A 72,089-nucleotide genomic window follows, 5' to 3' on the forward strand; every position below is an offset into this window, starting at 1 on the left:
AAGGAAATGGAAAGTAATGAAGATGGACAAGGTGAAGGAGACAAACAGAAATTCTGTAGCGAGAAGAGCAGTACTTCTTCAGAGAAGGAATTCTTGGAAAAGAAGTAGCAGTGAGTTAAACACTAAGATAAAGGCAAAATACTGTGGATGTTGGAATCTGAAACAAAAACAGAAAATGCTGGAGAAAAATAGCAGGTCTGACAGTATCTGTGGAGGATAGAGCCAATGTTTTGAATCTGGAAAAATCATGGAGTCCCTACACTGCAAAAGGAGACCATTTGGCCCATCAAGCTGCAGCAACAACAATCCCACCCTATCCCCGCAACCCCTTGTATTTAACCTGCTGATCTCCCTGACACTAACAGACAACGTATCAATCAACCTAACATACCCATCTTTGGACTCCAAACATTGGCTCTATTCTCTCTCCACAGATCTGTGACTTTCACCAGCATTTTGTTTCAAATTCCAGCATCCGTGGCATCTTACCTTTGTTTTGCCTGCAAAGTTCACAAGGAAGAATACTTTTCACTGTACCCAATACATGTGACAATAATAAATCAAACAATACTCTTCACTGTATCCCAACACATGTGACAATAATAAATCAAACAATACTCTCCACTGTGTCCCAATATATGTGACAATAATAAATCGAATCAATAACACATTGGTTGGGCAAGTTTGCGTAAGCAGCACCGCCATGTTTGTTGGGGGCATCTTTCCAACGCCACGCACACGTTGGGGGGGAGGGCTCGCGTACGTCATGACGCACAGGCGGCGTGCTCCCATTGACCTTTCACCCCAGTGATGAGAGTCCCCGGATGCGGAGCTGCTCTGTGGCTGCTGAGAGTTGCTGAATGAGGGAGAAGATGCCGCTTCCCGTTCAAGTGTTAAATTTTCAGGTAAAAAGAAAAAGAGCCCCGCCACCGTCTGATCGCAGGGTAGACTGTAGCGCGGGAGGGTGGGAGGGGAGTGGGAGTCTCCGGGCGGAGCCGCGGCGTGTGGTGCTGGGCTGAGGGGAACATGACAGTTGGTTGCTGGCTGATAGAGCCAGAATGAACCTGTTACCAGGGCACCTTTTGGCCGTTTTGGCGCGGTGGATGCGTATGGTTTTGCTCCTCAGTCCCGCACCTGAGTGCTAGGGAGCTCAGAATCTAGCCTTGCTCCCTCCGAACCTGCTCCACCACATAGAGCTTGGGGAAAGTGATGCCTGAGAATGGGCCTAAAAGTACAGGCTTCCTGGCTGGGTTCCTGCAGCCTGGAATAGAATATTAAAACTACAGTATCACTCGTCCTACTGCTTTAGATGACTAGTGTTGAATGTAGTTTAAAGGGTGTATTTGTCATGTCACTGGACTAGTTAGTCCAGAAACCCAGGCTAATGCTTGTGGGGGGACTCTGGATCAAATCCCACCTTTGCAGCTGGTGGAATTTAAATCCAATTAATAAATTCAATTTTTGAATTAAAAAAAATCTGGAATTGAACAGCTGGTCTTGATAAAAGTGACCATAGAATTATCATTGATTGTCATTAGAAACCTATTGGGTTCACTAATGTCCTTTAGAAAAGGAAATCTGCCATCCTTAACTTGCCTGGCCTATATGTGACTCCAGATCCACAGCAGTGAGGTTGACTCTTAACTGCCCTTCGAAATGGCCTAGCAGGCACCATTCAGTTTAAGGGGAATTAGGTATAGGTGACAGGTGTTGGCTTTGTCAGTGACGCCCACATCCCATGAATATAAACTTTTAAAAAACCTACTTCTGTCCTTTTTTTGTTATCTGTTTAAGTGACATTAAATTGTATGACTCATTTTTTAAAGTATTCTACATCACGGATGTCCCCTGCAAATATTTAATAAAATCCGTGAAAAATATTGGACTGTGGGATAATTGACTGAGGTATATGCTAAATATGATTACATTTTCTGACCAAAGATTACCTGAATATGCCCACTTGTATCACTTGACATTGTGCTCCTGTGAAAGCAGTTCTACGTTGAGAATTTATTTTAACACGATTTCAAAACATCTCTTATAATGTAAACAATTACATGGTTGTCAATGTGAAATGCAAAAATAGTTGTATTTTGGCTTTGAAATTTGAACTGTGAATATTTTTATTTTTAATGAGACTGCCATGTTTTGCGTCTATATTTTTGGGTTTGTTTAACAAAGTTCTCTTACTTTAAGAAGTATCTCTACTTGATTGCTGTTGAATTTGCAGAAGAACAAGTGGTTGAGAAGGGGACCCTGCTCTTCAAAATGAAGCAACTTGCAAATCTGTTTGGATATGAATTTTCAATCAGGCTTTAAACTTTGAATTTGTTGCTAATACCTAAAGAGAAAACTAATATTTTTTGTCCTGGACAGTTTTTATTTCTTCTGATTATTCTGTTGAACAGGGATGAAAGGAATTTTGTTTTTTAAAACATGCAGCACTCTTATGTCCAGAAATAAAGTCAGTGTTAAAGTACTTTGTAGGAATGGGTAGCTATTTTACCTCCCATCACTTCTAATAGGCCTCTGCCTTGTCAGTGTGTCATTGTTTCCCAGTTCCATGCCTATCTCTGCCAAAACTCCCCTTTCAAATCCCTCCAGCTTGGGCCTTACCAGACACACGAATTACATCAACCTGTAACTGCAATGCCTTTTCCTCCTTTTCCTGGTTCATAAGTCCAGCCTTTAATGTGTCTCTCTGCCATTCTTCTCCATGGAACCACCATAATTCCAAACCTGTCAATCCAACTGCATCAGTGCATCTCTAGTAATTACTTTTCTTCTTTTGTTCATATCACCACTGCTAAGAGCCATAAAATTCCATCCTTGGTTCTCTTATTATCCTTCCTTAAGTGTTGGGCCTCAGCACTATTGTCCATCGGCATGGCATCAGCTTTCACATAGAACTTGATGATAGTAAGCTGTATCCCTAGTGCACTTCTCTTGACTGCCTCCATGCTCTCTGATAATTTGTTTGATATCATGGATGAATAATTCTTTCCTTTAGCTCAATGCTGAGGAGACTGAAGCCATTGTCTTTGGTTCCCACTATAAATTCTACTTGCTTGCAGTCAATTCCATCCATTACCAGGGACACTGTCTCAGGCTTAAGCAGCAGGACCTGCTTTTCTACCAGCTACTTGTTTGCAAATCTGCCATTTTGCTTGATGTCGTCTTTATTCTAAAGTCTTTTCTATCACCTAGAGTACTTCTACCTCTGCAATATTAAATCACATTTTGACCTTGGACCACTGTACCTCATCGAACATTATATTTCCTCATAAATGTTCTTTTTTTCCTTCTCCAGTTTTCTTTACATCTCCCTTCCTTTCAACCCACCATCAGTACAGAACTGTCAGCCAGCTTGATTCTACTCTTTGGAACCCGTTCCCTAAACCCTGGCCTCTGCACTTCTCTCGTTTTTAAAAATCATCGTTTTGACAGATCTTTTTTACCTCCTATCTCTTCCTTCTGTTCTCTGTATCTTTTCTTATTTCACTTATTTGTGAAGGGTGTATGATTTTTCACAACTTGACGTTATGGTTGTTCATATGCCTCATGGTTTAATATAGGATATATTGTGGAGAAAGTTTTTATTGCAGTGTTCTCAGGGAGGAAATCTTAAACAACTATAGACAATTAATATGTGGCTTATTCTACAGAAATAGATTTTGAACAACAGTCTCAATAGTCTAGCGACTAAACACTTAACAGCACAGCATGTTGTGTAAGAATGACAAAAAAACCTCTTGAGTTTATGGTTGTCTAACCCTCTAACTGGTACTATCAGATATAAATGGAGAAAATGTTATTTTAAAAATAGCAATTCTCACCCTTTATATGGCTTGTAAAGAGTGATCATCAGAACTACTGCTTCTATTTATATAGCACCTTTAATGAAATGAAATAATCCAAGCTTCTTCAGAGGAGCTTTATAAAACAAAATATGACACTGAGCTACAGAAAGAAATATTAGATCAGAAGACCTAAAGGCTGGTCAAAGAGATAGGTTTTATCTCAAAGAGGGAAGTTTCTTGAAGGAAGGCGAGGTAAAAGGGCTGAGAGTAGTAGGAGGGTATTCCAAACTTGGAGCCTAGGCAGCTGAAAATATGACCACCGATGATGGAGCAAGCATAATTAGAAATGCATGAAGTTCCAGATTTGTCTGGAAGTAACAAAGGCATGAATAAGAGTCTGAGCAGCAAGTGAGTTGAGATGGGAGCAAAGTTAGGAAACGTTGCAATATCTTGGCAATATTAGTAATTTGGCATAAATATGAGAATGGAAGCCTATCTTGGGATCAGATGCGATGGTAAACAAACTGGCTTAATCTCAGACTGTTGCCTGGGTAGCTAGGGAATGATGTTTGGAGGAAAGACTGAAAACAATGGCTTATGTCATCCCAATATTTAATTTGAAGAAATTTCTGCTCACCCAAAGCCTGATGTCTAATAAACAGTCTAAGATTTTAACAATATTGAAGGAGTTGAAAGAGATGTTGGTGTGGTATAGAGCTGGTGTCAACAACATATGTGATGCTGTACATGGATGCTGCAATCAAAGTGGAACATGTAGAACAGAGAATGTATCTGATATAAATGAAAATTTAACCTACTTCTAAGTTAATTGTGGAATGTATTTTGTTTCAATGCTTTTGGAGGGGGACTAGTAATCCAGAGGCCCAGGTCAATGCTGTAGGGGCACAGGTTCAAATTCTATCACAGCATTGGAATTTAATTCAATTAAGTTCAAATCTGGAATTAAAAAGCTAGTTTACTGGTGACCATGATTGCTGTAAAAACCTATCTGACTCTCAAATGTCCTTCAAGGAAGGAAATCTGCCATCCTTAACTCATGAGCATAAGACTCCAGATCAGCAGTAATGTGATTGACTTTTCAATGCCCACTGAACTGACCTAGCAAGCCACTCAGTTATAGAAAACTGCTACAGAGTCTAAAAGGAGTAATGCAATCAGAGGGACCACCCAGCATTGACTTAGGCATCAGAAATGATAATGGCAGACCTAGCTGAGACCAAGGCCAAGTTGTTCCAGTTCAGCTACAATGCTGACATCTACATGGTAATGTGGAAAATTGCCCAGATATGCCCTGTTGTTGAAAAAAGAGGAAAGATGCATCCCAGCCAATTGCTGCCTCATCAGCCTGCTCTCCGTCACTTTGTGATGATCAAAAGTGTCATCAACAGTGTTATCAAGTGGCACTTAATCAGCAATAACCTGCTCACAGACACTCAGTTTGGGGTTCCACTTCTGACCTCATTACAGCCTTAGTCCAAACTTGGGCAAAATAGCTGAACCCCAGAGGTAAGGAGAAAGTGACTACCCTTTGTCATTACAGTAGCATTTGAATAGGTATTGCATCAAGGAGCCCTAGTAAAACCAAAGTCATTGGGAATTGGTGGGGGTGGGGTGGGCTCTCCACTCCTCGGATCATACCAAGCACAAAGAAAGTCGGTTGTGATAACTGGAGACCAATCATCTCAGTCTCAGGTCATAACAGGAGTTCCTCAGGTTTGTGTGCTTGGCTCAGCCACCTTCAGTTGCTTCATCTCGACCTTCCCTCGATCTAAAGGCCTGATGAGGGGATGTTCGTAGATGATTGTCCAAGGTTCAGCACCATTTGTGGCAACTCAGATTCTGAAGCAGCCTGTGTCTATGTGCAGCTAGACCTGGACAATATTCAGGCTTGGGCTGAGAAGTAGCAAGTAACATGCATTCTGTGCAAGTACCAGGTAATGACCATCTCCAAAAAAAGAGTGAATCTAACCATCTCCCCAAGACATTCAGTAGCATTACTGTTGCTGAATCATCTTGAGAATTATCATTGATCAGAAACTGAACTGGACCAGCTATATAAATACTATGGCTACAAGAGCAGGTCAGAGGCTGGGAATTCTGCAGGAAGTAGCTCACCCTCTAACTCCCCAAAACCTGTCTGCAATTTGACTACCGTTTGCCTTTCAAACAAAAATATTTCTTCATTAGTTGAAAATTTTGATTACTGTCAAGTAACCAGATGAAGGGCTTTGCTCACAATTAACATGGGAGTGAGTCTGAATGAGGGGTGGCCGGGTTTGAGAGCTGTTCACAATAATAATTGGGCTTGTGTTCAAAGTGCAGCAATAACCCAACGTATTTGGTAAATTCTCAGAATTTGAAAATAACACTGGTTGATTAGGCAAAAAACAAAAATGTGTTTAGCATCAGCCTAACAAACATTTGTAATATCATTGAACATGAGTGCTTGCCTTGTATAAGAGGCACAATAAGTACTTTTTGGCATTTCATTGTGTTTGAGCAACATTATAGTGATTTTTCACAAGCTATCTGCTTTGTAGTAGTTCTTTGAGCTTTTTAATTCATAGCCATTTCAGGAGTTTGAGTTCGAGAAGTTGAGGTTTCATGTTTTGCACATTTTTGTGGTGTCAAACAGTTGTACTTGCTGTATTTAAAACAGTTAAAGTATAGATTCAGTATTGGCACAAAAGTAAAGGGCAAGGTCCCTGAAGAATTTTTTTCAGCCATTGTACATTAGCTAATAAATTAAATACTAATTATTTGTATTTGTGTTACAATCATTGTAGTGAGGTTGGTATAGTCCTGACTCTGAGTGACATGCTGCACCTGTACTATTTAGCAAAGTAATGTTTGACTACAGTCTTTAGAAGTTTTGCAAAATTGTTTTCTAAATTTTGCATATGGAATCAAAAGACTTGGCTATCTTTGCGTACTATTATTTTTAATATCAATTTTTCTATGAATATTGAATAATTTACATGCCTGCAGCAGAAGGTGTTCTTTCAGTTGTCAGATTCATGCTGCTGACTTCTGTCCTGTATTCTGGCAGTATGATTGACAATAACGTGAATATGTTGAATGGGGTTTAGTTGTGTGAATACAGTGACTACACCTTTCCAATTATGACCTTCTCTGTCGCTGGTTGCTGAATGTTATCTGAGAAAAACTATGAAAAATTTAATTTTTAATAACACATTTCATACTGAATTGGAAGATATGCTATTTTGTAACAAAAGAAATGTAATAGAGAAAGTTACAAGGAGCTTGTATGATGTTTGCATTCTATAAGCAAGTCTTAATATATTATTAGATTGTATATGTTGTAAAAAAAGTGTAATTGTATACATTATAGTTTTAAAATGCTGGATGGCTTGAATTTTAAATTGCTATAGTTGGATTATATTTTAATTCTATGTAGGAGTGTAGTAACTGAGAATTTCATTCCTCTTTCCCAGGCAAGCACTGTTTCAGGGGCAGGGAATGCAGATAGTCAGGAAGGGTGTCGAGATAGCTCCACTCCCAGCTCAGCCACCTCTTCGCTCTCAGACCTATACCTGACTCCTCACAGCAGTAGATCAGACTTGTTTCTACATAGCACGGCAGGAGATTTCAGCCTTAGCGCCAGCTTGTCAGCTTGCACTCTACTCTATGAGGTACCTCAATCACCAGGAAAGTTGAAGAAGAAAGCTCATTTTTGTTTGCAATAGGAGAACATACTGTTTCTACGAATATGTTTCAGAGTCAACGTTGTTTATATCTTCATGTGTTAATACCAGGAAAGCAATTGATATGCTGTTCTACTCTTTGCTGACTGATAAAGGTTTGAACTCCTTCTAAGACCTTTCACATGGAAGCAGTTCCTGAACATTACTGCAAGTTTGCCTCCCAGTTTGAGCTAAGGAAGTGAGATTAGGTCCTAGAAGGAGCTCAAGGTTTGAATAATGAAAATCAGCAGAAAATCCAGCTGTAAACTTGGGACTCAGTTCAAATTAACAAACTAAATTAATTGCAAAAAACTTAAATATTATGTTAGAAATAGTAATGAAACGCTGTGTTATCTTAATCTAGATTGTATTATAAGAAGTGGAGTATATTTCAAACAAAAATCCCCTTGGCTGTTTAAGTTATCCAAGTTTAAAATGCAATTAATTGTTCTGTGCACTGCCATTTATTTGTAAAGTATTAACAACGCGCTCAGTGGGTTTGCTATAATACTATTAGACTTTAAGTTAGTGATTTAATTGTAATAGCAGTGAAAATGACCTTAATGAAGGAGCTATTTATATCTAGGAAGAAGCTTTGTCTAACTATTGCAACAGAATTATTCATCTATTTTTAATTATTTAATTAAGTAATATTTTATTGAAATCAGATTGCAAAAAGTGTCTATCATTTATATTGATGAGGATGTTTATTATTCACATTATGACAGAGGGAATTGTGCTTGAAATTCAAGAAATTGCAAAAACCCTTTCATTGCAAAACTGAGAAACTTGTATCCTGGAGAAAGCCATGGAACTGTAGAGTACAGCTTACAGGCTTATTCTTTAATCATTATAGAATGTGGGCTATGTGAAGGAGCCTTGAAGTGATCATTTACTAAAGTGCACCCTTAGCACACATACCACTGACCCACGAATGCATCTCCTGTCGTTCCGTCCCAGGAGGCTTAATCACTTGTTTACAGTGCCATAGTTGAGCCAGTTACATTTCCCTTTTCCTTCTAGAATGTTTTGTGAACAGCTTATACTGTTTCTAGCCAAACTTTATTGGTGTCTTTACCTGAAGATGCCAAGTTAATGCTGTTTCTCATTAATAGTACTTTTGAATTTTGATAGTATTGGTACTACAATCTAAGTGTTGAAAGTAGTGTTGCTGTTTGACATTCATTTGCAGGATATATTTTTATGAATATTGCTTAAAACAAATTGCTTTTGTAGGAACTGAGACCACTCTTGCATCTATTGTGCTTGTATATCTTTCAAAAATGCTTTGACCACACTATTATCCAGTTTTTCTTAAATTAGGTAATAAGAACATAAGAACATAAGAAATAGGAGCAGGAGTAGGCCATCCCGCCCTTCGAGCCTGCCCCACCATTCAATAAGATCGTGGCTGATCTGTCGTGGCTCAGTTCCACTTTCCCGCCCTCTCCCCATAACCCTTAATCCCCTCTCTTATCAAAAACCCATCAACCCGCGTCTTAAAAATATTTAGCGAGGCAGCCTCCACCACTTCAACGGGCAGAGAATTCCAGAGATTCACCACTCTTTGAGTGAAGAAGTTCCTCCTCAACTCCGTTCTAAACCGCCCCCCTTTTATCTTGAGGCTGTGCCCCCTAGTCCTACTGTCTTTTTTGAGCGGGAAGAGTCTCTCCACCTCTATCCTATCCATCCCATTCATCATCTTATACATCTCAATGAGATCTCCCCTCATTCTTCTAAACTCTAACGAGTACAAGCCTAGTTTATTCAGCCTCTCCTCATAGGTCAACCCCCTCAACTCCGGTATCAGCCTAGTAAACCTCCTCTGCACTCCCTCCAAGGCCAAAATATCTTTGCGCAGGTGCGGCGCCCAAAACTGCACACAGTACTCCAGCTGCGGCCTCACCAATGTCCTATACAGCTGCAGCAAGACCTCCCTACTTTTATATTCAATCCCCCTCGCTATGAAGGCCAGCATCCCATTAGCCTTCCTGACCACCTGCTGCACCTGCAAGCTGGGTTTTTGCGACTCATGCACAAGGACCCCGAGGTCCCTCTGCACCGTCGCCTGCTGCAGTTTTTCGCCCCGTAAGTAATAGTCCTTCCTACCATTATTCCTACCAAAGTGGACCACCTCACACTTGCCAACATTAATTCCAGGCTAATAAAAAGTGCGTAGCATTTTTCCTCATAGACAGCTTTTTGGATAGAGCAGATGGTTTTGATCAAGAAAGTCCAGTTTCTCAGGTAAATTTAATCCATTTTTACACAGAATCCCAATAGTGCAGAAAGAAGCCCTCCGACACGTCAAGTCTCCACTAGCTCTTTGAGAGACCACTCGCACCCAGACCCTCCCTTCCATCCTACCCCAAAAATCCTGTACATTTACCATGGCTAATCCACCCAACCTATTCATCTTTGCTCTTTGGGAGAAAACCAGAGCACCTGGAGGAAATCCATGCAGACAAGGGGAGAATGTGCAAACTCCATACAGACACATTTTTGATGCTGTAGCCACAGGCCAGCCAAAATGCTGAATATGATTGATTTTAGAGCTGTAATTGTTGCTTACTAATTGCCAGAATTATGCCAACATTCTTCAGTGAGGGATGTCATGTCAAAATCAAATGGACTATTGTTTGCTGACACCATAAAGCAAAGCAGGGTGTTGTCTGCAAAATTGGGTGGGAGATATTTCTTTCTTTTAAACTGTTTTTCATTTTTCATCTAAGGGTGGAATAAAGGCAATATTATTTGTGTATTGAGCAAGTAGATAAACTTCTGTCATCTAAATTATAAAACAGCAGTAAAATGCTGTGATTTCTGCAATCCTTAAAAAGGCATGCAAATATTGTAATTTTGTTAATGATTTATTGCACTATTGCTTTATGGAGCTCAATTCTTGGAATCTTGTCAACAGTGTCCATGAAAACAATGCAGAATCATTAAATCATTAAAATCATGCTTGCTAGCAGCACTGCTTATTTCTGCAGCCTAGTGACGTGGAACTGAACTGCATTTATTAATTGTATTCTTTTAATTGTCAGTTTTACATTTATCACTTTAAATTTTCACTGATAAATGCAATTTTATAATGAAAATCTTTTTATAATTTGAAGTTATCAACAACAATTATTTTCTTTTTAGTATTCTCTCTCCTCTGGCACTTTTCCGCTCATTCGAAATTGCCATCAATACCCCCTCTTTTTATAAAAAAAAGTGCTTGACCATCCCTTACAGTTTTGAAAGTTATCACCCTATCAGCAATATTCCTGCCCCCACCACAATGCTGAAGCTCTGTCCAAAATTGCAAGTTACATCCTGACCATTATGCTTTTCCACCCTTCACCTCTGAAACCTTTGATACACTTGACACAACTTGTTCCAATGTCTCAACTTCATTACCCAGCTCAATAGGACTGTTTTTGCTTGTTTTTACTCTTAGTTACTCCATCAACATCTAATCATCCCAGAAATATTTTTTTTTCCCGCCAGGCAATTCTTACCTGGAAGCAATTGCAGCTCCTCCAACAATAAGCATTGGGCAAGCAATTTAACAACACAGATGCAGTGGAGAGGTGTGGTGAAAAGTTCGATGTTTTCTTCCACCAGCATGCCGTTATCTCTAGGAATAACCCTAATGATCTGTCCTTAGCCTCTTTTGTTCTCATTTATCTGGCAGCATCATCTGAAAATATAGCATAATTTTGCACAACATCCAGGTTTTCACCACCCACTTCGCTCTCACTATTGCCTCTTGTCCTGCTTGTCCAGTTCTTATTCTTCGACGAGCTGCCATTTCTTCCAGGTAAGAATTAGGAAGACTGAAGCTGATGTCATCACCCTCCCCTTGCCCCCCAACACCATCATACATCGCAAACACTTGCCACTTCTGTTCACCTATCCAGCTGCTTTTTAAATTTGAACCAGACATTTAGTAGCCTTTGAATGCTACTTGACCCAAGGTTGAGCCTACAACCAATATCCATAAAGTTCGGCTACTTCAACCTTTGTAAGTGCTTGCTTTTGTCAGTTGGAAACGTTAACTATTTTTTCCCCACAGGGTGCTGTCTGACCTTCTGATTATTTCTGGCATTTTCTGTTTTTATTTCCGATTTCAACACCTGCAGTATTTTCCTTTCCCATCAATTTGAAATTTGTATCTTTTATTTATGTTTAAATCCAGTCATGTCCTGACTCCTCCAGTGGCCTCTATTACCCTCAGCCCTCAACTCTGGTGGCTGCACCATAACTTGAACTTGAGCTCACTTTTATTTGACAGAAACTGTTAAATTTCTGTGAAATAAAATCTTGAAAACCACACACTGGTTTTGACTTGCTGGTATTGGAAAGAATAAAGACCAGGTGAGTGCTAAGGTGGTGTCTGAACTGGTAATATTAATAGCCCTTTTGTTGCAACCAACAGCTTGGGTAGAGTTGCAGTATGAAAGTCTGTTGGCAAATTTAAGCGGCTGTTTGTTTGCTCTTCCAGAGCTGCAAGATTCACTGGAACATTGAACTGAGCAATCGGTGGTGATCGAGGAGATTGAATAAAGCAACTTTTTAGGCAACTCCATTTTATTTGTTCATGAACCTAGTGAATGATCATGGCAACTGACTGTATTCTCTGTTCAATTTGCTTTCACTGAAATGTCAAAAATGAATTTTGCTATCCATTCAACTTTCAATATTTGCATTGGAAAAACTTGTGTACCAAACAACTTCGCAGTTATGCTGCTTTATGTCTGGCCTGGAGACATTTCATTACCAGCATTCGACTTTGAGTTAATAAGCAATTGAACATGCTTTAAAAAAATTCCCATCTATCAGGATACTTTAATATGTTCATTTGCATTACTGATAATTAAAACCATATAAAAATATAGTAACTTAAAATTTCTAATTTCGATACAAGTGAGGACCAGTTTTACAATAAAAATGTAATTTTGTTTTTTATTTTCTATATTCTATCATTTGCTTTAATGTATCAATTAAAGACAAGAACTTGTTTCATAAAACCTGCCTGATCAGTTTATAGAACTAACTTTGTTGTTTCTGTGTTTTTCTGTGTCTTCCAAGGGAGCAGTGGAACCAATGCAAATAGATGCTGACCCTCAGGATGATCAGCAGAATGCACCTGACACAAACTACGTGGTGGAGAATCCTACACTGGTATGTCACTACTACTTAATCAGAGAACTCCTTTTACCTGGCAAGTGTTATTATTTGGGATGTAAACTTTAGTAAAAGGAAAATGTTGTGGGGCAAGAGGAGAAGAGTGGAACGAATTCAATAGTTCTTTTGAAAAGCTGACACCGACAAGATTCGCCAAATGGCTTGCTGCTGTATGATGCTGTGATATTAGCCACGTTACTTCATTGTAATTTTCTCAAATACAAGTCTCCCAAACAAGCATGAAAAATTACAAAAGCCAAAATCTTGTCTCTTCATATACATTGTCTTTTGGAACACAATCTCTAAAAGATGATTTCTTTTTTAAAAAGTTTCTTTTTACTTTGATCCTTCCTCCCACAAACATGAAACTGGGATCCTTCTTGGGAGATTGCATACCAATAATCTTGGAGCCTTTCACACAAAAATGCAGAGTTATTGAACTTTTTTTGTTGGCTTTGCTCAGTTGTCAATATCCTTTCGAATCATCATTCTGGCTGCAAATTAGATAACCTAAAATATCATTTCATTGTAATACTAGGTGATAGTTGGTTGTTGGAGGTGCCATCATTAAGATGACTTATTAAACCAAGTTCATTGTGCCAGCTTTGGTGATTCTTATAGTGGACAATACCACTACATCATCACGTCTGTGAAGTTGCAGAGTATCAATTTCTGATCAGTGTCTAAGATATTATAGCATAGCACAATTCAAGGACTACATCCCCTTTTCAAAAATGTTAAATACAAATGCAAAGTTATTTGTCATAAATAGACCACTGTTTTTATTCAGTCCCTTGTATAGAAAGATGTCTCATAACACTTTTTCCACAATGAATTCTTTTTGAAATACATTACATTTGTTATGGAGGTAAACACAACAACCATTCAAGACTATTCCTGACGTGATCAATAGCCAATATTTGTTTTTACAGTGGTATTAATCAATTAATTATAGTGGACTCCCAATGCATTTTAGAGAGGACTGGATTTTTTTTCATGATTTCTCAATTAAGATGGCTGTCCTGATTAATACGATTGTAAAAACAAATATTGGCGATTGATCATGTCTGGAATAGTTTTGAATGATTGTTGTGTTTACCTCCATAACAGCTGAGATGTACCTCAAAAAGAATTCATTGTGGAAAAAGTATTATGCGACATCTTTCTCTACAAGGGACTGAGTAAAAACTGGCCTATTTATGACAAATAACTTTGCATTTGTATTTAACATTTTTGAAAAGGGGACGTAGTCCTTGAATTGTGCTATGCTATAATATCTCTTAGACACTGATCAGAAATTGATACTCTGCAATTTCACGGATGTGATGATGTAGTGGTATTGTCATTGGACTAATAATCCACAGACCAAATGTAATGCTCTGAGCATCTGGGGGACGCGAGTTCAAATCCCACCTTGGTTTCTTATGGCAATCAACAATGGTTTTCAGGGTCAGCATTAGACTTCTTTAAAAAATTGCAGATTTTTTTTATTGAATTCAAACTTCACTATCTGTCTTGGTGGGATTCGAACCCGGGTCTGAATCTCACCATGGCAGATAGTGAAAATTGAATTCGACAAAAATCTCAAATGTTTAAAAAAAAAATCTGATAATGACCCCTGATACAACTGTCGATTGTTGTAAAAAAACCCATCTCTTTCACTAAAAGGAATCTGCCATCCTTACCTGGTTTGGCCTACATGTGACTCCAGATCTGCAGCAGTGTCATTGCCTCTTGAATGTTAAAGGACAATTAGGGATGGGCAGTGAATGCTAGCCCAACCAGCAACACATACTTCCCCAGAATGGATTAAAAAAAATTTGATCCCAGAAAGTATTAATAGATCATCTTGATCTCCTATTTGGTTTTCCTGTTCTTTGCATATTTGCCTCAATGTACCCCAAGATTGCAACTTGGCTCTCTCCATATTTGTTGTCTCCGTGCTCCAACCTTTCAGTGCCTTGCTCATCCAACTCAAGCTTGGTGATTGTCTCCTTTCCTTCGCAAGCTGCAAGAATATTTTTGGGTGTTTTGCTATGTTAAAGGTACTACAGAAATTTTGAGAATTGTGGGTACAGTGTGATTGATGTTTCTCTGCATGCTCCCATCTTGATGATAGTAATATCGTTTAATATTGATATCAAAATGATGTTATTCTGTCTGATTGTGTTTTTGGTTGAACTTCATTGTGTTTCATGTGTTGAGCATTACATATGAAAAGAATGGGAAAAATATTCTGATAACATCTTAAGGTGTAGAATTATGGCTATTGTTGTGGTTTATAGTAAGGAATCTGTTAATTGTGATGCTGTTAAGTTTCTCATTGGATGAAGGATAAAAGGCAAATTAAATGTATAATTTAAAAAAAAACATGAGAGACTCTGGGCCAGATTTTACAACCTGGCTCGAGTGAGGCTCGTAAAATCCCGCCTGAGGCCAACAGAGAATTCCATCCTTCTCGATTCCAGGACGGGTGAGGCGGTAAAATTCTGGCCTACAAGTCTTACACAATTTCACTTAATTTTAAATCTGTCTTCCATGCAAGTACATTGGTCATGTGTTTGTTGTCTGCCTTTTGCAGGATCTGGAGCAGTATGCAGCCAGTTACAGTGGTTTAATGCGAATTGAGAGGCTCCTGTTTATTGCAGAGCACTGTCCACAACTACGCATCGAAGCCCTGAAGATGGCACTGTCCTTCGTTCAGAGAACATTTAATGTAGATATGTATGAGGAAATTCATCGTAAACTGACAGAGGCCACAAGGTATAGCTGTGAATGAGAGAATATAATGATAGCAGTCTATTAATACTGAATATACGCCAAGATTTATATTTGACTGTTTATTGCTTACGATTTGTGATTACTTTTAGTTGAGTTGTTGAATGGATTATCTTATGATACAGATGTTTAAACAAATAAGAGTTAACATTCTTTAAAATAATCTACTTTTTCCCCTGAAGTTTCTGCATTCTCATGCATCTTCCAGCTACGTGTCTTCTGTTCTTTAGCTATTCTTCTATGCTCCTTCCCTATTCATCAAAACATGCTGCTTGCTCTCAATGACTGATGCTGGAATTTGATGCCCTCCCTTGACATGACAAATACTATTGTTGACCATCTTGGCAGAGAACTTTGTTGGAAGCACAAAATGGAAATTCAGGTGCACACTGAGTATGATTTTCCGACCATTAATCAAAGTAGTGTAAAAACCATGTGCAGCATGTGCCTAAGTTTTCATTATGCATTGCCAGCACAGGCTTCCCAGCCAGAGGTGTAAAGTTCAGAAACTGCTTTATTAATTTTCCCTTTTTTTTCTTTCAGTAGAGAATGAGAAGATGCAGTGTTGACTTTCTATACTTGCAGTTAGTTGGGTTGGGTAATACAAGATAGAAATAGGTTGCAAGTTTAAAAAGTTAATGAATGAGTGATAGATGAATGCAGTGAGAAAGTTGATAGGAGACAGAGACTTTTTGATTGACTCCACCAAAAAGTTAACAGGTAGATCAAAGCGATCATGCACCATATTGCAATTTTTTGTTTTCACATCTTGCTGTCACTTTCTGCTGGACAGTGTGATGACTGACACTCAATACAGATTTGATGGTCATGTAAAACTTAGTTCAAGTTCTGCAACTCTGAATCCAGTCATGAGTAAAATATTTTATAAATGGAAGTCTAAAGTCTAAAAATGTCTTACTGCAGGGAATCTCAGGGTGTACCAGATGCAGTGCCAGAGACAGGTCTGGAACCCCCAACACTGGACACAGCTTGGGCAGAATCTACACGAAAGAAAGCTTTGCTGAAACTGGAGAAATTAGATACAGATCTAAAGAACTACAAAGGCAATTCTATTAAAGAGAGCATCAGGTAACAAACCTCCAAGAAATATATGGAATTGTATGGTTAATTTGAAAATCAGTTTGACTACAGATCTGTAATGTTTGAACCAGGTCAGGCTCCAACTGTCGTACATGACACATCATCACTAATTAAGCCAAATGGCTTGTTTCTGTGTTGTAAGTTCTTTGTAATCAACCCAACTTTTGTTCCAGTTTCCTCAACTGTCTCTTAATTCAAATAGTGTTGCTACTGCCAAAAAATTGAAATAACTGAGACACTAATGTTGTGGTATCAACTATTGTTAGTAGGTTATTCTATTTGAAAGGACAAATGCCACCATATGTTATTTGAAGTGAATCAACTTTCAAAAGTTAGCGTTTAATTGCATTTATCATTACTGATAGCTTTGCAAATGTTATAATATTAGGAACTGCCTTGTATTAGATGGCTCCAATATATTTTCATAGAATGTCAGCTTAGCAGCTGTTGTTGACTGGAAGTAATGGTACTAAAACAAGACGTGCCAGCTTGTTTCAATGATAGCACCCTCTTTTTGAGTTAGAAAGTCACGAGTTCAAGCTTCAATCCAGGACTTGAGCACAAAATATACGCTGATTCTCCAGTGCAGTACTGACGCAGTGCTGCGTTGCCAGAATAACTTTTTTTTGGATGAGACATTAAACAAAGTTGAGGCCCTGATCACTTATTCTTTGCAGCTGTTCAGAAAAGAGCTGCGAATTCTCATTAGCCTGATCAAAGCAGACCAACTGGTCATTTAACTCATTACTGTGTACCGTTGAAGTCAATAGAAAATAAATTCAGGCACGTTGTAAAACAGGTTTGATGATTTGTACTGCCAGTCCTGCAATAGCTCCAGAGACTAAACTTACTCCTGAGATTTCCCAGGAAACTGTTGTTTTGTGAAAACATCCTGTCTATGGAGATTACATTCAATACTCTTTTAACTCTCAGCCTGGCTGACGGAGGTGAGCAGGAACATGCTGGCAGGTGTAAAGTGTAATCAAAGATGTACTATCTGAACTCACCATTATGTTATCTATTGAGTCTTTTGTCCCAGGCACAGCTCATGAGATTTACTGAAGGGTAGTATTTTCGTGACCCACTTTCATTCCCCAACCGTACACTAGGGGCAATTTCTTGGATTTTTGTTTCTGAAATTAAGCTTAGTTATAATGTTCTACATTTAGCATTATGTGTTTGCATTGTGCATTATGTGAGATAGTATATGCTATAGTTGCATTTAACAATTCTGAATTTTAGAAGCGTAAAATTGTAATTGTATGTAAAGATCAAAATAATAGGATTTTGTCACATCAAGTAAATGTTTTGGACACTTCATTCTGCCTCTGCTTTCATCTTTTTGCACTAATATCACTTGTGCTAATATCATTATCAACTAATTCTTCAGTGCCAAAGAAACATCCTCATTGGTGTGGCTAGAATGTTTTATCATTTTAAAACTGGTAAAACAATGAATAGTTTTGAATTGATTGTATCATTCATCATTTTTAAAAAAAACTTTGTCCTTAGGAGAGGGCATGATGACCTCGGCGATCACTACCTAGACTGCGGGGATCTTAGTAATGCACTGAAATGTTACTCACGAGCCAGAGACTATTGCACAAGTGCAAAGCACGTCATCAACATGTGTCTAAATGTCATCAAGGTATGTGAACAAAAATAATTGAATGGTAGGTACGTTGTTATGGCGATAGTTGACACTGCTTGGTAAATATAGCTGGAAATATCAATATAGCATGGCTAACTTTGACCGTTAATTGTTTATTAACTGCAACAAAATAAAGAATAAGTATCATGTTGTATGATATTGAATTTCAGCCAACATTTCCAAATGGTATTGAGAATAGTTTTGTTTTGAGCTGAGAATAATTCTATTAAATTAGATTTCCAGCATAGCACTATCCCATAGAAAACTCTATGCACAGTGTCCTATTTAACAAAGCAACTTCAGCTCAATTTGATTTTCCTCCTCCTTCCCACACTGATATGAAAAGTCTTGTTGCAAGGCACTCCATCTTGTAAACAAGATTACAACTAAGAATCCCCTGCCCGAGTTTCTAAGTAAGTAAAGATGGGACGCAAATATTTAAACCTCAAGATAACTAAAATTGATAACATTGTTATTTGAAATATTGCTGTTTGTTTAATCTCTTTGTATTGATATTCCTTACTTTGTTTTTAAATATTTTTAGTACAACAGTTTTTTTTTATATACTTTAGGATCATATTCTCAAGAAATAGGGGCAGCGCTGTCGCACTGCTGCTTCACAGCTCCAGGGACTTGGGTTCGATTCCTGGCTTGGGTCATTGTCTGTGTGGAGTTTGCACATTCTCCTCATGCCTGTGTGGGTTTCCTCGCACAGTCTAAGGATGTGCAGATTAGGTTGATTGGCCATGCTAAAATTGCCCCTTAGCCTCCTGAGATGTGTAGGTTAGAGGGATTAGTGGGTAGATGTGTAGGGATATGGGGGTAGGGCCTGGGTGGGATTGTGGTCGGTGCAGACTCGATGGGCCAGATGTCCTCTTTCTGAACTGTTGGGTTTCTATGATTCTATGAAATATAAAAGCTCCTGGTTCCAGCTGAAAATTACAATTCTGATCTTGCTAGGACTGTTCAGCTTGTATACCAATAAGTGATTCTGAAGGCAATTGAACTTAAATGATGCACCATATTTGAAGTATAGTTGATAAAATCATCTGGTGAAAATAGGTAAGTTAAAGGACCATGACTCCAGATTGAAAACAATTGTAATACTACAATGGTGACAAAATCCATTTGACACTTTGTTCCAAATTCAATTGGTCTGCTTCACGTGGGTCTGTTTCCAGAAATGAGATTGGTTCATGCTTCTTTCTATCGACCTAATTGTTCCATAAGCCATATGATCCGTCAAATACAGTTTTAATCTTACTTGTGCCTGCCTTTCCTCTTGTACAGTTCCTTTCTCTCCATTCACTTAATGAGGATTTTGCAAAAATAATTTGATTTTTTTTGACTTTGCTGTCTTCTCTATTTCCTGGCAATGTTTTCCTCTCAGGATCTCTTGATGACAGAAAGCAGTCGTTGAATTAACTGGAAGAAAGAAAGTTCCAGTAAAGAGCTATAATTCATGTATAGAACAACAGCACCAGCTGCCCCTTATCCCCATGATCTTTTAAATAGTCATGACTGCATTAAATATATTAAGCACAATGTTGTTTATAGCAGTTTAAATATTGTTTAACCTTGATGCTGTCTTTAACATTGTTTCATATCAGCAAGAATGCATTTCATATGTTTACAAATTTTTGTGTAGACAATTAGGGAAATCTATTTTGAAATAGCAGGATCAGCATGTGGGAAATCAGTTGATGTGCTGATCATGCTGCTGAGTAAGCTTGTGTCTATGCCAGTTTAAAGATCTATGTCAGTTTAAAGACTCAATCGCACTCTGCAGTAAATCTTGCCTTCAAACACACACAGACCAGCATTACAACAGCCCAAGCTGCCTCCATCCACCAAACAACATTTAGCTTCAAAATGTTGTCTGGTCTTCCACCCTTCTGCCACATCAATGTAGTGTCTAGTCTCATGCTAAGCCATAGCCTCAGCTCAGAACTTCCACGTGGATCCACGTACTGAGCCTTCTCAGACACAATGCCAGAGTGTTGCTGGCTCCGCCCTTTCCCCATGTGCAAAAAGACCTTGACTCTAATCTAGGCTGTAATGTTATTCTGAACTTTATCCTTGATCTGCGCCCTCCACCCAAATCACTGCAGCCAGCACCACTGGAAAAAAATACCAGAGTATTATCCTTATTTCACGAAGAATGCAGCAGCTAAAAGTTTAAGACGGACTTTGCTGAGCTTGCAATGAACGCAATAAGTAAATGCACTCAATCAAATGTTTATTGCCAGTTTGGAAGATCGGTGCCTAGTGCTAAATAGTGAAGTCTGTTGACTTTTTAAATTAGATATAATTCTGTGTTCACAGGTCAGTATCTACCTCCAAAATTGGTCCCACGTTCTCAGTTATGTAAGCAAAGCAGAGTCTACACCAGAGATTGCAGAGGTCAGTAAATGTGTCTAAGTTTGTGTTCATAATTTATCTGATTTAATATGCAATGAAATGATGGCAAAAGTTATGATAGCAAAAAGCATGTAACTTTTCCACCTCCCGCTTGCTTTGGAAACAGTATGCAATATTTGCTGGACTCTTGCTAAATAGAAGTTTTTGAAGCTGTTCTGGAGTTTGCAAATAATGACTGGCTGTGTCAAATGTAGTAGGCAATGAAACGAAAAGGTGTAAAAGTGTTCTTTGCTATATGTAGCTTATTGCTTTCTAATCTGTAGATCTGTTTGATCACAAGATCGGACTTAACAATATTGCAACTTTTTATGGATTACTGGAAAATTTGTTGTTATCCCTGCATCTTTCTTAGTTGGATTCAGACTTTTATTAACTTGTTGAAGTAATCAATATCATTATTACTATTATTTATAGAAAACCATTAAATAAATATCAGCATATTGACAATAAAATGTCTTTTGTAAATTAAAATATGTATCAATTACAAGAACAGGTAAAATCCTACTCGTCCCAAAATACTTTTCTTGTGGCCACCTTGCATTTTAATTAGCTCAATGTAACATTTCTGGACTGCCTTCTTCAATTCCCCTCACTCGCATTGTCTTGATGTACTTTTCAGTTTTCCATTGGGTTTTGGAGTGACATAATTTAGAAGTCAGTGATGTAACTCAGAAACTGTGGTAATCCTAACACTGAGAGCTGGGCCAATCTCCTCAGTATTGCTTTTCCCAACTTGTCAGTTCCCCTGGGAAGTATCCATTGTTTTCTACCCTTCAGCCAATTTGTTATCCAAATCCAATTTTCTTCTGAATTACCACAGATTTGAACTTTTTCACCTTTCAGAATGTTCTGCAGAAAGACAGTCTAACACATTATGAGGCTTACCATAGTTTACTTGTGATGTCATTTCCTCAAAGAAGTAAGAGGGCATTCATTATACTTCATGCATTCTACAAAGCATTTGGGAGTCTTGAGATCCACAAGAGCCACTTTCTTCTTCACTTATTACATTTTCCTTTCGGCTTGCTAGGAAAATTGTAGCTGGTTTACATTGAGTTGAAGGTGGGAGGAAAGAAAGCAGATTATCATCTGACCATGAGTTGAAGCAGTCAGCAAAACAGTTAGTAGGATGCATGATTATTTTAGTGGAGGATAAAAGGAAGAATTAGCTTTGGACAGTGCAACATAACTATATATGATGTGATTACAGCACAGTAGTGCATACATCACTAAGTGGCTACAGTAAACTGATTTATAGAAAATCTTACAAAGGAAGGACTTGCTTTTGAAATGATTTTAAGAGTACTGGAAATCAGATGGCTGAGCTATTTTAACTTAATTTGGGTTATTAACACTACTTATTTAACTAATAGGATGAGTAAACGCTTTCAGATGCACTCCAGGTCTCTTAGATGTTCACCTTTTGAGTTTAGCTTTACTGATTAGAGGCAGTGTTAACACTTGGAAACCTCCATCTTCTGTGTGAGTTGCCAAACGACAGTTATGTTTCAGGAAAGACGTGAATTCTTGGCATTGAAAGTGCCTGTCACTATGCGACCCACAAACATAGTAGGTACTACAAGCATTGTAATGGGATTTCCTGTAGAGCAAGGTGGTCACAAACGTTTTTGGTAAAACATTGTATCAAAAGTACTGAATTTAAGGTACCATAGATATATACTAATTAATTGCTTGTGCCACTTACCACTTTCGGTTGATTAATACAAGCTTTCATGTATAATACGATGGTGCTGTGGGGTGGGGGAACTTCACAAACTTACACCATAAAGGCCATGTGGTTGTTAGTGTCTTAATCCACATCACCTCATGTAATGTGGCAAAATTGGAAAGAAATAAATGTCGATGAGTCAGTTTATAAGATGTAGCAACTTATAATTGTAAATGTTGAACAAAAATTGTAACAAATAGAACTAAGGTTTTTAACCAGAAAATGTATGTCCAATGCAAAGTTTTTAATATAATGTAGATTGATATAAATTGTATTTCAATCAGTTTATGTAATTGGAGGCCACTAACGTAGTGTGAGATTTTTATTTATTTGTCATTTGTAAGATACAGAGGAGGTCGCCATTTGACCTCTCCTAGTTCATTTGTGCAGCAAACACCTAGGGTTACTCTCCTTCAAGGCATCAAACTGTCTTGCTGGATTTCAGGGTTTTGTCTTTGTTTTTCTGTCCAGATGTTAGTTGCTGTACTGATCACTGTGTGTGAAGAAGAACTTCCTGATATTTAATTCTAAATTTGTCTTTTCCTGGATTTAACTTTTGCTTTTGTATCTTTTGTCTATTCTCAGTTTAGTTTGAAGTATTGAACCAGATCTAGCTTTTCTATACTTACTTCAATCTTGTATACCTTCTTAAGTTTAATTACAAGAAGGCTCCTTTCAAAGCTGATGAGCTGTGGCATGGTGGCACAGTGGTTAGCTCTGCTGTCTCAGCACCAGATGCCTGGATTTGATTCCTGACTTGGGTCACTGTCTGCAAGTTCTCCCTGTGTCTGCGTGGGTTTCCTCTCTCAGTCCAGAAGGTGTGCTGGTTAGGTGCATTGACTATGCTAAATTCTCCCTCAATGTACCTGAGTAGGCACCAGAGTGTGACGACTAGGGGGATTTCACAGTAACTTCATTGCAGTGTTGATGTAAGTCTACTTGTGACACTAATAAATGAACTAAGAAGTATATTATTTTCTGCTGATGGTGAGAGTCAGTCTTATGGGTCTTTAAACCAACTTCAAGCCTTCAATGTGCCACTTGTGACTCATTGGCCACAGCTCAGTGACTATGCTGCTGAAGTTTGAGCAGCTTGTACTCTGGTATAAGCTGAACTAGTCTAGACATATTTTGTTTTTTGCTGCAGCCAGATCTTGGATTAGTAGGGGAGTGGAACTTTTTTAACACTTGTGTGATATAATGGTGCTCATTTTCTTTTCTGTTTGCTCAGATGATGTATTCTTTCTTTACAGCAAAGAGGAGAGAGGGACAGTCAGAACCAGGCTGTGCTGACCAAGCTGAAATGCGCAGCAGGTTGGTGAGAATTTTGGTATTTTCCACTGTCCGACCTTGGAGGAGGAATCTACAAGTGTTATAGTTAAATAACTGTTACCCCTGATCACTGTCTGAATCTCTAAGTGTTTCGGAATTAATTTCCTTCAGCAAATTAGATTAGAGATATTCCGAAGATTATGATAACAGTAGCCATTGATTTTATTCAGAAGTAAACATCTTTGGTGGGAAAGGTATTTTTCAGTTGTATGAGATTTTTCTTGTATAAGTTGAGGTCACTGTCTTGGGATTGACTAATATCAAAACTTTTTCACTATTATTACTAGTTTCTCAACGAATCTGTGTGTCAAGTTAATGGTAGATTTCTCAAAATGAAATCAGATTTATAATAGTGCTTCAGCCATTCACATTACAGCAGAATTCAGCTGAATCACTGTAACCAAAACAGTGGTCGCCTCACTACAGGAAGGATGTGGAATCTATTGAGAGGGTGCAGAGGAGATTTACAAGAATGTTGCCTGGATTGGGAGGCCTGCCTTATGAAGATAGGTTGAGGGAGCTAGGTCTCTTCTCCCTGGAGAGACGAAGGTTGAGAGATGACCTGATAGAGGTTTATAAAATGTTGAGAGGAATAGATAGGGTGGATTCTTGGAGGCTATTTCCCAGGGCTGAAATGGTTGCTACGAGAGGACACGGGTTTAAGGTGCTGGGAAGCAAGTACAGAGGAGATGTTAGGGGTAAGTTTTTCACTCAGAGGGTGGTGAGTGAGTGGAATCGGCTGCCGTCAGAGGTGGTAGAGGCGAACTCGCTGGAGTCTTTTAAAAGACTTCTGGATGAGATGTGGGATCTAATGGTATTGGGAGTTACAGATAGTTCTATAGCTTGGTAGGTATGGATGTGATTGGCGCAACTTGTGGGCCGAAGGGCCTGTTTGTGCTGTAGTGTTCTATGTTCTATGTTCAAAACATTTTTTATCAGGAATTATGATTTTACGGGATATAAAGATTTGGTCAAACTCCGAAGAAGAGTCGTATGGACTTGAAACATTAATTCTGTTTCACTCTACACAGATGCTGCCAGACCTGCTGAGTTTATCCAGCGTGTTATGTTTTTACTTAGGATAATATGTATAAGGTTACAGATTAATTGAGTAATTCTACATAATAGTGTTGGATGGTGATTTATGAAAAATGTCTTCTTGATGGGGTCATTGATTAAACGTGGAATAGCCATCAGATAATTTATCTATATTAAATATCTTCAAAGATCATATCCAAACGCCTGTATCACATAAATATAAATTTACCAATTGATCTCCTGCGCCATTGTGCACGAAGTCAAAGTCGAGTATAGTCGTCAGATAAAACATGATGTTGGATGGAGCGAATCGACCTTGGGCGTGGAGATATAATCGAACCAATATTTTAAACCCAGACATTCTGTCTTAATATATATTTGACCCTTTGGGGAGCAGAAAATATAATTGGTTGACGTATAGATGTTTCTCTGCAATTGATACTGAAGAGTTGAGCCAAAAAGAAAACTGAGGCACAAGGGTGTTGCCACAGATATATCCATAACGTTTGGTAGAATTACTAATAATATGCTGGAGCTAGCCATTAGACCAGCCACATCTTATGTTCTTATGTTCTTATAAATGCTATGGTTACTAGAGTACATGAGAGACTGGGTATTCTGCAGTGAGTGATTTGCCTCCAGTCTCCTCAGCATGCCTCTACAGCACTCGTGTTGTCTAATAGCATGCTGGCTGTGTCCAGTTCTATTAGCATTCGAGATGTTGAGGACAAAATAAACTTCCTTTCCCATCCTTCTATATTCACACGCTACATGTTGTTTCCTGTTGTGATGAAAATGCTTTTCCTGATCTGTTTTTGTTTAAATATTTCCAATTTTCCTAACACATACATTTTCTTTGCCAGTTTTCTTCCCTCTTCTGAATTACATTTTCTTATTCAGCCCAGTGGCTTCTAGTTTTTGTTCAAGATTTTATTTTAAGTTTTGAATAAACCTTAAACCTCAGTTTTTCCACTGTTGAGTCCATAAAGCCTGTGTCATTAGTACTCAACACAGCTGGAGGGGGTGTTTGTTGCTGCCACATGTCTTGGGGCTCCTTTTACAAACTACCAACAATGGGATGATGTGTGAGCTGAATTCAACATAATAAATAAGAGAAGGAAAGAAAAACAAACTTGCAATTATTCAATACTTTTTGCATCCTCAGGATTCCCAAAGGCATGTTTGAAATGCAGTCACATTGTTTGAGAGATAACTACAGCAGTCACTTTGCGAAGAACAAAGTGTTGCAAACAGCATGGGACAAATGGCCGGTGGCTGAGGGATGAAAATTAATCAAGAGAACAGTAAAATTTCATATTCTTTGAAAAAGTGTCATGAGGTAACTTACATCCACAAGAACAGAAAATTTGAATCTCTCAATTGAAATATGGAACCTCTGGGAATGCAGCATTCCCCTGATTTTGCAATGAAGCTTCAACCTAAATTATGTGTTCAGTCCTGGAGTGGAACTTGAATTCATATCTTCCAACTTGAGACAAGTATACTACCACTGAGCCAAGCTGACAATAGAGTCATAGAGGTTTACAGCATGGAGACAGACCCTTTGGCCCAACTTATCCACGCTGTCCTTTTTTTTTTAAAACCCCTAAGATAATCCCATTTGGCCCATATCCCTCCATACCCATCTTACCCATGTAACTGTCTAAATGTTTTTTAAGGACAAAATTGTACCCGCCTCTACTACTACTTCTGGCAGCTTGTTCCAAACATTCACCACTCTGAAAAAATTGACCTTCTGGACCCTTTTGTATCTCTTCTGTCTTAAACCTTAAACCTATGCCCTCTAGTTTTAGACTCCCCTACCTTTGGGAAAAGATATTGACTATCGAGTTGATTTATGCCCCTTATTAGTTTATAGACCTCTATAAGATCACCCCTCAGCTTTCTGAACTCCAGAGAAAAACAATTTTGGTCTCAATAGTGACTCTTGAGAAAAGTTAGTGAATGTGCTATCCTAATATACCCTTTCATTTGGATCAATCTCTGAAGAAGATATGTAAGCATTGTTTTCATGCTTTGCTTCTGAACTGTGCTTTGTGGTATATCCGTAGGTCTGGCAGAATTAGCAACTCGAAAATACAAGCAAGCAGCCAAATGTTTCTTGCTGGCTTCTTTCGATCACTGTGACTTTCCTGAGGTAAGACCCAATTCATGGAATGCAGTTATAATTTTAACTTGGAGAATGCACAGACAGGCTGAAGTACACACATGAGCTGATTGTGAAGCCTCACTGTTAAATGGTCAATTAATAGGCAAAAACATTTTGACATTGTTGGAATTTGTAAAAAAAAAGGAAGTTTGATTAATCCAACCTTGCTGTTTAAATTTATCTTTTTTTTGTTTTGGGAGCTTGAGTTTTTTAATATGAATTTTTAACGTTAGTTTTCCTGAAACCTCTTGACATATTTGAGGAATTGGGCTGATAATTCATCAGCTCATCAAGGATCGTTTCATTATGTATATTTCTTGTTGCCTATATATATTCCCTGAAGTGCATTGAATCCACTCCATGCTTTGGCACACATATGTGATATATTTTTGCTTAGATTCGTCACTTAGATGCACATTTTTGAATAGAAACCATATTTTTCTTTGAAAGTAACTTGCCCCCCATTCCACCAAGGGAGATTACTTTTTTAATATTCTCTCCTTTCAAGGCCACCATTCCCCAGCTGAGAGCAAAATGTTAACAGTTCCTACCTCGCTGTTCATTTTCCTCTACAGCCAGTTATTAGTATGGGAGCAACTAAAAACTATGATAAAATTTTTAAAGAATTCTTGCACAGCATGTGGGCATCACTGACCACAACAGCATTTTTATTGTCCGTCCCCAATTGTCCTTGAAAAGGTAGGGTGAGTTGCCTTCTTGAAATGCTACAGTCCATGTGATAAAGGTACACTCTCAATGTTATTAAGCAAGAAGTTCCAGGATTTTTACCCAGCAACAGTGAAAGACCAGCAATAAGTTCCAAGTCAGGATGATGTGTGGCTTGAGGGGAACTTGCAGGCGTGATGTTCTTCTCACTTTGTCCTTTTAGATGGTAGAGATTGTAGGTTTGGAAGGTGCCATTGAAAGAGTATTGCTGAGTTAATTGCTGTGCCATCTTGTCGATGGCACACATGACTTGCACAGTGTATTGGTGATGGAGAGGGTAGGTGTTGAAAGGGGTGGATGGGGTTCCAATCAACCAGGTTGCTGTTTCCTGGATGGTGTCAAGCTTCAAGCAAGTGAAGAGTATTCCGTCAAACTTGTGATATGCCTTGTAGATAGTGGACAGGCTTTGGAGAGTGAGAAGGTGAGTTACTTTCCACAGAATTCCCAGCCTTTGACCTGCTCTTGTAGCCGTAGTATTTACATGATTGGTCCAGTTCAGTTTCTGGTCAATGGTAACATTCACGGGTAAGATTACTGCCATTAATTGTCAAGGGAAGGTAGCTGGATTCTCCCTTGTTGGAGATGATCATTGTCTGGTACGGATGCTACTTGCCATTTAACACCCCAAGCCTAAATGTTGTAAAGGCATTGCTGCATATGGGCATGAACTGCCTCACTATTTGAGGAGTTGCGAATGATGCTGAGTATTGCGCAATCAGTGAACATCCCCACTCTTGGCCTTATGTGGAGGGAAGGACGTTGATGAATCAGCTGGAAATGGTTGGACCGAGGACACTACACTGAGAACTCATACAATAATGACCTGGAACTCAGTTAATTGACCCAACAACCACAACTATCTTTCTTTGTGCCAAGTGTGACCCCAAGTGATCCCCATTCACTCCGGTTTTGCTAGGGCCTCTCGTTTCCACACTTGTTCAAATGCTGCCTCGATGTCAAGGCAGTCACTCTCACCTTGCACCTTGAGTTCAGCTACTTTGTCCATGTTTGGACTAAGGCTGTACTGAGGTCAGGAGCTGAGTGATCCTGACAGAACCCAAATTGAGCATCACTGAGCCAATTATTGCTGTGTAAGCGCTGTTTGATAGCACTGTTAGTGACATCTTCATCACTTTGCTGATGATCAAGAAAAAACTGGTGGGGCCAATTGGCAAATTTGATTTTGTTCCACTTGTTGTGTGCAGGACATACCTGGGCAATTTCACACATTTCCGGATGATGTGGGTGTTTTAACTGCAGTGGAACAGTTTGCTTAAGGGTGCAGCTGGTTCTGGAGCACAAGCCTTCAGTACTGTTGCAGGAATGTTGTCTGGGCCCAAGCCTTTTCAGTACACTCATCTGTTTCTTGGTATCATATGGAATGAATCAAATTAGCTGAACACTGGTACTGTTGATGCTAGGAACCTTGGAAAGAGGCTTAAATGGATCATCAACTCAATACATCAGACTTGAAGATTATTGCAAATGATTCAGCCTTTTCTTTGCAAAGATGTATGGGCTCCCGTATCATTGAGGATGGAATATTTGTGGGGCATCTTCCTTCAGTTAGTTAATTGTCCACCACCATTCATGACTGGATGTGTCAGGACTGCTGAGCTTGGATCTGATCTGTTGGTTGTGAGATCACTAAGCTCAGTCTATTGCATGCTGCTGTCCTTTTTGCTGTGCAAAGTAGTTTTTTCTTGTATCTTCACCTAGTTGACACCTTATTTTTGGTTATGCCTGTTGCTGCTCCGGGCGTGCTCTCCTACATTCTTCATTGAACTGGTCGATCCTCCAGTTTGATGGTAATGGAGGAATATGCTGAACCGTCAGGTTACAGGTGGTGGTTATATATAATTCATGGCCCACAGTGCCTCAGATGACCAGTTTTGAGTTACTAGATCTATTCAAAATCAATGTCCATTTAGCACGGTAATAGTGTCCTGCAACATGATGGAAGAGATCCTCAATATGAATACTGGACTTTGCCTCCATAAAGGCTGTGTGGGTCATTCTGATATCCATCTATGACCGGTAGATTGGTGAGGACAAAGTCAGGTAGGTTCTTTATCTCGTTGGTTCCTTCACCACCAGCTGATGACCCAGTCTAGCAGCTGTGTCTTTTAGCTTTGTCAGTGGTGGTGCTACCAAGCTATTCTTAATTATGGGCTTTGAGGCCCCCATCCAGACATTTTGTATCCTCGTCACCTTCAGTGATTCCTTCAAATGATTTTCAACATGGAAGCGTTTGGATTTATTAGTGAGGGAGCAGTAGGTAGTAAGCAGCAGGAGGTTTCCTTGCCCATGTTTGACCTGATGCCATGAGATTTTAATGAGGTTCAGAATTGATGATGAGATCTCTCAGGGCAACCCTCTCGACTGTATACCACTGTGCTGCTACCTCCTTGTGGGTTTATCCTGCCAGTGGGATAGGACATACCCAGGGATGGCAATGGTGGTGCTAGGATAGTGCTTGTAAGGTATGATTCATGAGCGTGTCCATGTTAGGCTATTGTTTGATTCATCCTTTGGACAGCTCTCCCAAATTATGGCATGAGCTTCAAGTATATGATAACAAGGATTTTGCAGGGTTGACAGGGCTGGACTTGTTATTTCCATTGTCTAGGTCAATGTCGTGTAATCTGTCCAGCTTCATTCCTTTTTGTGCACTTCATTGTGGTTTGATATAACTGAGTGGCTTGCTAAGCCATTTCAGAGGGCTCCAAGAGTCATGCACTTTGCTGTGCACCTTGAATTACATCTAGACCAGACCAGGTAAGAACAGCAGATTTCCTTCCTAAAGGACATCAGTGACCAGATGGGTTTTTATGACAATCCATAAAAGTTTCATGGTCACTGTGACCAATACTAGCTTTTCAATTCCAGATTTAGTGACCGAATTTAAATTCCATTTTGTGGGATTGGAATCCAAAGCATTAGGCTCTTGAATACTGTGACATTACCACTACATCGCTACCACGGATTGAGATCATCCAAATCGAAATGAGAAAAAAATTCTCCATAAAATACTCCAGAGAAGAAGGTTTGGTGGAGGACCCACTGAGATTAATGCAGTAAATTGATAAGAATTAACAATAATTAGAAACACAAAGAGGAAACCAAAATTTGAGTTTAATTAAGGTGTTAAAACTAAAAACTAAAGTTGCTTCTAGTGTGCTTAAAGCGAACATGCCTTGGATTAGATGGTATCTATCTGAGTTTATTCTGTCTCTGAACGCATTGCCTGAGAGTGAGGGCTTAGTATCACCTACAAATGTCATATTCAACTTCAAATTGGAGTCAGAAGTAAAGAGGGTGATTCTCCCAAAAAAATTTGAAGTGTCGTATTTGCGTAAATCATGCTGGTTTTTTCAGTGGGAGTTTCAAATGGATCTAGATTTTGTACTAGATTGGATAGTAAATATGCTTTATAATTGTGGAATTGCAATGAATAACCAAATGCTAAATTATGTTGCTAGTTCAGTAGAATACAAATTGAAAACTATCATATTAAGACTTGTATTGTACTTCGATCATTTTGCATCATGAAGTGTTTTAATTTCGGTCAGTAAAATACAGAAAGCATTTAAGTTCAGGTAGCACAGAGAAGAAGCAGGAGGCTGATTGCTGACCCAAGTGGAAGAGGAAACTTAGTACGTGAACAAAATGCAGGACGGATGTCTTCAGGATCTTAAAGCCATACGTTGTTTCTTGCTTCATATAAAGATTTGTTTAAAAACAGAGAAGACAGTGAGCTAGTTAGCATTATCTTTGATTGAATACTGACAGGTTCACTCTAGGACGAGTTTTATCCCATGCTTAGTGTACAGCTGGTACTACTTCATTGGCCCCATGTCCAAGAGCTTAAATATGTAGCTCTTATTTGATAAGGTCAGGGATTGTTAATTAGAAAACACTTTTGGTACATCTTTGGAATCTGTGGTTGTTGTTTTTCCTCTAAAGATTTAGCATAAATGAGATTGTTAAATGTAATTGTAATATGGGCCATATAATTCCTTGCTATCTCATATAGATGAAAATTCATATATCAACTAATCCTATTGCTGGGGGGGCGTAATTTGGAAGGAGTTTCATGTGGCTTTAACGCTGAAAGTTTTAACATTCAAATGTTTGCAAAGTTTCCATCCAGTAATGTTTTTAACATTAGCAGATTTCTCTTGTTACTTTGTGAAAATTAACCAGTAAGATGCAAGTAGGGTGCAAGTTTCTTGCAAGAAACTTAATTTGAAACATCTTGTAATTAAAAAAATAATAGAATCATTCGGCCCTTCAAAAATGCTTCGCCATTCAGTAAGATCTTGACTGATCTGATTATAGTTTCAATTGCGCTTCCTTATCTTGCCCCTGTGACTCTTGACTCCTTTGCCTATCAAAACTGTAGCTACCTTGCCTTGAGAAAAATTCAGTGACCCAGCCTCCATAGCATTATGTGGAAGATAATTCCATAGACATAACAGCCCTTTCAGGGAAAAAAAAATCTCATCTCACTATTAAAATGGAGACCTCTTATTCTTCAATTATGTACCCGAGTTTCACCCACAAGAGGAAACATCCTCCCAGTCTCCACCCTATTAAGTCACCTCAGGATCTTGTATGTTTCAGGAAGATCACTTCTCTAAACTCTGATGGATATAAGCCCAACTTGTTGCATCTTTCGTCATTAGTTAAGCCCTTCATCTCCAGAAGGAACTAGGTGAACCTACTCTGAACTGCTGCTAACATTATATCTTCAAATAAGGGAACCAAAACTAGATATGGTCTCACCAAAGCCCTGTAAAGCTGCAGTAAAACTTCCCTACTTCTATACTCCATTCACCTTGCATGAAACTTCAACATTCCATTTGCTGCCTTACTCACTTGCTGTACCTATGTTCTAGCATTTTGTGATTCATGAACCAAGACACTCAGATCCACCTTCTTGCACTATCGAGTTCTGCAATTTCTTTCCTCTCAAATAATATATTGCTTTTCTATTTTTCCTGCCGCATTAAGCTCATCTGCCAATTTTTTTTTCTCACTTGCTTATGTTCCTTTGCATACTTTCTTTCTCTGCTTGCCAACTTACTTTCTTTCTTATTTGTCATAGTATCATCAATAAATTTAGCTACCATACATTGGGTACCTAAGTCAAGTCATTGATATAGATTGAAAATAGTTGAGGGCTCTGTGGCACTCCACTAGTTACAGCTTTACAAAACACATAAGACCTATTTATCCTTACCATCTGCTTCCTGTTAGATTAATAGAGGATTTTTTTTCTAAAGACTTCTTGCACATGGTACTTAACATTTTAATTCTATGACCCATTTTAATGGAATTGTAAGAATTTAGTCTGTTTTGAAGAAACAGATATGATAGTATTATATATTGGAGTTGGATAACACTAGAAGGGCAGGATGACTTAAATATATTCTGAATTTGTGCACCCTCAAAAGACTTGAATGAAATGCGAAGCAGTTGCTGTGGATGCTTAGTATTTCTTCGTAATTAGATTTAATGCACTGAACTCTCCAGTGCAGAATGCTTGAGACCAGTTTTTTTTAAAGGTTGAAGGAGGAATTACCTCGATCAAAATTTTGATTTTCCATTATTTAGAAATGGTTGAAAAGTGAAAACAAATTGTATTGAAGTGTGTAAAACATCCACCTGGATTAAGTTCAACCTGACTATGTTTGTTTTCTTCCAGCTGCTGTCTCCCAGCAACGTAGCAGTTTATGGAGGACTTTGTGCACTGGCCACTTTTGATAGACAGGAGCTGCAAAGAAACGTCATCTCCAGCAGGTAAAGATAATATTCGTTTCTTTAGAAATGCTCCAAGTGTGTGAGCCTCATTTCATTTTACAAGAAATAAATTATTAAGGAGACACAACTTTATTTTAAGAAAAGCAGGTTGATCATCAATTACATTTTCCTCTATCTGGGAAACAAGTAAGAGAACTACCTGGAGTTTTTTGTAATTTCCAAACTACTTTTTCAAAAAAAAAACTAACTGGACTAAGCAGTCTGGAATGATGTAATTGTTGAGCATGTGATTTCAGTAATGAAAACGAAAAAAATTAGTCAATGGCTATATGCTTGTATGCCCAACATGTCTCGGTAGCTTCTGATCCGTTTAACTGACGATACATGTCACACTTTTTTGGCTCAGTTGAGGAGTGGAGTGTATAATTGTTCTTGAATAGATTGGCTTGATGGAAATCTGAAAGTCTGATCTTTCAGAAAAGTCTATTGAGGCACTGGTAACTACTGTAAGGGCGAAATGTATGGTGGCATTGGACAGCTCCCAACTGGGCAAAAGAGGCAACAAGTGCAGGTGGGACTAGGCAGAAAAATGGCTCGGCACAGCCAATAAGGGCCAAAAGGCCTGTTTCTGTGCTGTAATATTCTATAGTTCTAAGTGTGCCAACTTGCCTCCAGCAATGTGTAAACATGGTATTGATAAATTGGAGGACCTTTCAGGAGGTTCAGAATGAACTAGGATGGCTTTAAGAAGTGCATAGAGGTGAAAAATAAATATCATGTTATACATAATGTATATGATTCATTTAAATGAAATGTAAATACACAACTGGAAATATCAAGAAATTTATACCAAAAATTTTACTAATGCCGAGAAATGTAAAAGTGTAGCAAGGTAGAAGTAACTAAAACAACAGGAATTTAAAAAATTAATTCACAGCATGTGGACATTGCTCACAAGCTAACATTTATTGCTAGTTGCCTCAATGCCCTTGAGAAAGTGGTAGCCAGACACCTTGAAAGATACTTTCCACAATGATGTTGAGGCAATTTCAAGAACCTGATCCAATAGTGATGTAGTTCCAAGTTAGGATGATGTGTCATTGGAGAGGAACATGGAGGTGATGTTTCCACTACCTTGTTCTCGTTATAGAGACAGTGGGTTTGGGAAGTTAAAGCGTGCTGTAGTACACCGTGTGGATGGTACTCACTGCAATCATGGTAAAGTGATCATGGAGCAGTTGAATGTTTAATGTGATGGATGATGACCTAATCAAGAGAACTGCATTTCCTAGATAGTGCCGAGCTTCTTGAGTTGCACTCATACAAGCTCATCAAAACTTATTCCATTGTAGTCTTGAAAATGTTGGAATAATCACTAAGAAACACAACAAATATGTCAGGCATAGATCATCTCCAAAAAAAACTCCCCCGACATTCAATGATATTGGCGTCAACAAAACACACAACATTTACTTCCTGCGGGTTTCCATTAACTCAAAACTCAACTGGACCCTGCTGCAAAAATACTGTGACTAAAACAGTATCAGAGACTGGGAATTTCTGTGACAAACAATTCAGCTTCTGACTCCCCAAAGCCTTTCCTCCTCCTCAAGGAGTCGAGGATGACTTGCATCCATGCTAAAAATGAGTTCTCAGGTGACTGAAGAAACCAATGCCCAACCTACAGTCTGTGTCACAGGAGGGGCAGACGTTGGTTGGAGGAGCGGGTGGGTTACCATGTGCTCCTTTTGTTGTCGACATTTTACTCTAGCCTGTTCTCGACAATGTAACTCAAGGTGTTCAGCTCCTTCCCGGATACCTTTCTTCCATTTTGGGTGGTCTTGGGCCAGGGATTCCCAAGTGTTGCATGTTTTCAAGGTGGCTTTGAGGGTGTCGTTGAAGTGTTTCCTCTGCTCTCCTTGGGCTTGCTTGTCACGTTGAAGCCCCAAGAAGAGCACTTGTTTCAGGGGCCTTGAGAGAGGTATGCAGAAATGTGATCTGCCCATTGGAGCTGATTGAGTGTGATTAATTCTTCAATGCAAATTGTTTTTCCATTTTGGATTTGGAGACTTTAGAATCCAAGCTCCAAAATGGACTCAGGCTGGCTAAATGTTTACTGAACACCATGGCTGAGCGATTTTTGAGTTACTATTGATGATTGCTATTTTGTACCATCTGATTGAATGGCCTTGAGATATCCTCCAATGTTGGAATGCTTGGAGGCAAACATGAACAGCCAGTTAATATTCAGTTTATTGGAAGTTCTGAACTATTATGGAACCTTACAAAATTGATGGCTATGACTACGGCTACCTCTGAAAGTGATGGCAGCAAAGGAAGTTGTGAACATTTTGTAAATGAGTTAATTGTAGAGACAGTCCATGGGTTTCTCTTGTGAGTTGGTTAAGGATCCCCTGCACACCATGGTTTTTCCTGTTTCCTGCTAAACATCTTACAAGGTTCCTGATTTGTCTCTCTGAAACATTCCTAAATGTTTCATACATTATGAATTATTTTGAAATTGTGTTTTATAAACAAACTTTCTAATAGTACGTGGAAACAAACTAACAAAGAAAATCACACAACACAACATGTATGTGTACCAGTAAACCACATGAAATACTTGCACCATTACCATTGTGTAACTTAATAACATTAATTCACTTTTTTTATCCTGCAAACTATGATTCATTCAAAGGAAATGTCATTTGTCCAAAAGCAAACAGGATGGTTGACTCATCAGATGCCTGCTTAAATTTGACCGCAGTAATGACCTTCATTACTATTCACTGGTGATGTTTGGCTGTACTTTTGAGTCTTTGATCTGAATTTCTTTTCTGAGTCTACGCCGTCTCATGCACTTCTCGTACAATTTAGTGATATCACTCTCACCTCATGAGTTAGAGGTTGTGACCTGAAGAAAATACTTTTAGTTGTGCAGTAGAGCACAAGCTTATCATTAATGACATTGCCTTAGATATTCTGTGAATACAGTGATGCTAATGATTCTTAGAAGCAGTTTGAATGTCCTGCATTATTGATGTGCCTGGGCTGCTTAATACCCACTTGTACAACAGTATAACCCAGAGAATATAACCATATAACCTCGACGTACAAGGGGCATGTGTCCCCACAAACTGCTCTTGTACTCCTGCAATAACACTTGGCAAGAAAAGGCCTACTGAAAAATTAAAACATTCCAATAATTAATACATGAACTTCTGAATTTTTGTTTATATTAATATAGGTTAAATTTATTATTGCACTAAAAGAATTTTGCACTTCTTGTTATTAGCTGAAGATGGTGCCCAAAAGCTAGTGGCCTGCATCTCCTTCAAGTGAAAAATGGTGCATGCCTGAAGCAGCCTGAAAAGGAGGAAAAAATGAAAGAGGCTAAAATATGACAGCTGATATAATTTATCTGCACCAAGCTAGAGTAAATCTATGAATAAGAAAACACTATTATATACCATTGTTATTGCAAATCGAAAATGTAAATTTGGCACTGGATATTGCATTGTTAGTAAACTGATGAATCTTTATCTTAACATTTATTTTTCTTCACTGCAAGCTCTTTTAAGTTATTCCTTGAATTGGAGCCTCAAGTTCGAGACATTATCTTCAAGTTTTATGAATCAAAATATGCTTCCTGTTTGAAAATGTTAGATGAAATGAAGGTGAGTTAGAATCTGAAAGATCAGAATTTTTTTTTACATAAATAGGATGAGTGGGTGCATTATGATCCATCTTAAATTCTCCCCATTCACATGTTACTTAACAGGCCTATACAATATATTTCACATATATTGTCTGCATATTTTCTTTTGGTTGCAGATGTACACATTAATGTAGATGTTGAGACATACAGTTTGATTATCTTTCAGTCCTGTTGCACATGGTTAAATAAACAACAGCATTATGTATTTGAATATGTGAAGCTATAGACAATTATGCATGATGCTCAGGTAGCACCACCTGGACCATTCAGTATTGGCGAATAACAGATAATCCATGGAAATTGATTTAGGACCCTGACAAAAGATTTTAGTAAAGTAGAACATCTGTCTGTTTTTCGTCTGTGGCAACTGTTAATTTTGACGATATTATGTCTGCATTTATATTGAAGTATAATACAAAACAGGACAAGCTGTTTCACTTTAAAAATTTCACTTTGGAACCAAGAAAGTTTAATAGGAAAATTAATAGCGAGACACTAGAAACTGGAGGAACAGAAGTATTTGTGGATGTCAAGCACACAAATCACCTAAAGTTGGTGCACAGATACAAAGATTGATTTAAGATGCTAATGAAATGTTGGCCTTTCCTTTAAGACAGATAAAGTACAAAGGGGAGGAAATATGCTTCAGCTGCACAGAGCTTTTATATTATCTGGGCTCCACATCTCTGGAGGAAACCAATTTTGGTCAAATGCAAATTTACCAAATTATTAAAGGGCTTAATTGTGAGGGTCAGTTGCACAAAATAGGGTCTTATTCTCCTGAAGTGTAGAAGGTTGAGGGTGATCTAATTAAATTACTTCAAATTAATAAATTATTTGGTAGAGTAGATACAATGAAGTTACTTCCTCTGATGGAGTGATTCAGAACAAGGGGACATGATAAAATTAGATGCTCGGCCATTTAGGAATGAAATCAAGAAGCATCTTTTCACACAAAGGATATTGGAAATGTTGAGTTTTTTTTCCTTAAAAGATCGTGGTTACTGGATGAGTTGAATTTCAAGAGAGGACAACAGATAATTGTTAAACAAATATCGACAGTTAAAGATGAACGGCAGGTGATTTGAGATACGATACAGTCAACCTTATCTAATTGAATGATAAATAGGCTTGCGGGGCTGAATAACCTACTCTTCTGCTCCTTTCTTAGTGAGAAACTGATAAAATGAAATAATGAAAACAACTTGTTATTTAGCAAAACCCAGTATTTCTCATTCCAACCTTGAAGAAAACAGTCAAAAAATGGAAAATTTAAATTCAGAGTGTGGAATTTTCCAAAAATCTGTGTTAGATTCAGACTGAAAACCAAAGTAGAACAGATGCATGGTTGAGTTTTCACTCTAAGTTTTCTGGTCACTCAAGGGCATGGTTTGCAGCATCACGTTGATAGGGTGGGCCTGATAGATCAATGTGCCATTTATAAAAGGCTTCCCAATCTGCATTAAAATAATTTCCCCCCACAACACAGAGGACCTTCCTCATAAGCATTAGTGCATCCTGCCCCCACCAAGGAAGTATCACCTTATAGGCGTTGCCCCAGCCCAACTACACACAAGGGAACCAACCGAAGGGGCTCCTAAAATTACCTACACTATGGGGTAATTAGTCGTGTCCCTCACCACCTGGGGGCTGTACTTACTTTTATGCCCCTAGCGTGGTCATCGCAACTGGTTTTTGTTTTTGAAAACCAATAGTGATTTGCAATGGCGTGATAAGTGGGATGATATAGTGAGTTCAGAAGTAGCAGCATTTAGCCCAATACTCTGTCACACATTTATTCCAAAATATGCTACTCAGACTCGCACCCTTCATGGGTGGGACATTTGTGATTACATAGTAATGTCTGAAGATCACCAACTATTTGTACTGCGTTTGTACATATTTCTGTAAGGATCCAAGGATTTTACAACCATTAACTAGGTTGTAAGGGAAAGTGATTTATAAGAAAATTTCCTGTCCATTTCAAGCTGGTTGCAACCAGATAAGTGACTGAAGCCATCCTTGAATTTTAATCAAGCATTGTTCAGATTTGTGCATTTGTGCAGATTTTAGCCGCTTAATTTTACTTGGGCATAGCCTAATGCCCCATCTCCAAAGAGGATAGCAATCTAATGAGAAATGTAGATATATTCCACATCAGAGATGTTACTTTTTCTTCAAATCAGCTCATCCTTCACAACAATCTTCCCTTCATTTGGATTTTGCTCCTTAGAGTTTGTCTCTATATGAAGCATATATCTACGCAATCACATAATCTGTAGATTTCTGCCATAACATTGCTTAATTCATATTTGCCTTGGCTCATCTGCTGCCAAAACCCCCATTCATTCCTTTGTTAACTCAACTTGACCGTACATTTCTGACCAGCCTCCCACATTTTACACTTTATAAATTTGAGGTCATCCGAAACACTGCTGCCTATGTCCTCCCAAATCCTAGTCACCCATTATCCCTGTGCTTGCTGATCTAGATTGCCTTCCAGTCAAGCAACCTTATTTTTACAATTTTTTTACAATTATCAGTCTTTTCAAATCCCTTCATACCCTCACTCCTTTTTATCCTTGTAATCTCTCCTGGCCCTGCAACCCTTCAAAAAAACCGTGACCAATGCTTAAGGATCCCTGATTTTAATTGTGCCACCTTTGGTAGTCATGTGTTCAGCTGCGAAAGCCTTAAGCCCTGGAATTCTTTTCCTAAGTTACTTCACCTCTCCACTTCAGAACATTCTTGTGAAGCACCTTGAGGTATTTTATTACATTAAAGGTGCTATACCAGTTGTTACTGTGTAAAGAGGCCAGGAAGTGATAGTTGTGGTTCACAATGAAAATCTCATGAATTAATAGACTACCCCCTCATTTTCTATGTTGTATTTTTTCACGAGCCTATTTGACTAGAAAAAGATTATTGTAGTGCGGCATTGGTGGCTCATTTTCTCATCAATTATATGTATCTTTTTGCTTTTCTCCCCTCACGTTCTCTCTTGCTGTCCCTTTCCTCCCTTATAACAGGACAACCTTCTATTGGACATGTATCTAGCTCCCCATGTTAAGACACTCTACACACAAATCAGGAACAGAGCCCTCATTCAGGTACGTTGAGAAGATACTATCTTTGTACCTAAGACTCTTAATTATTTTTCAACTACAAAATACTTTGTTTTTAATTTTCACTTTTTTTTGTAATCATATTCTTTTCATGAATCCATTTTTTGTATTCTGATTGTGCCACTCCTTCCTGACTACTTGATTTGAACTTTAGTAGAGTGTTTAAATTGTGAAATGTAATTTTAAAATATCTCAACAAAATTTGATTATAATATATCTTCCTTTGTTAAGTTATAATCTATAGGCAATTAAAAAATAGATCATAGTTGGTTTCATAGTTTCTTTCCTCCTCCAATTTCCAGGCTTTTAAACCTTTTACCTAATGACTACTTCCCGATTTATCTCATGCTTTTAAGTCTTGGTGGCATCTGTACCACAAACCATGGGTCTTCATCTTGGTTTTGCAAGTGCTCTCCCCACTATTGATGTGAGGAGCAGAAACAAAAACAGAAAGTACAGAAGGTTAGGGGGCATTGAGTTGGGGGTAGGGTGTTAGCGTGGATAGGGGATTGGCTGTCAAATAGGAGGCAGAGAGTGGGTGTCAATGGGTGCTATTCAGATTGGCAGTTGGTGACCAGTGGAGTGCCCCAGGGATCGGTGCTGGGGCCTCAGCTATTTACCATTTATATAGATGATCTGGAGGAGGGAGCCGAGTGTAAGGTGTCGAAATTTGCTGATGACACAAAGATAAGTGGAACGGCAAATTGTGTGGAGGGTGTGGAAAGTCTGCAGAGGGATCTAGATAGGCTGAGCGAGTGGGCGAGGACCTGGCAGATGGAATACAATGTTGGCAAGTGGTGAGGTTATCCACTTTGGTAGAAATAATGGTAGGAAGGACTACTACTTACAGGGCGAAAAGCTGCAGCATGCTTCGGTGCAGAGGGACCTGGGGGTCCTTGTGCATGAATCACAAAAACCCAGCCTACAGGTATAGCAGGTGGTCAGGAGAGCAAATGGGATGCTGGCCTTCATAGCAAGGGGGATTGAATATAAAACTAGGAAGGTCTTGCTGCAACTGTACAGGGCACTGGTGAGGCTGCAGCTGGAGTACTGTGTGCAGTTTTGGTCGCCGCACCTGCGCAAGGATATTTTGGCCTTGGAGGGAGTGCAGAGGAGGTTCACTAGGCTGATACCGGAGTTGAGGGGGTTGAGCTATGAGGAGAGGCTGAATAGACTGGGCTTGTACTCGTTAGAGTTTAGAAGGATGAGGGGAGATCTCATTGAGACGTACAAGATGATGAAAGGGATGGATAGGGTAGAGGTGGCGAGGTTCTTCCCGCTCAGAAAGGACAGCAGGACTAGAGGGCACAGCCTCAAGAAAAGGGGGGGGGGGGGGGCGCAGTTTAGAACGGAGTTGAGGAGGAACTTCTTCACTCAAAGGGTGGTGGATCTCTGGAATTCTCTGCCCGTTGAAGTGGTTGAGGCTACCTCGCTAAATATATTTAAGACGCGGGTAGATAGGTTTTTGGTAGGCAAGGGGATTAAGGGTTATGGGGAGAGGGCGGGAAAGTGGAACTGAGCCACTTCAGATCAGCCATGATCTTGTTGAATGGCGGGGCAGGCTCGAAGGGCTAGATGGCCTACTCCTGCTCCTATTTCTTATGTTTTTTTTTCTTATGTTCTTACTTGAAATTCTCAGCAGGCCTGACAACATCTGTAGAGAAGGAATCAAAATCTGGAACCAGACTTCCTCAGAAGGTTCACTATTGGAGTCCCCCTAGACTTCTTCCAAGTAGAAATCACTAAACTAATGAGAATTTGTGCTATTAGTCTGACTGTTTTAAAAAAAAAACCCTGAAAAACTTAACACCTTATTGAATGAGGTGCAACTGAGTTTTCAACAACATGATAAGATCATAATTACTGCTGAATATTCACACTGATTATTCATAGCTAAATTTCTCTATTGTGATAAAACATTTCTTCATGATATTTCTATTTCTACCTGAACCCACGGGTATGTTGCAATCATTTATTTCGCTGTCTGTAAAATTTGAAATAAAATCAGTGCATTTTATTTCCTGGCTTTCTGTCTGTGGGAATACTTGAATTAATTGGCAATTCACCCTGTTTGATGATATCACTGTTGCTTGATGTCTGGAGATGCACTTGACTTGGTGCCAGGTTCAGACTGATGCCAGGAAGAGGGAAGTCCAGAGTTTGTTAGATCCTGTTGACAAACGTTCCGCAAGGTCAGGTGATCACAGTCGCTTTGGCACTGCCCGTGAAATCATGCAAAAATATCTAAATGTTACCTTCTTAGTAAACCTATGATCTTAGAATGTTGGATTTCACCAGCCCTGCCTAAAGGCCATTGTGTTTTTTTAAGTATTTCAGTCCATATGTTTCTGCTGACATGAACAAGATGGCCATTTCTTTCAACACCACAGTGGGTGCACTGGAGGATGAGTTAACACATCTTATCCTGGAGGGATTAATCAATGGTAGAATTGATTCACATAGCAAGGTAAGACTTAGCTGTCAGCTCCATTTTGTGAGAGATCAGATTCATAGGAAGTACTGTATATTCAAGAATCACTTGAGTCCAATACTGATTTTGCATGTTTACACCTATACAAAAACTCTGTTATTATGTTTTGGGTTGTGCATTTCCTGACTTCGGCACCTGTAATAATTAAAATGAACTATTCCATTATTATTATTATTATTATTATTATTATTATTATTATTATTATTATTATTATTATTCCATTATCACCTCTTCTCTATTGATTTGGTTTGAGAATGTGAAAGAACTATTGCTAAGATTATGTTCAATTTGTGATATTATGATAAGTTTTTAATGTTGGAAGAATTATGAATACCTTCTTTTTATGATCTTTCTGTTCCCCTTCATGATTTCTGGGAATTCAAAATGGCACTAGGAAAGACTTGACTATCTGTTTTATCTAATCTATTTCTATTTCTAGCCTTTTTTCTGGCTAACTGCCTAACCTAACTGATGGAGTGCCCTAGAATGTGTGAACTTGACTACAGTGTTTAAAAACTTAATGAGCAATGCTTGAAATAATTGCTTACCATTTACTAAATCTATAATGGATCTTAGAGTGTGAGGTAATTGGAATAATTACATGCTAAATTATAACTAACTCAATAAGCATTACAATATAATTCACTTTTCCATTCTTATGTTCTAAAACAAAACCTGATAAAAGATTCTGTTTTTTGTAATTGCTTTCTAGAAATGAAGTATAAGAATCCTCACAACACCAGGTTAAAGGCTTAAAGGTTTATTTGGAATCACGAGCTTTTGGAGCGTTGCTCCTTCATCAGGAGAGTGCTGCTCACCTGATGAAGGAGCAGCGCTCCGAAAGCTCATGATTCCAGATAAACGTGTTGGGCTTTAACCTGGTGTTGTGAGACTTCTTACTGTGCCCAGCCCAGTCCAATGCCAGCATCTCCACATCATAGAAATTAACTGTTAGACCACATGGTCCTGCAAGTCTGCTGTGCCATTCATAGTTGATCTTGGGCTCCAACTCCACTTAATACCCATTCCCTATATCCCGGATTCCTTGAGAGACCATCAGCCTTAAATGTATTAAATTATGGAGAATCCACAACTCTGAGGTAGAGAATTCTAACAATTCTTTAAAATTAACTAATTTCCCCTAATTTCACTTCTGTATGATCGGCCCCTTGTCCTGAGACTGTGTCCTCACATTTTAGTTTCCTTGACCAGCAGAAACAATCTCTCAGCATCTACCTTATCAAGCCCCTTCAGAATTTTGCAAGTTTCAATGAAATTGTCTCTCATCCTTCTAAACTTCAGAGAAAATAGACTCAATTTGCTCAGCCTCTCATCATTGGACAACCCTGTCATCCAGGGACCAATTTAATGAATCTTTGCTGCACCACCTCCAATGCAAGTATATCATTTATTAAATGTGGGCACCAAAACTGCAATAGTACCCCTGATGTGGTCTCACCAAAACCTGCACAACTCTAAGAAGACTTCTTTCTTCCTATGTGCCAGTTTCCTTGCAATAAAAAACAAGGTGCCATTTTCCTTTCTACTTGCTTAGAATTCTCTACCTCAGAGTTGTGGATTCTCTATCAATTAATTCGTTTAAGGCTGCTGGTTTCTCAAGGATTCAGTACAACATTTGGTTGTACCCATATGTTAACTTTTTGCATTCCCTGTATAGGCACACCCAAGTATCTTTGAATATCCATACTTACAAGTTTCTCACTTCAAAAAATATTCAGCCAGTCTTTTTTTGACTAAAGTGAATTTTACACTTCCCTGCATTGTAGTTCATTTGCTATCTTATTGCTCACTCACTTAATCCATCTGTATCTCTTTGCATCCTCTCTCTGTCCTCCTCACAGTTTACCTTTCCACCTAGCCATGTATCAAGTGTAGACTTAGATACTTAACTTCTTATCTCTTCACTCATTAATATAGATTGTAAATAGCAGAGGCCTCAGCACTGACTGTTGGGTACTCTATTTGCTACGTCCTAACTTTAAAAAGTACCATTTATGCCCACACTCTACTTTAAATCTGTTAAACAATCCTCTGTCCGTTCTAATGGATCTAGTCAGGATGTGTCCTGCCACTGGATGCAGATGGACATGGGAGTAGAGAATGAGGCTGACAGTGCAACAACTCTCCCTCACTTAAATCCAATTCACACTCAAATCACCTTCATAAGTCTATCATCCAAAAATCCTGTGGGGATGGATGAGCAATGAAGCAGCAGTTGTGATACTCTGGAAGTTGTAGCTGCAAACTTGCAACAGGCCACTCAGACCGTGGGGTCATCTTTTATTGAATCAAAGCAGTGGTGAAACCTGGCAGCCACCTGAGCAACTGAGCAGCCCTTTTCAGGACCATGCTGCTCACTTCCATAGTCTGAGGAAGGGGCTGGAAAAGATGCCCCCACACATTGCCTGCTTCACCAAAACTGGCCACCTTACAACAGCTGGTCGGCATCACTTTAATGGTAGCAATGTCAAAAAGAGAAAGAGAGCAAATATAACGCATCTCACTTTTTATATGTGGAATGTGTGTACACTCATGGACAATGCCCATGCTGATAAAGCAGAACAGAGAGGGTTCCCTAGTGGGTAGAGTGCTAGTCTGATATAAAGTTGACATTGTCGAACTTTGCGAAACCTGTCAAGGTCAACTGCACGAAATAGGGGCACGATGCACATTCTTCCAGAGTGATTGAGCTAAAGAAAACTAGCGGGAGGCTGATGTAGGCATCGCAGTCAAAAATGAATTGGTGAATAAGCTGACCAACATTCCAAAGGGTCTAAATGACCACCTCATGTCACTCAAGATCCCACTGGCAGGCAAGAAGCAAGCTGCCACCATCAGCGCACACCCCAGAATGACTAATCCTGATGTCATCAAGGAGAAATTAAATGAAGACCGCCACTCCCTCATTTTAGCGACATCAAAGACAGACAAGCTGATCATGTTTGGTGATATTAACATTAGAGTGGGCACAGATCACTAAACATGGGGAAGTGTTATCAGCAAAAAAAAAACACATGATCTTACTCAGGAGTAGTTATCCTGTGAAATCGTCCTACTTCAAATCCATTCATTTTTGTGAACCTCTGCTAATATCATTCCAAACCAACTGTCAGAAGTTCTACAGATAGCTCGATAGAGCTCTTGTCGCATAAGGTTATACGGTCCACGGAGCTGTATTTTTACGTACCAGTACTCTACTAAGAATTCACAAAATTTCCTTCCTTAAAAATACTCAGGCTGATTCTAACATAATTGAGTTATCTGTGCTGGATGTTAATGACTTTCACACCCAAATTCCCCTTCAAAATAATTGCTGATAATTCAAAATCTGCACTGCATGAAGGGTAGGGCAGGATGTAAGGCAATACTCTACTCATGCATGTATGTTCATAGATAGGAAGCAATAGGATGCCACACAGGATGTGACACAGTGGTTAGCACTGCTGTTCCACAGCGCCAGGGACCCGGGTTTGATTCCTGGCTTGGGTCACTGTCTGCGTGGAGTTTGCATGTTCTCTCTGAGTCTGTGTGAGTTTCGTCGGGGTGCTCTAGTTTCCTTCCACAGTTCAAAGATGTGCAAGTTAGGTGCATTGACCATGCTAAATTCTTCCTCAGTGTACCCAATCAGGCACTGGAGTGTGGCGATTAGGGGATTTTCACAGTAACTTCATTGCAGTGTGAGTGTAAGCCTACTTGTGACTAACAAAATAAACTTTAAACTTTAGTTTTTAAAAAATATAGTGCAGATAGCTTGCCTAAACTGATTGCACTTGTTGACTTTCTAAAATTTGCCAAATGAATCCAGTGCTGATTTTTCAAGGCCATGGTAAAGCATTTCTATTTCAAGTAGTTTAATGAATATATCTCATTTTACTTGGGAGAACTGAACTGCAAATTGCAATTGTCATGCAGGAAGCACCCAAATGCATGACATTCTTCTGAGACCTGAGGAAATGTATCCCAAGGTGTGGTTACAAATTCATCTTTTTGGAATTTCTGCTTCCTGAAATGATTTGATTATGTAACATAGTCAACTCATATGCTCAAATGATATAGATGGATGACGTTAAATTTTACAACTTTTGGAGGGGGGGATTCAAATTGCCTCTGCAAGATGAATCTTAATTAATTATTTTGGCATTAAACTACTAATACAAGTCTAACATCAAACTACTTAGATCAAGCCTTGAGATATAAGCTGCATGGGTTCAATGCCTTTTTTGATTCCTACATTTTTGGTTTTTAAATAGTTCTCAGTGAAGTCACTCGATAGTATTAAACATCTACTGAAGAACAGATGATGAATATTGATTGAGTATCTTATTCAGGGCAGTGTCAATTCAAACAACAAAGCACAAATATTTATTTCACATTTGTATTTGTGTAATATGTAGAATGGCCAATAATGTAATCTGACCTGCATGGGATCTGTACATTTAACCAGGTTACAATATTGCTTTTAGTTAATGTACAAACTTCGTCATTCAACATAATATTGATGATGATTAGATTATGCAGTGGTATCTTTAATTCAGAAATAAGAATGGACAAGAAGATATTTAAACTGATTTATTTTCTGATTGGTTATAGATTCTGTATGCCAGGGATGTAGATCAACGCAGCACAACATTTGAAAAGTCCTTGCAGATGGGCAAAGAGTTCCAAAGAAGAGCAAAAGCCATGATTCTCCGAGCTGCCATTCTGCGCAATCAAATCCATGTTAAGGTACTTGGGCATTAAATGATAACTAAGTCAAGGTACAAGGTAGATTTCAGTGTAAGCCTAACTAGTGGATTTGCTGTAATGCAAACTAAATGAATGCATTGGCTGTTTAAATACAGGTGTATTATCTATTCTGTGTTTCCATCCATTTAAAGTTGCAAAGTTTATTGAATGAGTACTTCTGAAATCATTAAATTTTAACTTTTGTGAGAAGTATGTGATATATATACCCCCCCCCCGGGCTACTCGTGTACTTAACGTGGAATAAACAAACAAAGGAGAATGCAAGTTTTCAAGTTTCGTTTATGCCATTTCAATAAACCTTTCCTTGTTTAAAAAATACTTTATGCCCTTCCAAAATGCTATCTGTTCAAATTTCAAGGACTGTAATGTAGATCCCGCTAATGAAAGCTTTTAAAAATATAGTTTTTTACATCCTGTGCCTGTTCTAATGTTATCTTTTCAGCTGGCGTCTGGTTTCATTTCCTTACCCCTTACCTTTGTTTTTTTTTAAATGTTTCTTCCTTGAAGTATTTATTCGATTTCCTTTTATTGACATAGACTCTGTCTCAATGGACGCGCATTGTAAAGAGTTCTATGTTCTTCCCTCTACCCACTTTATTATTCTAGTGATAATCCATCTGAATCCTCTTTTACTTATTTACCAAGTAAAGATAACATTCTGTCACTATTTACCCTCTCGAAACTTGCCATAATTTTGAATCACTCAGAATTCCTGTCTTAATATTTCTCTGTTTCAGAAAACTGTCAATTAAGCCTTTCTTCAAAATTGGTGTGCAAATATAATACCCCTTGCATCATATTTTTACTACTTTATGTAGTAATCAACTTGTCACATCAGACTCAAGATGTGACAAGACAAGTTGCTTGCTACATAAAATAGTCAACTATTTGCCATGCACTAAATAGGAAAATGCTTTATTCAGGAGTCAGAGTAACCTCTGATTGACGTGACCATCACATTACAAACTGAAAAAGATTGCTCTGAGCAATACCATGGGAAATAGTTATAATATAAAAACTTCAAAAGTTTGCACCAACTATCTTTCACACTTAAGAGTTCTCACACCATACAATTCAAATTTCTGTACTGCAGTTTTCTTTTAAAAGGTGGAAAGAAACAAGAGCAGTGATTGCAGTATTCAGGAAAAATACTAAAGGGTGTAAAGTAGAAGAGCTGCTGTGTCTGCAGACACATGGCACCATGGCACAGTGGTTAGCACTGCTGCATCACAGCACAAGGGACCTAGGTTCGATTCCAATCTTGGGCGACTGTCTGTATGGAGTCTGCACGTTCTCCCTGTGTTTGCATGGGATTCCACTGAGTGCTCAGGTTTCTTCCCACAGGTTAAAGATGTGCGGGTTAGGTTGATTGGCTATGTTAAATTGCCTCTTAATATGAGAGTTAATATGTAGGGTTACGAGCATAGAGCCTGTGTGGGATTGTTGTTGGTGTAGGCTCAATGGGGGCGAATGGCTCCCTTCTGCACTGTAGAGCTTCTATGAATCTATGATTAGTGAACTTTCTGTGGACAGCTTACAATACAAGCTTATCTCTCGTTAAGTAAGGAGATCAAAACTGTACATCAATGTCCTGTACTGTTGCAATAAGACTTCTCCAGTTTTATACTCCATTCCCCTTGCCCTGAAGGCTAACATTCCACCTACCTTCCTAATTACTAGCTTTAGTTGCATGCTAACCTTTTGGGAAAGACAATCCAAAGTTAAAGGATCAAAAGTCCCACAAAGCAGAGAATGAGACAGAAAAGAGTTCCAGGAATACTGTGAAGTTAAAGAAACAAGGACGGGAATCTAAAAAAAGTTCTGTTCAATAAAGTTAAAGATCTCTGAGCTAAAGGAACAGCTGCAGGAAGCATATTTAAAGTCAGCTTCTGAGACGCTAGAGGTCCAAGGTGACCCAAAGGTTTGTGATACCTTAATACAGCCTCTCGGGCAACATTGTTCCGTTGGCATGCTCAGTAACAGAGAGATTGTGTGGAAGCTTGAATGTATTGGTGATCCAAAGCAGAGGAATACTGGAGGGAGAGGGTGGAACTCTGGAGGTGGATCCTAGGTGAAGCTAACCAAGAGAAAATGTTGTTTGAGGCGTGTTCTTCGAGAGTGGAATTTGGAAACTTGTGTGAAAGTCAGAGTTCCAGTGAGACCATTTGGCTTGCAATGTGACAAGGCTCTTTGGGTGGGGGGATTGATAAAAATCTGCAGAAGTTGTATTGGGTGGCATCTGTCACTTGGTTTCACAGTGTACAGTGTCTAAACACATTTCACCTATTGATTTACATAAGTTGTACTCACTGAAAACATTAAGCACAATATAGATTTTGTAATTTGTGTCATCCTCAGAAATCTGTAAATGTATAGCTGGGGTGAAGGTATAGTGAATTATACCTTTCCCTCTTTGAATGTTCTATTCTTAAAAGTTCATTGGCAGTTTTGTGACTCTTCAGTAGCTGCCATCCATGTATCTCAACAAAAAATAAAAGTTAGGATCTATCAAGTCAGATTCAATCCTAGGATCTGACTTTTCTAGTAATAATATCAGCTGGGATTGTAACACCCTCTCCAGTTAATAATGTTCTGCTTTACTATTCTTCCTGCCAAAATGGGCAATGTCACATATTCCCATATTATGCCCTATCTGCCAACTTTTTGCCCACTTGCTTAACCCAGGTATTCCACATTGTGTCATCATCTATCTTCACCCATGCCTCAGCCCATCTTATCTTATGCCAGAACTTTCAACCATACTACAGATTTGACTATTCCAATACTCTGGTTGAAGTCCTGTTCTGCTTCCGCCAAGAGCCTAAGCTCATCCAAATCTCTGCTAGTTGTACCCTAACTCGAACCAAATTCTGTTCACTCATCAGGTCTTTGCTCATTGACTTGCATTGAGTCCTGGTTCATTGGTCCCTTGTTCAAATCCCTGCATTCCCTTGCCCCTCCTGACCCCTCTAACTCCTCCAGCCCAGCAACCTTCTGGAAACTTTTTGTGTACCTCCAATTCTGATCTTCTGTGAATCCCACTTCCTCTGCCTCACCATTGCCAACTCTGCCTTCAGCTGTTTTGGATTTTAGCTTTGGAGCTCACTCTCTTTGTATCACTACCTTTCTTCTTGAAGACCTGCCATAAAACCTGCTTCTTTGATCAAGTTCTGATCACCTGTCTTGATAAGTAGAAAGAAAAACAATGCTATATTTATATCGTATCTTTCACTATCTTAAGATGCACATCACTGGATTTCTTTATTCATTTCTGGGACATGGGTGTCACTGGCTAGCCAGCATTTATTGCCCTTCCCTAGTTGCCCGAGGGCAGTTGAGAGTCAGCTACATTTAGAAAGTATTTTAAAAGCGTAATCGCTGTTGTAGTATTGAGAATATTTCTTTGATTCAGGGTTTTTGGTCTCATTTTGTTGTTTGGGACAATTGTACCATCAATGCAAGCTGCTGTACAGAGCAAGCGACAGAATCAGGGGAAACAGTATATAGAGCGTATGAAGAAACTACGATAATTTTAATTTTGATCAGTTTATCTTAAGTTGCAAGTAATTTAGCCCACCTAGCGTTGAAGCTATTTTCCAGATGTTTACTGTAACAGTTGTCCAGCTTGCAGTTATTTAGAACTTTTTAAAATGAAAGCTTGATTTAAATGTTAATAAGCAAGTAGTATGTAGAGGAGGTGGCCATATGCATAGGTGCAAATTTCAAAATTTTGTTGACTCATAATTTGTATTCTTAAGAGTTGCATATAACAGATCAGAAGGGGCTGTGCCAGTCACTGAATAACAAGTGGGAAAGAAAAAGTGAAGTTAAAAAAATGGCCAGTCAATAGCAGCAACTGATCTTTAAACAAAAGAGAAGACAAACTTAATCAAAGACCTTCAAATTTGTTTAAACAATCCTTTCAGCTGCAACATGCTTTCTTCCCTGTGCTGAAGAGGTTTGAGGTTTGTATATTAAAAGTGCTGAGTGGGTTGCGATATTTCAGATTGTGTGGCATCCTGCTGGTCCAGGCTCAGTCTGATATAAACATCAACCTTTTGAAGCAATACCAGTTATGCCTGTAGATGGCACAGTGATCAGGCTTTTCAATATCGTGTATCACACATTGATGATTGCCAGAGAAATTAACAGTCAGTATCAAAATAAGTTGTGAGTGCACATTTCTCAAGCCCTATTCAGTCATCTGGCAGCCATTTGATAAAGGGTGTTCTTTTAAACAAAAATTGATTAATCTCATACACCTCTCCTGACACCCAACCCTGCTGCATGACTTATCTGCTTTCCACCAATGACCAAACAAAAACTCATTGCCTGCTCACTATATTGACAGGATTAACCTCAATTGCACCCTGCCTACCAATGCACTTTTCTGACTCTACCACACATGGCTGAGGCCCACTGAATCTTCTGCTCTTTAAACTGCCCACCTTCCATCCTTCCCACAAGTACCTGTATTCTGTTATCCATTTTGGCCAAATGCGATCTCTCACTGAGAACCAGCAACATCTGCAATCAGTGCGTCCATCTCCCGTCAAGCAGCAGTCCGCACTACAGATAGTTCTGGGAATTAGCATTTTATTCAGAACTGCAGAATTAAAATAATTTTGTTACACAAATGACACTGTATCTAGAAATGTTCAGCTCTGTGGTGGTGGCTGGGTCCTAGAACATGATCCCATTTAAATCAACTACACCGAGGTTTCAGAAACTTTGGACTGGGCGATTTCTCCTGCTTTACAGTTTGAGGATGGTGACCTTAAAACCAAATTTGGCTGGTTTTGTACTGTTTTCCATTTCTTTATTGGTAATCACCAAATCAGATTATTATTGATATGTTTGCATTTAATCAAATCAGACATTTAATTGATCGTCTTGATAGTTGAGACCTAATTTCAGACAATCAGTTTTTTCCCCATGAATGAGTGACACCCTGAAATATGATGCTTTCTGCTGGAACACCTTTTCAGTGGTGCATAAAAAAAAGTTTAACCATTAGTGTAAATATTTGCAATGTTGAAGTAGTCGGGTTGATGTGTTAATTTGTGTTTTAGTAAATAACTCAACAGTTTTGTGAGAGGGGATCTTGTAACACCATAGTAGTTATGTGTTTCTGTTATCCATTGAACAAATAACAAAAAAAATTACAGCACGGGGACAGGTCCTTCGGCCCTCGAAGCCTGCACCAACCATGTTGCCTGACTTAACTAAAACCCCATACCCTTCCGGGGACCATATCCCTCTTTTCCCATCCTATTCATGTACTTGTCAAGATGCCCCTTAAAAGTTACTACTGTATCTGCTTCCACTACTTCCCCCGGCAACGAGTTCCAGGCACCCACTACTCTCTGTTTAAAAAATCTGTCTCATACATCTCCTTTAACTCTTGTCCCTCGCACCTTAAACCTATGCCCTCTAATAATTGACTCTTCCACCTTGGGAAAGAGCTTCAGACTATCTACTCTGTCCGTGCCTCTCATAACCTTAGAGCCATAGAGGTTTACAGCATGGAAACAGACTCTTCGGCCCACCTTGTTCGTGCTGCCCTTTTTATTTTAAAGCCAATCCTGCATTTGGCCCATATCCCTCTATATCCATCTTATCCATGTAACTATCTAAATTCTTTTTAAAAGGCAAAATTGTATCCGCCTCTATTGCTACCTCTGTCAGCTTGTTCCAGACACCACCCTTTGTGTGAAAAAATTGCCCCTCTGGACACTTTTGTATCTCTCTCCTTTTGCCTTAAACCTATGCCCTCTATTTTTATACTCCCCTACCTTTGGGAAAAGATATTGACTATCTAGCTGATCCATGTCCCTCATTGTTTTATAGATCTCTATAAGATCACCCCTCAGCCTCCTACTCCAGAGAGAAAAAGTCCCAGTCTATCCAGCCTCTCCTTATAACTCAATCCATCAAGTCCCGGTAGCATCCTAGTAGATCTCTTCTGCAATCTTTCTAGTTTAATAATATCCTTTCTATAATAGGGTAACCAGAATTGCACACTGTATTCCAAGTGTGGCCTTAGCAATGTCTTGTACAATTTCACCAAGACTTCTGTATTCAGTATTCTGACTAATAAAAGCAAGCATGCTGAATGCCTTCTTCACTGCTCTGTCTGCCTGTGACTCCACTTTCAAGGAGCTATGAACATGTACCCCTAGATCTCTTTGTTCTGTAACTCTCCCAATGCCCTACCATTAACTGAGTAGGTCCTGCCCTGGTTCAGTCTACCAAAATGCATCACTTCGCATTTGTCTAAATTAAACTCCATCTGCCATGGAGACTTCTTGTAGGCTTGTATTAGGTCTCCCTTCAACTTTTGTCGCGCCAGTGAGAACAAACCAAGTTTCTCCAACCTCTCCTCATAGCTAATGCCCTCCATACTAGGCAACATCCTGGAAAACCTTTTCTGTACCCTCTCCAAAGCCTTCACATTCTTCTGGTAGTATGGCAACCAGAATTGAACACTATATTCCAAGTGCAGCCTAGTTAAGGGTCTATAAATCTGCAACATGATGTGCCAATTTTTAAACTCAATACCCTGGCCGATGAAGGCAGGCATGCCATATGCCTTCTTGACTACCTTCTCCACCTGCATTGCCACTTTCAGTACACCCAGATTCCTTTGCCTATCAATACTCTGAAGGCTTCTGCCATTTACTGTATATTTTCTATCTGTATTAGACCTTCCAAAATGCATTACCTCACATTTGTCTGGATTAAACTCCATCTGCCCCCTCTCCACCTAAGTCTCCAACTGATCTATATCCTGCTGTATCCTCTGATGGTCTTCATCGCTATCTGCAAATCCACCAACCTTTTGCGTCTTCCGCAAACTTACTAATCAATCCATTACATTTTCCTCCAAACCATTTATATATATTACAAACAACAAAGGTCCAGCACTAATCCCTGAGGAACACCACTTGTCACAGCTCTCCATTCAGAAACGCACCCTTCCACTGCTACTCTCTGTCGTCTTTGACCGAGCCAGTTTTGTGTCCACCTTGCCAGCTCACCTCTGATCTCTTGCGACGTTACCTTCTGCACCAGCCTGCCATGAGGGACCTTGTCAGGAGCCTTACTGAGTCCATGTAGACAACATCCACTGTCCTACCCTTATCAATCATCTAACTCTACAGTTAAATGAACTCCACAGTTGACTATATTATTCTCCTATTTCTTGCCAAGTTTACTTTTTAACCAATACTTAATGTTAAGCAAACAACTGTTATTTATAAATGAATTTGGTTGATATAACATTTCTGGAGGCTAAGGTTATGAAAACCATTCAGTGATACAATGGTCAGCACTGCTGCCTCATAGCATCAGGGACCCAGGTTCAATTCCCAGCTTGAGTTACGGTTTGTGTGGAGGCTGCACGTTCTCCCCTTGTCTGCAGGTGCTCGATTTCCTCCCACAGTCAGAAAGACGCGCTGGTTAGGTGGATTGGCCATGTTAAATTCTCCCTCAGTGTATCCGAACAGGCGCCGGAATTAGGGATTTTCACAGTAACTTCATTGCAGTGATAATGTAAGCCTACTTGTGAAACTAATAAATAACTTTAAACAATTCTCAGTTCAGATAATATACTCAACTTACTATTGAGATTTTGACCTGATACGCGTTGGTTTAAAAGGTTGCATGGCATTTGCTTTATTTTGTTAAAATTCAATTTTGCATTAGCAACTGATCATGTAATTCCATGATGTGGAGATGCCGATGTTGGACTGGGTAAACACAGTAAGAAGTCTCACAACACCAGGTTAAAAGCCCAGCAGGTTTATTTGGTAGCAAAAGCCACTAGCTTTTGGAGCACTGCTCCTTCATCAGGTAAGTTCTGTTCACAAACAGGGCATAGAAAGACACAAACTCAATTTACAAAATAATGGTTGGAATGTGAGTCTTTACAGGTAATCAAGTCTTAAAGGTACAGACTCTGCCCTGTCATCTGTCGTGAAGGCTGCCTTGGAGAATGCTTACCCGAAGATCAAAGGTCGAATGTACATTGGTACATTGGGGAGACCATGCACACGCTATGACAACGGATGAATGAACACCACTTGACAATCACCAGGCAAGAGTGTTCTCTTCCTGTTGGGGAACACTTCAGTGGTCCCGGGCATTTGGCCTTCATGACACACGGCAACGCAGAGTTGCTAAGCAGAGACTGGTAGCCAAGTTCTGCACACATGAGGACGGCCTCAACCTGGATCTTGGCTTTATGTCACACTATCTGTAAACCCCATTAGTTGCCTAGGCTTGCAAAATCTCACGAACTGTCCCTCACTAATTGGAAACAATACACATCTCTTTAACCTGTGCTTAACCCTCTCACCACTCACATTGTCTGTACCTTTAAGACTTGATTTCCTGTAAAGACTCTCATTCCAACCGTTTCTTTGTAAATTGAGTTTGTGTCTTTATATGCCCTGTTTGTGAACAGCGCTCCCGCTTATCCGACGAAAGAGCACCACTCCAAAAGCTAGTGGCTTTTACAACCAAATAAACCTGTTGGACTTTAACTTGATGTTGTGAGACTCCTTGCCAGGTAATTCCATACATTAATGGTTAATGGTCTTGTCATTTATTTAGTTAGTTACTGATGTAGGTGTTCCAACTTGCCTTGATAAGCAAATATCCCAGGCACTAAAACTATGACTGTCCTCCATTAATTGTTTTTTTTTATTTCCCGACAGTCCCCTCCACGAGAAGGAAGCCAAGGTGAACTTAATTCTGCAAACAGTCAAACTCGAATGAGCACCAATATGTAAAGAAATAAAGACCCTGTTAAAGAGGAACCAGCGCTGTGTGCTTTGCCTTCCACAGTTCTGTCAACAAAGAACTGCTTTTTGGCTTTAAAGAAATTCAAACAATTGTAGAAGTGAACCTCTATCCTGCTGTTTTTGGGGGCATGAAGAAAGTTTTGTTGTTTAAATTGAACAAAAGATCCTTTGGATTAAAGAGGAAGATGAACTGTGTACCACAGGATCCAAATCTTTACTTAAAAACATTTTTTTAAATTGTTTTCAGGATCCTAATTGTGATCTGTGGGAGAGAGCTCTGAACAGTCAAGTGACAAGGTTTTAGTTTCTACAAAACTGTGAAAAGCGTGCTGGAATAATAAATGGAGGATTTTGTACCAGTGAATGTGTTACTGTTAGTTCATGAGTAGTAAAGGCCCATGACTGGAATGGAGCAAGTATGATTGGGTTATGGGAGCCTTTCGCACAAGTAAAATAAAAGCAGTGACTATCATTGGTGCGATATTCTATTCATTCCTGGGGCATTGTTGAAAAGTGCTTTTAAAAGACCTGTCACAATGGTGTAAAGTTGTGATTATACTGAGTTTTATTGAAAAGTTCCATTGTTTTTTCCACCATTTTAAAATTATTCTTTTCCACTGCCACTTGTTTTCCTTCAGCCAAAAGGTTGGAGTGGCTGTGCCATAGCTTCCTGCAGCTACCAGCAGTCCTGTTTTGTATTTGATGAAATACTTACTCCTCTGGGTAGACCTGGAAGCATGATTCCCCTTTGTTTCCCCACCACTGCTGCCTGGTAATGTTTTGTAACCACAAGAATTGACATAACTCTTTAATAGAAGATTTTTAATCTTTAGTAACAAATCTTTAAATAATAAATAAAGTTCCCTCAACACAGGAATTAAGTTATACAACCACATATTTAATCCAGTGATCAACTGCTAAAACATCAGGGCCATCCTGAACTATCCATTTGGATTTCACTAGTTATCAGTTTTACAACACTTTTCAACAATGCCCAGGGAAAGAAAAGTTCCCTTTCTTCATTATTCTCAATGTCTGGTGTCTCTAATTTTCCCATGAAACTGTAAGATGTCATAGTTGATGATCCGTAATTGGTTGTTAGATCACAACAGTAATTGTTGGCTCTATCTTACAAGTATTTTAAAAAAAACCTCATGAAACTGGTATGAATTCTCCATTAGTTTAAACTTTAATGCTCTATGTATGATACAAGTTCTTCAACTCTGGCATCACTCCCAAGCAACATTCAAAATAAAAGTATGGTTTATTTTATTTAATAAAAGGAAATTTAATTACAAATTTGCAGTAGCAGTAAAACACAAAAATAGAAATATAGAGAATATATAGAGAGAATGTCTTGCTGTTATCAGTGACTTGCAGGGTTTTTTAAAACAAGTGTGAAAATAGTGACGTGGGAATGCTGGTAGGACTTGTTGCTTTAACACAAGTGAACCTGTGGAGCTTACTGTTATTGGTGAGAGATTTGGTTTCTTCTTTGGGTGTGCGTTGCCTTGTGGAAAATTTCAAGCTCTTCAAACTGCTCCTGAAGCACTACATTTGCAAGTTATTGTTTTCAGTTTTGACTTCTGTAAATTATCTTTGGAACACACCCACAGAATAAACACATCACCAGCAAAGAGGAAAGCTTTGTCCCTTGATCTTTTAACTGTTCTGTTTACGGGCAATACAGTAACTAGTTTGACATTTTTGTTTCTGTATGTTCCTTTTTAATTGTACAAACTGTGTGATGAGGACTGACTCATTGTCATGTCAGAATAAAAGAAATGGTATTTCTTGTTACAGCTGTAATACATTACACATCAGCAATACAATGTTTTCCACATCAATTTAGAGTCAAATTTTGTAATTATATGAGAAACATTAGTTATGGAGGCTTAGTTAACATTTTCAGTGACTGAGGAAGTTGTCTGAAGTCAAGCTTATTTGCCCTTTAAAAGCTGAAAAAAAGCACAAATGATTACCACCCTTTAATCGTTATCTCTTTGCCTACTCAGCTATCCAGTTGCAATTACAGTTCCCGGGACTGGTTGGCAGTGTGTATACTGTTCTGCTTTCCTCCCGCAAATTGGAGCATAGACAATATCCCTATGTCTTGAATGGGAGGATGGGCAGTGGTAGATGCAACAGTGCCATGCCACCTTTTTGTCCAGAATTTGTCCCATCTCAGACAGGAAATAAAATTACCTTTTTCACTCTTTCTTTCAGCCAAAAATGCAGCTATGACAGTTTGTGTGGTGCTGTATAATGTAAACAGCATGGAGTAAATGGACATAAGTAGCAATCTGGTCCATGCTACCCAAGTTTTAAGCTCTGCTTTGTTTTGATTTGATCTTTGGCAGAATAATCTCTGTATTCACTGCGTAGGGATCAAATTAGTTGCCTTGTAGAGTCTTGGATGAATACTTCATATACTTGCAGGATGCCATGTTGAAAAGCCAGCAAATGGTTTGAAAGGAGGAATTGCTAAAACATACAATTGTTTCTTTTCAAGGCTCTGTTTTTTGACGAATGTTAATTTCTGTTGACAGCGCAGAGGCATCTTCTAATTGGCAACTAATCAGGAAAAAAAAAGTGTTACTTGAGGCTTTTTGCATACTTACTAAAATCGGCCTTTTCTCTTGTGAAAACATAGGACCCTCTGGTATTTGGTACAGTTTTGGTTATATTTTCTTATACATTAGTGCACGATATTTAAAATGTATGAGTGTTTACAATGGGATTACTTTGATTTTGTTTTAAAAAGGATCAAACAAATATAAAGCCACGTTTACCTCAATATTACGTGTTCATCCTTTGTCCCAGTTTTTCCATTATTCAATCTGTAGGCATTATGTTGAAAAGTTTTCCAGGCTCAGACTTGGTCTCCCCAGCATAGAATCTACTGGGCCACATTTGCGCATGTGAATGCAAGGTAAGTTTCAGTGAACCAATCACGAAGGAAAATAGGATCTACGATAATGGTGACATTTGAGTAAATGCACAGTCAGTAAATCCAAAATCATTCTTTGCTTGGTCGTCATTTTCCTGTTCATTTTCTACTTTAAACCTGTAATTTCAAATTACCAACTCATTCCTGGTAATTTATGCTCCATGACTATTGCAGAAAGTTAAAGTTTATACTATTTTGCTGAATTTCAGTGTACAAAAAGATGCACCAGAAAATGTTACTCTTATTTGACTTAATTTCCTGAAAGACATTGATATGCAAATGAAAATATGGCAAACTGATATTTAACAAACTGACCAAATAAATGTGGCTGGGAACTAATTCACCCAGATTTTTTAAAAAACGTGTTCTCATCTTACACTAATTAACTATCAGTCCCTCAAAAGGGAAAATTTCTCCATTTGTTGACTCTTAAACGTTTACAATTCAAGTAAGATGAAATAATCATTGGATTTGGTGTAACTGAATCCCATTTGGACAAAGGCATTACCATATTTTCGTGTTATGTTGTACAGGACATCCCACTTGGCTTGTGTTTTTAAAAGTTGAAACTTAATTTCGCTCTGCCTTGTTTTTCATCTGGTAATAGATTTTGTGTCTGTTTTTGGAGATATAGGGTAGGAAAGAGACGGAAATAAAGGAATGTTTATCAGTAATGGAGGGAGATTGGAAGCTTCAGAGCAAGCTTCCTACAAGTGGTGTTTTGGGAGTTAAACAAAATTAACTTTCTTCCACATTCATTCTTCCCCTTGGATCCTGTTAAGGACAAAATAACAAATAACATGCTTCAGGTTTCTATAAAATAGGAAGCCATAATTATGATCATTTGATTCCTTCCTGGTTGAGTGTCCCATTTCAATCTTTAGTTTCTTTTTAACCTCTTTCATTGGAGCTGTGATCTCCCATTAACAATTCTAGAGAGAGGTTGAAGTACAATATCATCTTTTTGGCTTCCATCAAAGTTTAATTCTTTTCTTTCTGGAATGATTTGTTGTTAATAATGAAGATGCTGTAGCATTGTTGGCAGACATTTTTTAAATTTTTGCTTGCCGAATTTCTGTTCACCAGGAGTTAGGCATCAGTTTTGAGACTACATTCCTTATGAAAAGAAAGTACAATTGCTTCAGTTGAGAGAGAAAGTTGCTCATCACAAGAAATTGTGCTCTATGGTAGATCTAAGCTATTTTCTTAGGCCCAGGCATGGAATCATCTTGTGATGAGTGGGGTGACACTTTTTGGCGCTTTCATGTTACAGCAGCATTGTTTGTTGCACCCTAAAGGTTGATATGACTAGAATTGCAATTTGCTGCTTAACCTACTTGCCTGTAAGTCACACAGGGGAGCTGTGCTTCCAGAGTTGTTCCAGGTTGCACCAGGGTCAGCCATGCTTGCTTAATGCAAGATCTGCTGATCTGTGGTTGCTCCATTGGCATTCATGTTTGCATAAAGATCCTTGAATTATTTGTAGATGTTTGTTATGATATATTTAAATCAGAAATTGAAAACTCAGATTCCATCCTTGGTAAAGTCCATTTATTAGTCACAAGTATGCTTACATTCACACTGCAATGAAGTCATTGTGAAAATCCCCTAGTCACCATGCTCCAGCGCTTGTTCGGGTACACTGGGGGAGAATTTAGCATGGCCAATTCACATCTTGGGACTGTGGAAGAAACCAGAGCACCCAGTGGAAACCCACACAGACACAGGGAAAACGTGCGAACTCCACACAGTGACCCAAGCTGGGAATCGAACACGGGTCCCTGGCACTGTAAGGCAGCAGTGCTAACCACTGTGCCACCAATCCGCCCCTTTGAGCTAGGATACTCCTAGATAACCTGGAGTTAGAATTAAATTTTGGAGATCTTTTGGATTTGATCTTGCTGTTTACCCCAATGAAATCCTCCAACATTGAATGATGCACTTCAGTAATATATTAAGGTTATAGTATCCCACATGAGAAACATAGGCTGGCCTAAAGGTAAGTAAAGCGTGGGTTAAAAAGTTAATAGCAGTGGGGGTGATGTATTGTCAGAGTTGAAAGTCACCAGAATTGACGATGGGTAGGATATGGGATTTGAAACTTAACTGTTGGTTGAGCAAGATTTTAAGGACTTGTGAGACATGCTTTAATCAACATACATGGTTGAGGGATGGAATGAGTAGCAAAGGAGTAGAATTTATAGAGGGCGCTGTTCTTCTCAATCTTCAATTGAACAAAATGTTGACACTCTTGTGACTTGGTACAGACCATACAATCTGATAACCAAGGAAGTTGAGGAAAGTATGTTGTCAGCATAAATAAGTAAGATTGATACCATGCTGGTGTATTTGTCACTGAGTAGCAGCACATATATATATTTTATATATAAGAAAGCAATTTTTGGATCCTTGGAGAATGTAGGAGGTTACTTGGGGTAATGAAAAGTTGTTGCTGGAATTGTGCAAGTCTAGTGACATCGTGCTGATCAGCTGAGAAGTGACAGAGGAGAATGGTGTGATCAATCATCATCATATCCTGCAATGAGGATAAAGAGCGAGTGCATTGTAATCTCATTCAAAGAACTTACTCCTGATTTTAACCATGGTGGCATCGATGCTGTAAGTAGGAAAGAAAGACGCCGGACTCAAACAGAATCAAATGGAGCTTTGGGAAAGATGAGCACATAACAAGGTGGGCCCAGCAATTTATTTTCTTTGTATCTGGAATGGAATTTTTCACTTTCGTGGTGCCATCATTTGTAATTTGACAGAAAATTGGTATGTTCTCTTAGCTGTTCTGAGTTTGAGTGGCCATTGGACCTGGATTTCACTATGTTCTGTTTGACCCGCTTCTTTCATTGTTTTTTCAAATTGTCTTTAATAGGATTTCATTTAATAAGTGCTGCAACAGATTTCTAAGGCAAAAATATACTCAACCATTGCAGGATTTGTAGCGTGAGCAGGTTGCTTGTTGAAGGCTTGTCGATTCATGTATTCAGCTTGTACACTGATAAGAAAGAAGTTGTGAATTGAGTACAGACAAAGCTTGAACAGAATTTCATACCAAATAAATAACGGAGAGCTTACATACAAACCTGAACTGAATTTAGAAATTCAGAAGTATATTTATATATTCTATGGTGTAACTCGTGGACATAAAAAAAACTCTTACTATGACTAAGGGCAGAATTCTCCCATAGAATAGCATCCCTACTGTGCAGAAGGAAGCCTTTTGCCTCATCAAGTCTGCACTAGCTTTCTGACAGAACATCTTACCCAGGCCTACCCCTGCCTTAACCTCGTAACCCCATACACTTATCCTGCTAATCCCCCTAACTTAGGCACCTTGGGATACTAAGGGACAATTTGGCATAGCCAATCCACCTTATCTGCACATTTTTGGACTGTGGGATAAAACTGAGCACCCAAGGGAAACCCATGCAGATGCAAGGAGAATGTGCAGACTCCACACAAGATAGTCACCCAAGGCTGGGTCCCTGGCATTGTGAGGCAGCAGTGCGAACCACTGTGCCACCGTGGTCCAGGGGCAAGGATCGGGTGCATTTCCTACTGCAGACACTAATGGGATATCACGCCGTTTCTTCAACCCCAACTTTATCAATTGTGTATCTGGGGCTTTGGTGCCATATTCTGTGGTCCGACCACTTGATTGCTCATGCCCCACAGACATGCCTGGGTCCAATATTTTAAAGGCACCTGGCATTGTTGATCCACCATCTAAGAAAAAAGATGGACCTCCTGAAAACGGAGATGTACCTCCAGGAACGCTGAGACTAGAAAATGGACTTGCTTGTTGACACTGAAGCTGGAAGATCTGCCAGATTGATGCTCCCTACCCTCTGCAGTTGTGTTTCAGGGTCACTGGCAGGCTCCGTCCCAAACTTGGGAGGCAGCCCCATGCATTCTTCAGGTAAGTTCTGACTTCTGCATGCCAAGTTGTTCCAGACATGTTCTGGACTGGTATGTTTTCCTGTTGGCATCATGGAGAATCAGATGTGGGAAGGTGGGGGAGGGGGTGGAAGAGGGCTAGGCTTTCATCTGCATCCAATTAGCAAGATGCTAATCAGTTTCACACTGGATATTAGTGGGCAGCCCCAGCAAGCAATGCAGGAAATCCCCACCGGTATAAATTGATTTTTGAGTCTTGCGCTGCCTGCCATTGAACCTGCCAGGGAGACATAGGTGTGGTGTTAGTGTACCTTGAAGAAATGCTTTTTTTAAAAAATCATGCAGCATCTGCTTATTTCATTGTTGCCAAGCTGTCTGTAGGATTCCTCTAGTTGCTCCTTCAGTGGCTTAAATGGGGTTTGTTTATTTTTACTCTGGGATCATTTATAACACTGCATTGTTAGGAGGAAGGTTGTGTGTTTTGGACAGTTTTTTTTCTTTCTGGTGAATTTAAGGTATCATTTTCTGTTTGGCTGGCAGCAGTTTAGTTTTAGAAGGGACATCAAGTTGAAAAGAAGCATTTCTGTTTTGGAAAATCTGCTATTGGTGGCCAACTTGCCTAGAGAGTCTCTCTTCTCTCTTTTTCTCTTTCTCTCTCTCTCTTTTCCCCCTCTCTCTCTCTCTTTCTCCTCTTTTCTCTCTCTCTCTTTTTCTCCTCTCTCTCTCTCTTTTTCTCCTCTCTCTCTCTCTTTTTCTCCTCTCTCTCGCTCTTTCTTCTCTCCTCTCTCTCTTTCTTCTCTCCTCTCTCTCTCTTTCTTCTCTCCCCTCTCTCTCTCTCTTCTCTCCCCCCCTCTCTCTCTCTTCTCTCCCCCCCTCTCTCTCTCTCTTTCTTCTCTCCCCCCCTCTCTCTCTCTCTTTCTTCTCTCCCCCCTCTCTCTCTCTCTTTCTTCTCTCCCCCCCTCTCTCTCTCTCTTTCTTCTCTCCCCCCCTCTCTCTCTCTCTTTCTTCTCTCCCCCCCTCTCTCTCTCTCTTTCTTCTCTCCCCCCCTCTCTCTCTCTCTCTCTTTCTTTCTCTCTCTCTCTCTCTCTTCACCCCCCCCCCCCACCCCCCAACTCCCCAGTGTCCTGGAAAGCTGTTCTGATTTCAAACTGTTCTGGCTGTATCCAGAGGGCTACTAGAAGTTACAGGACTGAGAAGTCAGGGTTTCAAATATCCAAAAAAGGGACTCAAGTTCCAGCATCATGAGAGCATTAGTCTTTGCTGTGTTAAACCTGTGGGAACTTTTGTTTGATTGAAACAGTTTAGATATATTTCTTAAGGGTTATACATTATTGTGGTTTTGTTTCTGTTTGTAATTGATAAAAGTTATTGCAAATATTCTTTCCATACATGTTAACTGTGTTCTTAAATAGATTTTGTTTGATAAAAGCTCCCTAGTGAAACATCTCATGCTTATGCCAGCCAAATTCAAAGTGCAAATCCTATATTTCAAGACGGCTTCTTAAAACACTTTGGAGTTTCTGTCCTGAATTATAACAATTGGCTGCTCCTTTGTGGGATTAAAATCTATATTTTTTGATTGATTTGACATTATTGAACTCAAAGTCAGCTAGTGGTGAGTATATTTATGTTTTCTTTTCAGGTGTTGTATTCAGGTTTAATTTGTGGAATTATGCATCTTTGAGAGGCTAAGAAGTTCCTGAGTGTGGAAGATATCACGCAAGGCGGTTTACAAAAGATGACTAAAACAAAGCATTTGGAATTGGCAAAAGCATTGCAGTCAACATTACCTGACAGTGTAAGGAAAGGGAAGATGATTGTGGCAATAACTCAGCATTTAAATTTGCCAGAAACACAGTTGGAATAATTGGAAATGGCTAGAATTCAATTACAAATGAAACAGTTTGAACATGAAAAAGAATTGGAAGAGTTGGAATTGCAACAAGAAAAATAAATGAAACTGCTTGAGTTACAGGTAAGGGAAAAAGGGAAAGGATAGCCCTAGCGAAACAAAGAGAAAAAGAGAGAGAATTTGAACTTTAGAAACTAGCAATAAAAAGTGAATGTCAGTTTAAATTAATGGAGGTAAAGGGAAAAGTACAGGTTGAAAGTGGTGATGAGGACAGTGAGAAAGAGCAACAGCATCATAATCAAAGGTTTGATGGGGATCTGTTTAAATATGTCCAAGCTTTGCCAGGGCTTGATGAGAAGGATATGGAATCCTTTTTCAATTCATTTGAGAAAGTGGCTCAACAAACGAAATGGCTACAGACCAAGTGAGTATTATTGATCCAAACAAAGTTGGTAGATGAAGCTATTGAGGTATTTGCATCACGATCAGAGGAAAAATCTGGGAAGTATGATGAACTGAAAAAAAATTTATCTTGGATGCATATGAACTAATGCCAGAAGCCTATAGACAATGATTTAGAAAGCAAATATATAAAATAGAATATAAAAGTAGGGAGGTCTTGCTGCAACTGTACAGGGTACTGGTAAGGCCGCAGCTGGAGTACTGTGTGCAGTTTTGGTCGCCGCACTTGCGCAAGGATATATTGGCCTTGGAGGGAGTGCAGAGGAGGTTCACTAGGCTGGTACCAGAGATGAGGGGGTTGGCCTATGAAGAGAGACTAAATAGACTGGATCTGTACTTGTTGGAGTTTAGAAGGATAAGGGGGGATCTTGCGTATAAGATAACGAAGGGGATGGATAGGGTAGAGGTAGAGAGATTCTTCCCACTTAGAGAGGATAGCAGGACTAGAGGACACAGTCTCAAGGTAAAGGGGGGGGGGGATGCTGTTTAGATCAGAGTTGAGGAGGAACTTCTTCACTCAAAGGGTGGTGAGTCTCTGGAATTCTCTGCCTGTTGAAGTGGTGGAGGCTACCTCGCTAAATATATTTAAGTCTTGGGTGGATAGGTTTCTGATAGACAGGGGAATTAAGGGTTATGGGGAGAGAGCGGGAAAGTGGAACTGATCCACTTCAGATCAGCCATGATCTTATTGAATGGCGGGCAGGCTTGAGGAGCTAGATGGCCTACTCCTGCTCCTATTTCTTATGTTCTTAAATGAGAGCATCTGGTCAAACATACATAGAGTTCGAAAGGATCAAACAGAATAAGTTTGATAGGTGGATAAGGACTTTGAAAATAGATCAGATGTAAGAAGCTCTTGGAAAAAATATTATTTTGGGGGAATTTAAAAATTTGCTTCATGATATAGTGAGACTGTGTGGAAGAGCAGAAGGTTAAAACTGCAAGGATAGCAACAGAAATGGCAGATTATTATGAATTGGTTCATAAATCAAAGTTTGGTTTCCAATATCAGTTTCAGCCGTTGTGGGATAGGAACTGGGGAAGAGAAATCTTCAGGTGGTAAAGGTAAATGAGATCTTATGGGAGCTAATGAAGACAGTGTACTTCGGGTTAAAAAGAAAGTACAGGAAGATGGAAGAGAAATTAAAAGCCTCCAATGTTTTCACTGTTACAAATTAGGCCATGCAAAGTTGCAGTGTTCCTGGTTTAAGAAAAGCACTGGGAAGACTGACATTGTAAGCTAGGATAAGTCGATGGGGTAAAAGGAAGCCCAGTTGAATTGAAGAAGGTGCAGAAGAATGTATAGCCTGGTTAGGAGTTGATTGATAAGAAAGTGCCAGGTCTCTTTTAAAGAACTTAGTCATGTGGGTAAAGTTTACTCGTGTGTACCAAGAGCAGTAGGTAAAGAAGTTAAAATTTTAAGAGATATGGGGGCAAGTCGATCTTTGGTAAAAGATGAGTAGTTATGTAGTTTGGAGGGAGTATTAAAGGTGGTTATATGTGGAATTCAGGGTGAGAAGAGTAGTGTTCCATTATATAAGGTGAGGTTGGAGAGTCCGATGAAGAGTGGTGAAGTAGTAGTAGGAGTAACAGAGAAATTGTCTTGTCCAGGAATACAGTTCATCTAGGCTAACAATATAGCTGGATTGCAGGAGATCACCGGGCCCTGGGTAACTTCTGTAGGACTGATTGCTACAGTGGTTGAAAAGCCAGTGGAAAATCAAACAACTGAGTTGTTGAAGAATGTATATCCTGGATTTTTCCTGATTGTGTAGTAACAAGGTCACAAAATCACAGGTTAACACAAGAGGAGAAATCAAAGAGGGAAGATAAGAAAGTTGAAGTTCAATTATCAGAAACAATTTTTGATAAGATGGTTGGAAAAGAACAAGAACAGGTGGAGGATGAGATGGATATTTTTAGTTCAGGAATGTTGGACCCTTAGAGGATGAGAGGGGGGACTTGGTGGTAGGGGATGGGGAAATGGCTGAGGTCTTGAATAACTTTTTTGTTTCGGTCTTCACAGAGGAGGACGTGAATAATTTGCCGGGTGTTAGTGATGGAAAGGTGGTAGGACTGGAGGGTCTCAATGACATTATTGTCACTAGAGAGGCGGTGCTTGACAGACTGGAGGGACTGATTGTGGACAAGTCCCCAGGACCGGATGGAATGCATCCGAGGGTTCTGAAGGAAATGGCGGAGGTGATAGTGGATGCCTTGGTGGTTATTTTCCAAACGTCGCTGGATTCCAGGGAAGTGCCGGAAGATTGGAAAACGGCTAATGTTACGCCGTTGTTTAAGAAGGGTGGCAGGCAAAAGGCAGGGAATTATAGGCCGGTTAGTTTAACGTCTGTTGTAGGTAAAATGTTAGAATCTGTCAACAAGGAGGAAATAGCGAGGCATCTTGAGGGGAATTGCTTGATAGAGCAGACGCAGCACGGTTTCATTAAGGGGAAGTCGTGTCTGACAAATTTATTGGAGTTCTATGAAGATGTGTCTAAGGCGGTGGATAGAGGAGAGCCGGTGGATGTGGTCTTTCTTGATTTTCAGAAGGCGTTTGACAAGGTACCTCACAAGAGGTTATTGCAGAAGGTAAGGGGGCATGGAGTTGGGGGTAGGGTGTTAGCGTGGATAGAGGATTGGTTGTCAAATAGGAGGCAGAGAGTGGGGGTTAACGGGTGCTATTCGGATTGGTGGTTGGTGATTAGTGGAGTGCCCCAGGGGTCGGTGTTGGGGCCTCAGCTATTTACCATTTATATAGATGATCTGGAGGAGGGAACCGAGTGTATGGTGTCGAAATTTGGGGATGACACCAAGATTGGTGGAACGGCAAATTGCGCGGAGGGTGTGGAGAGTCTGCAGAAGGATCTAGATAGGCTGGGCGAATGGGCCAGGACCTGGCAAATGGAATTTAATGTTGGCAAGTGCGAGGTGGTCCACTTTGGTAGAAATAATGGTAGGAAGGACTATTACTTATGTGGCGAAAAACTGCAGCAGGTGACGGTGCAGAGGGACCTCGGGGTCCTTGTGCATGAGTCGCAAAAACCCAGCCTGCAGGTGCAGCAGGTGGTCAGGAAGGCTAATGGGATGCTGGCCTTCATAGCAAGGGGGATTGAATATAAAAGTAGGGAGGTCTTGCTGCAGCTGTATAGGGCATTGGTGAGGCCGCAGCTGGAGTACTGTGTGCAGTTTTGGTTGCCGCACTTACGCAAGGATATTTTGGCCTTGGAGGGAGTGCAGAGGAGGATAACTAGGCTGATACCGGAGTTGAGGGGGTTGAGCTATGAGGAGAGGCTGAATAAACTAGGCTTGTACTTGTTAGAGTTTAGAAGAATGAGGGGAGATCTCATTGAGACATATAAGATGATGAATGGGATGGATAGGATAGAAGTGGAGAGACTCTTCCCGCTCAGAAAGGACAGTAAGACTAGGGGGCACAGCCTCAAGATAAAGGGGGGGCGGTTTAGAACGGAGTTGAGGAGGAACTTCTTCACTCAAAGGGTGGTGAATCTCTGGAATTCTCTGCCCGTTGAAGTGGTGGAGGCTGCCTCGCTAAATATTTTTAAGACGCGGGTTGATGGGTTTTTGATAGAGAGGGGATTAAGGGTTATGGGGAGAGGGCGGGAATGTGGAACTGAGCCACGACAGATCAGCCATGATCTTATTGAATGGCGGGGCAGGCTCGAAGGGCTAGATGGCCTACTCCTGCTCCCATTTCTTATGTTCTTATGTTCTTAAAGATACAGAAATAAAACAGTTGTATCAGAAAGCATACTGGAAGAGGAACCTGAGTGTATACTGAAATGTTATTATCTTGATGAGGAAATGGAGACCTTTACATATTCATGCAGATGAAAAGTGGGCAGCGGTTTATCAAGTGGTATTGCCGGTAGGGTATAGAAAAGAGGCATCGCAAGTATCACATGAGGTACCAATAAGAGGTCATTTGGGAGGAAGGAAAACTCGAGCTAAAACATTGGCCTGGTCTGCATAAAGATGTCGTTAACTTTTGCCGGTCATGATGTCAAGTCATAGCAAAACCTCAAGCTGTGATAAAACCAGCACCCCTATTACTCATTCCAGCATTTGAGGAACCGTTTACAAGGGTCTTCACTGATTGCGTGGGATCCCTCCATAAAACAAAAAGTGGGAATCAATATCTATTGACTATATGTCTGTTAGGTTTCCAGAGGCAATTCTGTTGTGCAATATTACAGCTAAAAGGATTATAGAGGAGTTACTTCAATTTTTTACTAGATATGGACTACTCACAGAAATACAATCAGATCAAGGGTCAAATTTTACATCAAAGTTGTTCAAGAAGATGATGGATAGCTTTGGAATAAAACAATTTAAATCAATTGCTAGTAAACTTAGAGGGAGCACTCCTACAGAGATGGCTTGTGGCAATAGCAGCATCCTTGGCAGAGCATATAAACCCTGTTATGAGAAGAAACACTTGACATTCTGTCCATGGATTCAATCAAAACTTGACCCATGTGCACAGAGCAGTAAACCAAGCTTCTTGTTCAGTGCCATGTATTTCTAGTACACATTAATAGAACAATGTAGTGCAGTTTTCGAGTGATATAAAAGCTGGTAGCCTTGCAAAACAGTTTTCTCAAACTTAGTCAAATGCAGTTTGCACATTCTCCCCGTGTCTGCATGGGTTTCCCTCAGGTGCTCCAGTTTCCTCCCACAGTCCAAAGATGTGCAGGTTAGGTTGATTGGCCATGCTAAATTGACTCTAGTGTCAGGGGGATTAGCAGGGTAAATATGTGGGGTTGCGGGAATAGGGCCTGGATGGGATTGTGGTTGGTGCAGATTCAATGGTCCGAATGGCCTCCTACGGTAAGGATCCTATGAAGGAAGACAAATTATTCTGTTGTCTGGTTGGCATTAATAACCAAACAAGCAGTTAAACTCTTCATGCGTGCAATGTTTGCCAATCTCACTGGGGCAGCAATTCAGAATTACTTTTAGAAAATAAAAAGAATTCATCCTATGTTTGTCCTGGAGCTGGTTGCTATTCTGTTCTTTCTGTTGAAATGTATGCATGTGAACCTGTTGAGGACAGACTCGGGCTGGGATGTGATGTCCACAATCCAATGCATCATTCACTTTCTTGACTCATACAAAAGGATTGTCTCGAGCTACAGTAGGTAATTTTAGAAAAATATTTGCTTTTCAGAAGTTGAAAACATAAATAAACTGGCTTGTTAATATTCACTATAAAATCTATATGGGTTAATATTTATGCAGGATACCTGGCTTTCTTAAAGGGCTGGCATTCATGCATTATATTAGCAATCAAACCACATTCCTTACATAGGTATTGAGAACTTTTACTTTAAAGACTGGAATTGAATTGATTTCAAGTAGATTAATTTGCCACTTTTGATCTTTTACTTTTATTCATTTGTGAGACTTGCCTCATTTTACCGTTTAATTTTTGAGATTTTCTTTTCCTAAGTATAACTACATTTTTCCCTGTCAGGATTAGCGTGGGTCGTTCAGTTACTATTATTAAGTGCAACTGGAAGCTAGTTGGCAGCATTACTAACACATTTAATCAATTTTTTATTTAAATTAGTTGTTAAAATGAACAGTTACAGATTGGTCCTGTCTGTCTGAACTATTTTGGACTTGTTAAAATTGCCACCACAACCGAAATGTTGTCCACATTAACACTGGCCTATTTATTCATATAGTAACATAGAAATGTAAAAACTGGAAGCAAGAGTAGGCCATTCAACCCTTCAAGCCTGATCCACCATATTTTATGCTCGTGGCTGATCATTAAACTTAATATCCTGATCCTCTCTTCCCCTCATATCTTTATATTCCTTTAGCCCCAACTTCCTGAAATCACACAATGGTTGGTGGAAAAGATACAAGAAAAAAAATTGTAATTGTACTTCATATATGTTTTTTGTTTGGACTTTTCACCCTCTTCTCATTGGTGTTAATTAAATTTCTGACTTGGCCACTTGATCACTTGAATGCACTAGTTAATAACTAACTGGTAAAAAAAAACACACCAACAAACAATTGTAACCTGTTGGCAGAGGAAAATTTGGAATATAAATCCCAAAGACTGCCCTGATGGATGAGAGAAAATTTTACTGACATGTTTAATGGTGATGGTGATCATCCCAAGAAATTTCTCAGAATTAGATTTGTTAAATTAGTGAACATACAGATTCATATAAAGAAGCCTGTCTATAATGTGTGTTTTTGTGAATAAGCTAATATATATTTTTAAATATACAGTATCATTTATATAGTCTGAGACAATAGAGCTGTGCCCTGCAGATACTGAGTAGGGAAATGAGCCTTTAAGTAGCACAATTAATGTGTCAATAGAGAAGGATGTCATTAATGCAGTTGGTGACAGAACTGTTGACAAAATGATTGCTTGCAAGCTGTTTCTATTCAGCAGTTTGGAAGTAACAAGGGGTGATTTAGAAACATTGATAAATTCATTGTTGCCTTCTGGAATCCTGTTACAATGTTTATCTGCAGCAACATTTTTGCACATCCCTTCAACTTTAATTACTAAGTAATTAGACATACCCTGTGCTAACAGTCACTCC

At 39.3% G+C, this 72,089-nt stretch overlaps 1 protein-coding gene across 4 annotated transcripts; it reads left to right on the forward strand.

Moving 5' to 3' along the window:
* Window positions 1–805: 805 nt before the first annotated feature.
* On the forward strand, window positions 806–59,119 carry gps1 (G protein pathway suppressor 1). Of its 4 annotated transcripts, XM_080208843.1 has the most exons (15): window positions 812–905; window positions 12,018–12,092; window positions 12,605–12,697; window positions 15,282–15,463; window positions 16,403–16,567; window positions 18,092–18,227; window positions 20,556–20,633; window positions 23,634–23,694; window positions 26,823–26,908; window positions 33,357–33,451; window positions 36,984–37,089; window positions 40,160–40,240; window positions 42,585–42,722; window positions 47,358–47,492; window positions 56,234–59,119. In XM_080208843.1, the coding sequence occupies exons 3-15, from the start codon at window positions 12,620–12,622 to the stop codon at window positions 56,306–56,308; spliced, it is 1,416 nt and encodes a 471-aa protein (XP_080064969.1). In that variant the 5' UTR covers window positions 812–905; window positions 12,018–12,092; window positions 12,605–12,619; the 3' UTR covers window positions 56,309–59,119. The 4 variants fall into 4 exon arrangements, with proteins under 4 accessions (XP_080064968.1, XP_080064969.1, XP_080064970.1 ...); XM_080208842.1 differs by lacking the exon at window positions 12,018–12,092 and having other exon boundaries at window positions 806–905; XM_080208844.1 differs by lacking the exons at window positions 812–905; window positions 12,018–12,092 and adding an exon at window positions 1,887–1,905.
* The last annotated feature ends 12,970 nt before the right edge of the window (window positions 59,120–72,089 follow it).

The sequence above is a fragment of the Carcharhinus amblyrhynchos genome, chromosome 21, assembly GCF_965287045.1.
Source record: "Carcharhinus amblyrhynchos chromosome 21, sCarAmb.v2.hapA, whole genome shotgun sequence".
NCBI lineage: Eukaryota > Metazoa > Chordata > Chondrichthyes > Carcharhiniformes > Carcharhinidae > Carcharhinus > Carcharhinus amblyrhynchos.

What these genes read in the sequence shown, in the direction of transcription:
- gps1 (XM_080208842.1), top strand. Translation starts at nt 861, where the DNA reads ATGAGGGAGAAGATGCCGCTTCCCGTTCAAGTGTTAAATTTTCAG. An exon ending in TGGTGGAGAATCCTACACTG is followed by an intron (nt 12,698 to 15,281) that starts GTATGTCACTAC and finishes TGCCTTTTGCAG; the next exon opens with GATCTGGAGCAGTATGCAGC. An exon ending in GAATTGATTCACATAGCAAG is followed by an intron (nt 42,723 to 47,357) that starts GTAAGACTTAGC and finishes GATTGGTTATAG; the next exon opens with ATTCTGTATGCCAGGGATGT.